This window comes from Lucilia sericata, unplaced genomic scaffold (genome assembly GCF_015586225.1).
Source record: "Lucilia sericata isolate MDLA Ls3-8-SP2 unplaced genomic scaffold, ASM1558622v1 Contig000292F_arrow, whole genome shotgun sequence".
NCBI classification, from domain to species: domain Eukaryota; kingdom Metazoa; phylum Arthropoda; class Insecta; order Diptera; family Calliphoridae; genus Lucilia; species Lucilia sericata.
In genome coordinates this window covers 305,423-377,511 of record NW_023994317.1, presented here as the reverse complement: position 1 = coordinate 377,511, position 72,089 = coordinate 305,423, and the positions used below count along the sequence as shown (strand labels likewise).

General features: G+C 29.0%; 1 protein-coding gene across 3 annotated transcripts; it reads left to right on the top strand.

Annotated features, from left to right (window-relative positions):
- Positions 1 to 13,905: 13,905 nt before the first annotated feature.
- On the top strand, positions 13,906 to 71,242 carry LOC119603308 (neuropeptide F receptor-like). 3 transcript variants are annotated; one of them, XM_037955309.1, is made up of 5 exons: positions 13,906 to 14,177; positions 56,703 to 57,081; positions 58,739 to 58,908; positions 66,141 to 67,023; positions 71,208 to 71,242. In XM_037955309.1, the coding sequence occupies exons 1-4, from the start codon at positions 14,175 to 14,177 to the stop codon at positions 67,005 to 67,007; spliced, it is 1,419 nt and encodes a 472-aa protein (XP_037811237.1). In that variant the 5' UTR covers positions 13,906 to 14,174; the 3' UTR covers positions 67,008 to 67,023; positions 71,208 to 71,242. The 3 variants fall into 3 exon arrangements, with proteins under 3 accessions (XP_037811237.1, XP_037811238.1, XP_037811236.1); XM_037955310.1 differs by lacking the exon at positions 71,208 to 71,242 and having other exon boundaries at positions 66,141 to 66,714; positions 66,787 to 67,288; XM_037955308.1 differs by lacking the exon at positions 71,208 to 71,242 and having other exon boundaries at positions 66,141 to 67,288.
- Positions 71,243 to 72,089: the final 847 nt, after the last annotated feature.

Below are 72,089 nucleotides of genomic sequence, written 5' to 3'. Positions count from 1 at the left end.
ACTTGATTTTCCCCAATTTTTTCAAAATGGACATTTTTGTTCTATTTTTTTGCTCAAAAGAAAGCTTAAACCATTGCCTTTAAGTGCTTTGTGATTACTCAGTCCAAAAGAGTAGGACCAATTTTTGTTAGGACCAATAGCTGAAAAGTTACAATCATTTCAATAAAACCCTGTATGACCAAAATGTCCAACTTTGATCTCCTCTTACTCCGGCAGTTCTTGACCGATAGAGCTGAAGAAGACATCGATTTTTTAAATTGGGACACGAAATTCCCCATACATAAAAATGAATGTGTGTTTATTTGTTTGTTTGAAGTCTATAGAGTGCTAAACGGCTGAACCGATTTTACTGACATGTGTGGAAGGAGCTATAGGCTACTTTTTATTTCAAAATTTTAAGTGGGCGAGGTGCCACGCCCACAAACTAAAGAGTATTAAAAGTCGCATATCTCAAAAACTGCAATAGCTAGAGCCTTTAAATTTTGTATGGACAGCATTGACATCCATATGAACATATGGGGACAAAATGGATGGCCTAGCTATAGTGGGCGTGGCACCTCCCACTAGACTAGAAATAAATTATTATATTTGAGAAAATATAAGAGTTAGAGTTGTCAAATTTTGTCTTAACCACTTAAGTGTAAATATGAATATTTATGACAAAAATGGCAGTACTAACATAAACTCGTTTATCTGGCAAACTATTAAAGCTATAATCTTAAAATTTAGCACAAAGAACTTTAATATCTATGTGAAATTGTGAGCCGAAAATGGGCGGGAGGTTTAAAACCTCCCATATAAATTATATACAGAAATTTTTATATATGAGAAACTTTTATGAAATTGTTTACATGTATAAAACATTTGAAATCCATTTATATCAGCTCACATATATAAGAATGTACTATTGTCTGATTTCAATATCAGACAAAAATTATCAATAGGGAACATTTTAGGTAATTTTTTTTGTTCCATCTTTTAGGACCTTTCCTGTTGTCAACAGATAGATGAACATTGCTAGATCATCTTAGTTTCTAATAAGGAACCATTATATATATTAGTATACACCTTATGAAAAAATCAATATATGTACCTCTACTTTATTGACAAATACTAATGATATTCATGAAATTTCAGTCAAATAGCAAAAAAAATACTAACATTTTAATATAAAATAAATTTTTAATTTGTCAACCAACTGTTTAGATTAGCACAATTTACTATTACTAATTTCCAAATAATTTTTTTAAATTACTTTTATGAAAAAGAGTTATAAATACATCTATTTAATGTAATCGAGAGTTCAATCTAATTTACAAGAAAATTAATTTTACATTAAATAACATCTCAAATAATGATTTATTCAATTCTCCAAATTTAAAATATTTGTTTAATGTATTTGACCGGTGTTAATTGTATATATTTACGTCTTGAAAAGCTAAGATAAACTGTTAAAATGATTTGTTATTAACTGAAAACTAGGGTGAAACAAGTAATAACCTTATATCCGTCTATGGCGAATTTTATATACTATCAAAGCAGCCGATCCATAGAAAAGTAAGGCTTCATGGATCGATTCTTTTTTCATTTATTTCCACAGTTTAATGATTTTTTTTAGATTTACACTACATTGTATTAGATATCGGGATTAATGGGAACATCAATGTGATTTATTGGATATGGTCTTTAGTAGGACATTCGATCAGTTATAGAAGGAGCTGTCTAGCATTTTAAAGAGCGATTTATTTCTTTTGACTAGTCACTTTTGTCGAATTTATCTTAATACCACTATTTTGAGACGTTTTTGTATGATGGGAAATGTCTATAATCCTCATGAAACTTGGTAGTTATTTTGGTTCATGTTTATGCCGAATTCATAACTGTTTTAGAATTTTGAAGTCTGTTGCGAACGTAAAGCCATTTTCTGAAGTGTCCCTTGTATGGGAGCTAGAGTTAAATTTGGGCCGATTATTTTTTTTTCTTTTATTTCAAATTCAGTTAAGTTTGGACTCCATCGTGCTTTAAATAGAAAGTCAGTCGAGCTTAATCGTCTTAGATTTAAATTAAGACCCATAATAGTTAAATGCATGCATATTGTGGATCTACGAAAAATATTTTATGTGTTATAAACGAAAGTAATTTTTTGTATTATATGCAGTTGTTTCTATGAATATATTAATTTTTTTATAAATAAAACTATTAGAAACACAAAAAAAAAATATACATATTTATTTATTTAACAGCTGTATTCCAGAACGCTTCTTACTAATGTAGAAATGTCATGTGTGGAATAAAAACAATTGTATTGATGTTTTTTGTGCAAATTTCTATTTAAGTTAAAATTAAATTGAAGTACATACATACATCCAACCATACATACATATTTATTTTTCAATATAAATAAAAAGACTTTAAACATTATTTGCTTCAAATTTATTTGTTCCAACTATATACTTTTTTACAATTTTTTTCTATTTGGCAGGAATGAATGTTTTTTATTTATCTTATACCATTTTTAATTGTGTGGAACACTTTAATGCAAATTCTAATTAAACCCCTTTAAACTTGACAGGCAAGAAAACACAGCTAATATCAATTATGGCCTTGAGCAAATGTTTGGAATTTGTTCTAAGAAAACTAGTTCTAGAACGAGTATAACAAGTACTTCTAATAATTTGTGAAATATATGTTCACAGATAACAGTGGTGCCTGAATAATATAAAATAATAACGATTTTTTCGAAAGTGGCATACAAATTTCCCACCACCATATTATTTTACTTTTAATTTTAGACAGACAGACAGACAGACAGAAAGACGGACAGGCTGAAACGTTTTGAACATCTGTACGAACCTGAACCAATATTTCGATCTGATACTCTAATATTTTAGTATACATATGTACATATGTATACTGTCATAAAAGTTGGCAATTATTATCGTTTTTATAATGTTTACAGATTTCCATCAATGTGTTGTTAATATTCCAATATTTCGATCTTATTCTTTAATCTTTTAGTATACATAAATATACTGTCATAAAAGTTTGCAATTATCTTTACAGATTTACAGATTTTCATCAATGTGTTACTAAGAAATAGTTTAACGATTTTAGTTTTCAATTTTATAATTCTATACTTAGTAACCATATTGTGGGATAATAATAGTTTTATTAAGAAGCAATGTGCTTATTTGTATTAGAAATTAATAATTTTACTTAAAAGACAACATTTTATCTAATAAAATAGTTAATTATTTTCTGAAATTGTTATTTTTGCAAAAGAAAAGTAATGCACGCGAAAAATGAAATGTTTATATTCCAATACACTTAAAATTGTTATTGCACTCACTTAACTTTAAAACATCCCAGCAAACACATTCATTGCAAAGACAGTGTTCAAATGTTAATAATGTCTTAACAACTTAACATAAGCATTTTAGATTTGGCGCTAATTAGTTGTCATCTTGGTAACTGGTTCCGCAAAAGCGTTAACATCCGTTCTATGTAACGTTTGTGGAAATTTTCTTTCGAAAAATTCTAAATATTTTAAAATTATTCAGCTCCCACTATTTTCTGTTAAAATATGTTTCGTAAAGTACGTACGAAATATACAGCTGAATGCCATTTCCTGAGAGATCAGTAGTATAATTACATAAATGTTTAAATGCATTTAATCTATTTCATTGAAAATAAATTTACATTTTTATTTCTAAGAAATTGTTTTGAAATTAGTATACGTTCAATTGAACTAGTTTAATACTAATATATAACTAGTGTCAAAAAACTACAATTATTTTTTTGTACAGAAATCAGAAGTGGTTCTGTTCTGTGGTCACTGATAACATTATGAATAAACTACTTTCAATATCTGAATATTTGACAGCGAATGAATGATTGGTAAAATTTCTACACTTGTCGTAATGGACAATCATATTAAATACACACAGACAATTTTCAATCAAATTTTGTAATCAATATTTGTTTAATGGTTGGTGAAATACAATCGTATTAAAAGCCACACACATATGTTTCTATACACCCACTAAATATTAAATCTTAAGACCTTTAAAGGCTTTCGATTAATTTACTTAGTGGAATGATGTGTTTTAGTTAAACCCAACAAGCCTGAAACTAACTAACTCCTGATAGTTTGGGTTTAATTCACGGTAGTTTGAGTTTATTAGTATGAAAAAATATGTCTATACAAAACAAGTTGTTTTTATTACAAGACATGGTCGTAATTTATTATTGGTCGATTATTATTATTTTTATGTTTATTGTTAATATTTTAGACTCAATATTGTAAAATAAAATATTAACAAGAAAGTGTGGTATAAATGTCACATTATTAATTGTGTGTAAATATTTGTATTTCATTTTATGTCTTCGCCTTATTTTGTTCTTAATAAAATAAAAATATGTTTTTATCTCAAGAGGATTTTAATAGACTAAAATACTAGAATATAACTGCTTGTACATTTCATACAAACAGTATTAAAGAGTTTTTACATAGTCACATGGTAATACGAAATCGATTATTGAATTAAATAAGTTAAATATGTTACTAGATTTAACTTTTAGACAAACATTTTAAGTATTAAAGGGATTTTTATATAGCCGTTTTAGAATCTCACATTATAAATGAAATAAGTTAAAAGAATAAACTCAATAAAAATTTTAATGTTTCTTAGACTAATTAAAATTATTCAAGTTTTTTTTTAAGATTTTTGTGCTGTGACCTCAGTATTAGACGTTAATACAAAAATACCAAATATGCTCGGTCAAGCGGAACATTAGAGCAAACTTCTACGAGGATCTGCGCTAAATGGATGGATCTAAACTTGAAGACCAACCAGTCTGGATCTACATAGACCATAGACTAAACTATAGACTAGACTATAAAGTAGAATATTGACTAGATTATAGACTAGACTATAGACTAGACTATAGACTAGACTATAAACTAGACTATAGACTAGACTATAGAAAAGACTATACTAGACAAGACTATAGACCAGGCAAGACTATAGACCAGACAAGACTATAGACCAGACAAGACCATAGACCAGACAAGACTATGGACCAGACAAAACAAGACTATACCTGACAAGACTATAGACCAGACAGGACTATAGACCAGACAAGACTATAGACCAGACAAGACTATAGACAAGACAACACTATGGAACAGACAAGACTATGGAGCAGACAAGACTATAGACAGGACTGTAGACTAGACTATAGACCAGACAAGACTGTAGACTAGATTATAGCCTAGACTATAGACTATAGACTAGACTAGACTATAGACTAGACTATAGACTAGACTATAGACTAGACTATAGACTAGACTATAGACTAGACTATAGACTAGACTATAGACTAGACTATAGACTAGACTATAGACTAGACTATAGACTAGACTATAGACTAGACTATAGACTAGACTATAGACTAGACTATAGACTAGACTATAGACTAGACTAGGACTATAGACTAGACTATAGACTAGACTATAGACTAGACTATAGACTAGACTATAGACTAGACTATAGACTAGACTATAGACTAGACTATAGACTAGACTATAGACTAGACTATAGACTAGACTATAGACTAGACTATAGACTAGACTATAGACTAGACTATAGACTAGACTATAGACTAGACTATAGACTAGACTATAGACTAGACTATAGACTAGACTATAGACTAGACTATAGACTAGACTATAGACTAGACTATAGACTAGACTATAGACTAGACTATAGACTAGACTATAGACTAGACTATAGACTAGACTATAGACTAGACTATAGACTAGACTATAGACTAGACTATAGACTAGACTATAGACTAGACTATAGACTAGACTATAGACTAGACTATAGACTAGACTATAGACTAGACTATAGACTAGACTATAGACTAGACTATAGACTAGACTATAGACTAGACTATAGACTAGACTATAGACTAGACTATAGACTAGACTATAGACTAGACTATAGACTAGACTATAGACTAGACTATAGACGACTATAGACTAGTCTATAGACTAGACTATAGACTAGACTATAGACTAGACTATAGACTAGACTATAGACTAGACTATAGACTAGACTATAGACTAGACTATAGACTAGACTATAGACTAGACTATAGACTAGACCTATAGACTAGACTATAGACTAGACTATAGACACTATAGACTAGACTATAGACTAGACTATAGACTAGACTATAGACTAGACATATAGACTAGACTATAGACTAGACTATAGACTAGACTATAGACTAGACTAATAGACTAGACTAGACTATAGGCTAGACTATAGACTAGACTATAGGCTTGACTATAGACTAGACTATAGACTAGACTATAGGCTTGACTATAGACTAGACTATAAACTTGACTTGACCATTGACAAGACTAGACTATAGACTATATACTATAGACTAGACTATAGACTAGACTATAGATTAGACTATAGACTAGACTATAGACTAGACTCTCTATTATCTCGCTTTCGAGTCCCAAATTGGCACACGTTGATGTTGTAACCATTGTTATGTATGGACAATTTTTGAGTTTAATTATAGAGGTGTTGCATTTAAGATATAATTTACAAAAACAGAGTATTTTAAAATTTTTACAATTAGAAGTCTATGATAAAAAACAATTTTTTTATAATCGGACAAATATTGTACATACAAAATATGTACATTAGAGTGCTCCAAAAAAACGAAGTTGCGAATTTTGCCCGTCCCCCCTCTAGAATTGTTCTTTGGGTTATAAAAGAGCAACGGCTCTGAAGTTTTCAAGTGCACTTACAAGGGGAAAATATCGATTTTTTTCAGTTTTTGCTCAAATTTGGCCATTTAGTAATAAATTTTGAACTTTATTGTAAAGGAATCGTAATGTGCACAGAGTAAGCATTTCGGAAAGATATACATAAAATACAAAAATTGCTTAAAAACGTTAAAGGTTATTGCAAATTCCCCAGGCCATTAACGTGTCCCACAGCACATGAATTCGAAATGTGACAAAAAAAAAAAAAAAAAAAAAAATACTTTTTTTGGGATATATTCTAAAAAGAACATTTTTTTACTTAAAATATGTATATTAGGGTGGGTCGAAAATAGGCTTTTCGCTCGGATCAACTTCTAATAGTGAAATTATGTTGTATTTTATCGTCAAATGGAAGACTGTAAAATATTATTCAATTATTTTGAGGGTAAGAGCCCGCGCATCGCCGCCAAAGTTTGTAAATGCGTTTATATGGGAAAAATGGCATTTTTTGGAGTTTTTTTTCACAAAATGAGGCTTTAAGTATTAATTAAAATTTCCCGCGAGAATTTTGTGATTCTGAAGACATATAAAAGTAAATATAAGAAAATTTGTTTTAGTTTTGAAAAATTTTACAAACAAATATTATGTTTATCTTTATAAGATTCATAAATGTGCTAGTACGAATTTTTGTTTAAATTGGATAACGCTTACTTGGTTTAGTCTGTGGTCAAAAAAGGGCCATTATTTTAGCAGCATCTCCAAAACTCCATTTTCGAACTTTAAAAAATTTTGTTAAATGGATTTTTAAAAATTTAAGTTTTCTATACTGGATATTATAAAGGATATATATAAGAATTAAACACAGAAAGAATATTCAAAATTTTGATTTTGACCCCGGTGAGGTTTAATGATTTATAGTTTTTTTTTGCAATAACTTTTAAAGTTTTTAAGCAATTTTTGTGTTTTATGTATATCTTTCCGAAATGCTTACTCTGTGCACATTACGATGCCTTTACAATAAATAAATTTATTACTAAATGGCAAAATTTGAGCAAAAACTGAAAAAATCGATATTTTCCCCTTGTAAATGCACTTGGAAACCCATAGAACAATTCTAGAGGGGGACGGCCTGTCAGACAAATTTTTTTCCTTCATACAAGCTTGAATTACTCTAATGTACATATGTATTAATTTTTTTATCCAACTTTAAATTTTTCATATTTTGCGCGCAATATTATGGTCTAGTTTCTTTAGTATATTTTATACATTTATTTATGAAGTATATTTCAATAAATAAATAAATAAATAAATGTACATACATATGTTTTTAAATACATGCCTACGGGCAATTGTTTGAGTCAGTGTATATAATATAATTATTTTTTCTATTTTGTTTTTCTTATTTTTTCATTAAACTCAATTTTTTAACAAAATAAAAATGAGTTTCAGGTTTTTATTTTTATTCCAACACCCACTGTTGCCGGCATTTTAATGTAAACAAATGAAAGCTTTTTCTCTCCGAATTACTCTCCCAAAGCTTTATAGTTATAAAAAGCTTCATGCTCGCGTATAACAAAACAGCTGATTATGTTCTTCCTTTAAAAAATTTGGTGAAACAAATGTTATTGTAAAAAACCCATAACAATTTCAAGTGTTTGGCTGTGGGTTGGTTGGCTGTGTGAATGTACGGACGACAATAATGGCTAACTGTTTCAAGAAAACTGTTTAACTAAAAGGAATGCTGTAACGGTAACATCAGTATCAATTTGGAAACGTTACGAGTAACAACGGTTAACGGAAAAAATAACAAAATCAAACCTAAATATAAACAACCAAAAATTTAAAATAAATATTTAAAAAAACACAAAGCCATATTTGTTTTAAAATAAAGAGATAAGCATTAAATTGCACAAACAAAATATAAAATGAAAAAAAATATATATATAAAAAACTGTGAACAATAAAAGATTTTTTGAGAAATGTTAAGAAATATGAAACAATTAAATTTATTACCGGTAATTTAAAAATTTCGAATTTCCCTAAAGGAAAAACGGGAAATCTAATGTTTTGAATTATTAAGACATTTATTAAAAGTCGTGTAAGGAATTTATTTCCTTGTTCGTGATTGCGGTGTTAACATTAAATGTATGCAATATTTTTCAATTTATTTTTAAGGAAAAATGTTAACATGTCTAAAGAAAATATTACAGTTTAGTTTTTTGCTTTTTTTTATATATGCAAATTTTATGATTTTACCCAACCCCTCCCACACATTTTGCATTGAATTTCGTGATTTTGTGAGTGAGAGTTAGGAAATTGTTTTAATTTTGTTAATCTACTAAATTTATAGTGCTTCTTAATTAAAACATTGCCTGCCATATGTTTAAGTGAAAAATCAAAAACATTTTACCTTACTTTGGATAAATATCCTGAAATAACTGTAAGCAAATAATTATTTATTTTTAAATTTAAAGTAATTTTACTTTAGATAAATTAAAATTAACAAAAGCACATACATATGTATATAAAATATATGCAAAAAAATATTTGGAAAGCAAAACATATAGACTTAACCTCACTTGGTTTTACGATGAATACCAAAATATTTAAGACTATATATAGCCATTTGTCAGCCGATATAACCGATCTAAAAAATTTTGAGAATCATTATAAAATAAGGATTTTTTAATCTGAGTACAATTTTGAACAAAACATATGAAATAGTGCCCCCATGAGATGGTGTAACTGAAGCACCTTCGTTTTGTGATTCGATCTAATGGACTACCAAACTTCTAATTGCACTACTTAATTATAGAGGAATTCCATTTTAAATTTAAAAGATTTGTGAGCACATTGAGATTCCAACTAGTTTCCGAGATATTATCAAAAATGTCCATGTATATTTACATAAATGTTTTTAAAATTCAAAAAAAATTATTACAATATAGATTACACCGTGAGACAAAATAAACGAAAACTTAAATACCTGGGAAATTATACTATTTGTCTGAAATGTGGATCCGAGAAGAACGAAAATCTGTTTTTGAAATTTGCCAAATACTTCCAAAATCTTGAGATACGTATAAAAAACTGATTTTTCGTACCTTTAATCACTTAAAAGTCAGTAACTTAGTCGAATCTCAACCGATTTGAAAAGAAGAAGCTGAAACCTATATAATGATATGGTGTTTATGTAACCTGGAGAAATATATTGCTCTCAGACCCCATAAAGTATATATATTCTGGGTCCTTGTAAAATTCTAAGACGATCTAGATATGGCCGTTTGTCTGTCCGTCTGTCTGTCTGTCCATCCGTCTGGACCTAGGAAGATGCAATTTTTCTAAAATATTATACATCGATCAGAAATGTTTGGTATTGAAAATAGGCAATATCGGTCCACGCCTTCACATAGCCCCCATATAAGTGACACCCCGGAATATTGTTTAAATCGTCGTAAAAATGTTAATTTGTCAGTAAATGTAATGAAATTGCGCACAAGTCAGTTTTAAGTATCCAGAAACTATTCTGTAAAGTATGGCTGATATTCCCCTATAACTGACCGTAGCCCCCATAGAAGCCCCACCTTCAAAAAGGACTTTAACGATCACAATTGGCCTAAAAGTACCAGTATAGCAATGAAATTCGACGGAAGCAAGTTTTTTAGGAACATAAATCTTTCTAATTAATTAGATTACGATCGGACCATATTTGAACCAATCCCCCATATAGGGTCCCCTTCAGAAATTAACTTTAACTCTCATTATGGCTTAAAAAAACGAATACAGCGATAAAATTCGACGTCAACGATTTTTGTATGAACTAAAGTCGCTCTACAACATTTTATGAGGATGGGTCCATAATTGACCCTACCCAACATATAAGGTCCCCTTCAAAAAATTACTTTATAGGTCATAACTGGCTTAAGAATACGATATGAACAACAACGAAAGCAAGTTTTTTAGGAACATAAATCTTTCTAATTAATTAGATTACGATCGGACTCATTATGGCTTTAAAAAAACGAATACAGCGATAAAATTCGACGTCAACGAGTTTTGTATGAACCAAAGTCGCTCTACAACATTTTATGAGGATCGGTCCATAATTGACCCTACCCTACATATAAGGTCCCCTTCAAAAAATTACTTTATCGGCCATAACTGGCTTAAGAATACGATATGAACAAGTTTTGTGGGAACTAAAATCTACCTACTAAATTTTATAACAATCTGTCCATAATTGATTCTACCCCCCATATACGGTCCCCTTCCGAAAATGACTTTAGAGCTCGTAACTAGCATAAAAGTAACAGTAATCCTTGTATTTTAAATTTATGCTATGGTTTCCGAGTTTAGAAACCCAGCATATAACCCATCTTTATGTATTTTCCAAAAATTTTTCAAATTTCAAATTGTGTTTAGTTAGGTCCATAATTGATCCAAGTCCCATAAAAAGACCTCTTCCAAAAATCAGGTTACTGTAAGTCCTATAATGGACTAATTCTGACAGAAGTTTACAATAATATTTATGTTATTATTCATGCTTATGGGCCATATATTTATATTACGGTGTTTGGATTAATTATGGGTCAAAACATTATATAATTTTTAGAAGCATTATATACATAGTATTTTGGATTTTATTTAAATACTGATTTATTTAAGTATTTTATTAACTGCAAACTCAATGTTAGGCCAAAAGTTCAATGTACTATTAAACAAGTTGTAATGTAAAACATAACAGAACATTTTTAAACTGCAATATAAAAATGTATTTCTAGGAAATTAAACGGAAAAAACAATAGTAAAGTTTTTTTTTTTCCAGAAATCTCATACAAAAATTAAAGATACAATTAAAATTGTATATTTATTTTCCTTTTCTACTTAGTTATTTAAATTGTTTAACAAATAAAAAACTTTATTATTTCCCAAAAACTTATGCCTGGAAGTGTAGCAAAAATAGCGAATAGCTTCCTGTCAGTAAACGAAAACAAAATTAGGACCGGAACATTTAATAAACTGTTAAATGATATACTAAAGCAATTTAAGAACTTTTTGTATATTTGTACATATATTTTTTGGTAAAAAACTAAACACCAAATAATAAAAAACAATATGCTCATACCACAGATCTTATTAATAATACGGACATGCTAGCGCAAAACAAACAAATATATAGTAATGTATACAAAACAATTAATGTACCGGGGTTGTTTGTCCAAAGCACATTTAGTATAAAAATGAATGGTGAAAAGTTGACACCAACTAACATTTTTTTTTTTCGAATACAATATAATTACACCAAACGATTTCTCTATAATGCTGAGCGCGATTACCGTTATTATATAATGTTTTAAAACTTATGTCTTTTACTTGGTGTCAACCTTTCACCATTAATATATTATTTTATTTTTTTTTTTTTGTACTGTAAAGAACAACACGAAAAAAAGTAATAAAAATTAAGTGTTTATTGCATTTTGTCTAAAAAATAAAATGAAACAGAACAAAAAAATGTTTGTTTTTAATTTGCAAAAAAATTATGTGCGAAATGATACGGAAAAATGTAGAAAAGTTTATATAAATAAAATATTTTTTGTTTTATTAAATGTGATGAATTTGTTTCGTATTTTATACACAAATTTCTGTCTATATTTTCAATTAGAAGATATAAAAATTAAAAAAAAAATGTTCCATATGTTTGAACAGAACAAATTAAGAAACATATGTACATTAGGGTGGCCCCAAAATGGAAGTTACTGATGTTTCCATCAGTGAAAATTTGGTTCATTCTATGATACCATTTCTCCATATTTTTGTCCTGACGTCAATATTTGTCGAGCTGGATCACAGCTCATTTCTAGCAAAGAAATCATATGCAAATTTAGTATCATATGACAGGACTTTGGGAGACAATTTCAATGACATAAGATAAATTTGTATACAACTCCAAAATTATTACAAATGTCGTAATTTTTTGGAAAATTTTTAAGTTTTTCAAATTTTTACATAGAATTATACAATGTAATTAATTGAAATTATTACATTATAAATCTCATACAATTTTACCGAAATGGTTTTTTCTGGTTTTAGAAATTCGTTATATTTTGTAGTTTATTTTAATATTTTAATATCTATTTTGTTCCAGGTTTTCTTATGATACCAAAATTTCTTATCTTTCCTTTGAAAGAAATATGAAAAAAAATTATAAAAACCTCAAAAAAGGACTTTTTTGTCTTTGATCCAGCTCACCAAATATTGACCACAGCACAAAAATTTTGAGAAACGGTACCTTATAATCAATTAAACTTTAATTTTAGTCGGGAACATCGACACCTTATTTTCCTCCATACAAACGGGGCTGCCCTAATGTCCATATGTATGTACATATTGTAAATAAAGTGTAAAAATTTTAATTGTAATAAAACAATACAACTTATTCTCTGCTATTATTTACCTCTCTTTGCACCCTATACGTATAAGTAACAAAATCAAAATGAAAATTCCTCATACGCCCAAGGGATTGTTGATGTTTATAGTATAAAAATAGAAGTAGTATGTCAAGAATGGTAATGTTATTACGATTTTACTTGTTTGTGTGGGAATGGAGGCGTTCACTCACAAAATGTAATAAATCATGTATGATTACAGGTATAAATAAATTTCATAAACATAGTAATCACTCTAACTAAATTCTGGAAAGATGGCTCGACTATAGAAGCTTCCTACTGTAGTACCTATGTGTTACACATAACTATAAAACGAAAAAGATTTTTAACTTTACAACAAATACACCTTAAGACATATGATTTGAAATTATTTATAAATATAATTACTTAAAAATGGTTTCCCCTCTTCTGCATTAAATCGAAACATTTTTCTTTAAATACAGAAATAATTTGCAAATATTTATTAACCCCAATGCTCTTGTAAATTAATGAAATAATAATTTTTACATTTTATAACACAAATAAAAATAAACTAAAATAAATATAGTGAAATGTTAATTAGATACAAATTCTCATAAACAAATTAAACTAAGTGATTTTTAATGCCGAAACATTTATGGAAAATCACATAAATCATTAGTTGTTATTGCGAAAAAAAAACAATAATAAGAACAACAATATTAAAAGTAAATAAAATCACACTTTATTGGCAAATACAAAAGTGAAATAATAAATGTTGCAATAAATTAAAAATTTTCATAAACAAACACACGTTGTCCAAAATTCTCAATAAAAACTATTATGAATGAAAGCAGTATTCGAAATATAATTGCATTGATTTAATATAAATGAATAATAATGTGCTGCATACAAAAACGTTTATAAATTATAGAAACTATTAACTCATCAATAACATTATTGTTTTGTTAACAAAAATGGTAAGTATGTAGTCGTAATTTCTTCCAATAAGATTTTATATCTTTGAAACTTTGAAAGGTTCATAACCAGGAATATGCAAATGCTTGTTTTTTATGGTGCGTCGTAAAGGCTCATGGACAAGATTAACACTGCTATTTTAAGATCATATTTTATGCATTTAAAGAGCATATTTTTCTTTTACTGCATATTGATATAATGGTCATAAAACACTTTTTTAAGCCTATTTTTGGGTTCCCTTTACATAAACCATCATACGTCCAATATACTATTGGGGTAGTAAAGTTTGTTCGAATAAATCAAAATCGGTCAACAAGTAAGGTAGATGTGGTCAGCATACCCCCCCAACTAAAAATGTGTAGTGTATAATAAATTAAAATACTATAAAAAATTTAATTATTTTTTAAAACACACTATGGTGAAGGACGCAGTCGAATACATAACACATATTTGTTTTTTCTTGAGATTTTATATTTTTACAAATATACATTATACATATGCAAATTTTATAAGAATATTATATCAGTTTTAATTTTGTCAGATTCCCTTAATGTTTACATTTTCTCTTTAAAGTAAATAGTAATAAAATAAAATGTATTAAGAGAAAACCATTATGATATTAAAATACACACAAGACCTAAATGGTGTAATAAAATACCAAATGCAAAGCACAGTAGTGAATAAACTAAGTAAATTATTGTGAACATTTTGTTTTGAATTAGACAAAAAAATTCTCAATCTAGGGAAGTTTATATACATAGCTAAATAAAAATTAGCACATGTGTATATAGTTTTGTAATGATGTCTTAAGTAATTTTTATGATATTTGACCTCTAACTTTAGTCTCTTATTTAGGAGCTTTGTAAAACATTATAAATTATTTTCTTTTTAATTTAAGATTTTAAGTAACATTTTTAGAGATAACATTAAGTTTGTTTAAGAAAATTTCGCTAGCTGTATAATATTTCATATCAAAAAATTTTGATTTTGCCCCACTGTGCCTTGTATCCTTATGTACATACATATCCAATCATTTCCTTTTAGCCCGATAAAATGAAATTATATATATGTATGTATATAATAAAATGTCCATTATGAAGATGTCAAATATTTGTTTGTTTGTACTACTCAATACTCAAGGTCATTCAATTTATTCATCCATTCATTCATTCATTCTATACCACAGACTAAATAAGTAATAAAAACCATTAAAACACAACAGAATACAATCAAATGAATTTCTCAATAACTTCTATTTTGATGACACATTTCTTCAAACTAACGTCAGCACAGTGTAGTTGTATTTTGTTTGTTTTCATTTGTTTTAATGTCAGTTGTGCTTTTCATTTCATTTGTAGCCGCAGTATAATGGAAAACAAATATAAACTGATCGAAACCAACTAAAACACTCACTCATATATTCAATCACGCATATAGAAAAAATGAATATAAATACATAAATAAACAAATCAAATTTAAGATTAATAAATAGTGGAAACTTATTCTTGTTGTCTTTAAAGGAAAATTCGCTAAATTGACGTAATGATTAGGAAAATGGCTTAAATACATATATTTGTGTTCAAGTGGAATGAAAGCAAATTAGAAATTTAATTTCTCTTCTGTACTCACGCTCGGATTAGAATGTCAATACCGAAAATCCTCGGATGATTTTTTGTTTCTATCATTGTTGGATGACCCACCCGGTCCTATAATGTTAGATTGAACTGAACTAGAACTGAACTAGAACTGAACTAGAACTGAAATAGAACTGAACTAGAACTGAACTAGAACTGAACTAGAACTGAACTAGAACCTGAACTAGAACTGAACTAGAACTGAACTAGAACTGAACTAGAACTGAACTAGAACTGAACTAGAACTGAACTAGAACTGAACTAGAACTGAACTAGAACTGAACTAGAACTGAACTAGAACTGAACTAGAACTGAACTGAACTAGAACTGAACTAGAACTGAACTAGAACTGAACTAGAACTGAACTAGAACTGAACTAGAACTGAGCTAGAAACTGAACTAGAACTGAACTAGAACTGAACTAGAACTGAACTAGAACTGAACTAGAACTGAACTAGAACTGAACTAGACTGAACTAGAACTGAACTAGAACTGAACTAGAACTGAACTAGAACTGAACTAGAACTGAACTAGAACTGAACTAGAACTGAACTAGAACTGAACTAGAACTGAACTAGAACTGAACTAGAACTGAACTAGAACTGAACTAGAACTGAACTAGAACTGAACTAGAACTGAACTAGAACTGAACTAGAACTGAACTAGAAACTGAACTAGAACTGAACTAGAACTGAACTAGAACTGAACTAGAACTGAACTAGAACTGAACTAGAACTGAACTAGAACTGAACTAGAACTGAACTAGAACTGAACTAGAACTGAACTAGAACTGAACTAGAACTGAACTAGAACTGAACTAGAACTGAACTAGAACTGAACTAGAACTGAACTAGAACTGAACTAGAACTGACTAGAACTGAACTAGAACTGAACTAGAACTGAACTAGAACTGACTAGAACTGAACTAGAACTGAACTAGAACTGAACTAGAACTGAACTAGAACTGAACTAGAACTGACTAGAACTGAACTGAACTGACTAGAACTGAACTAGAACTGAACTAGAACTGAACTAGAACTGAACTAGAACTGAACTAGTAGAACTGAACTAGAACGCTAGAACTGAACTAGAACTGAACTAGAACTGAACTAGAACTGAACTAGAACTGAACTAGAACTGACTACTAGAACCTGACTAGACTAGAACTGAACTAGAACTGAACTAGAACTGAACTAGAACTGAACTAGAACTGACTAGAACTGAACTAGAACTGAACTAGAACTGAACTAGAACTGAACTAGAACTGAACTAGAACGGAACTAGAACTGAACTAGAACCTGAACTAGAACTGAACTAGAACTGAACTAGAAACTGAACTAGAACTGAACTAGAACTGAACTAGAACTGAACTAGAACTGAACTAGAACTGAACTAGACTGAACTAGACTGAACTAGAACTGAACTGAACTGAACTAGAACTGAACTAGAACTTGAACTAGAACTGAACTAGAACTGAACTAGAACTGAACTAGAACTGAACTAGAACTGAACTAGAACTAGAACTAGAACTGAACTAGAACTGAACTAGAACTGAACTAGAACTGAACTAGAACTGAACTAGAACTGAACTAGAACTGAACTAGAAACTGAACTAGAAACTGAACTAGAACTGAACTAGAACTGAACTAGAACTGAACTAAACTGAACTAGAACTGGAATCTAGAACTGAACTAGAACTGAACTAGAACTGAATAGAACTGAAACTAGAACTGAACTAGAACTTAACTAGAACTGAACTAGAACTGAACTAGAACTGACTAGAACTACTAGAACACTGAACTAGAACTGACTAGAACTGAACTAGAACTAGAACTAGAACTGAACTAGAACTGAACTAGAACTGAACTAGAACTGAACTAGAACTGAACTAGAACTGAACTAGAACTGAACTAGAACTGAACTAGAACTGAACTAGAACTGAACTAGAACTGAACTAGAACTGAACTAGAACTGAACTAGAACTGAACTAGAACTGAACTAGAACTGAACTAGAACTGAACTAGAACTGAACTAGAACTGAACTAACTGAACTAGAACTGAACTAGAACTAGAACTGAACTAGAACTGAACTAGAACTGAACTAGAACTGAACTAGACTGAACTAGAACTGAACTAGAACTGAACTAGAACTGAACTAGAACTGAACTAGAACTGAACTAGAACTGAACTGAACTGAACTAGAACTGAACTGAACTGAACTAGAACTGAACTAGAACTGAACTAGAACTGAACTAGAACTGAACTAGAACTGAACTAGAACTGAACTAGAACTGAACTAGAACTGAACTAGAACTGAACTAGAACTGAACTAGAACTGAACTAGAACTGAACTAGAACTGAACTAGAACTGAACTAGAACTGAACTAGAACTGAACTAGAACTGAACTAGAACTGAACTAGAACTGAACTAGAACTGAACTAGAACTGAACTAGAACTGAACTAGAACTGAACTAGAACTGAACTAGAACTGAACTAGAACTGAACTAGAACTGAACTAGAACTGAACTAGAACTGAACTAGAACTGAACTAGAACTGAACTAGAACGGAACTAGAACTGAACTAGAACTGAACTAGAACTGAACTAGAACTGAACTAGAACTGAACTAGAACTGAACTAGAACTGAACTAGAACTGATCTAGAACTGAACTAGAACTGACCTAGAACTGAAATAGAACTGAACTAGAACTGAACTAGAACTGAACTAGAACTGAACTGAACTGAACTGACTAGAACTGAACTAGAACTGAACTAGAACTGAACTAGAACTGAACTAGAACTGAACTAGAACTGAACTAGAACTGAACTAGAACTGAACTTGAACTGAACTAGAACTGAACTAGAACTGAACTAGAACTGAACTAGAACTGAACTAGAACTGAACTAGAACTGAACTAGAACTGAACTAGAACTGAACTAGAACTGAACTAGAACTGAACTAGAACTAAACTAGAACTGAACTAGAACTGAACTAGAACTGAACTAGAACTGAACTAGAACTGAACTAGAACTGAACTAGAACTGAACTAGAACTGAACTAGAACTGAACTAGAACTGAACTAGAACTGAACTAGAACTGAACTAGAACTGAACTAGAACTGAAATAGAACTGAACTAGAACTGAACTAGAACTGAACTAGAACTGAACTAGAACTGAACTAGAACTGAACTAGAACTGAACTGAACTAGAACTGAACTAGAACTGAACTAGAACTGAACTAGAACTGAACTAGAACTGAACTAGAACTGAACTTGAACTGAACTAGAACTGAACTAGAACTGAACTGAACTAGAACTGAACTAGAACTGAACTAGAACTGAACTAGAACTGAAACTAGAACTGAACTAGAACTGAACTAGAACTGAACTAGAACTGAACTAGAACTGAACTGAACTGAACTAGAACTAGAACGGAACTAGATCATAACCTCTTTTATGTAAAGACTTCGCTTTCACTAAAACTTACTCTTTCGCTTATAAATATTCGATATATTAATAATGAATATTTTTATTTATATATTAACCCCCTTATTCACAAACAACATTTTTATTTAATAAAAGGTTTATAAAACAAAATCTCCATACAAAAACTAATTTATAAACTGTTTATAAAATAAAAATTTTGTTTGTGAATAAGGGAGTAAAAATATAATTTTATAGTTATTATTTCAGAATACAAAATTGTAACGCATTCTAAAAAGTGTCTTTAATAGATCCTTCCAAATGACGCCCATTTTATGTAAAAAATTCTATTTTGCTAACTACTGTATTTCTTTCATATTTCTATTCATCCCCTAAATATACATACATCCAATACTTTAGATATATATATAGAATAGTATATTAGTTAGTTTGTTTTACACGAATATTAGATACACATCTTAAATCACTGACCATATGGAAACTTTGATAGTAGCATAAAAAAATATTAATATTATTTGGAAAACAATTTTATTATAATATTTATGTATAGTTTCAACACAAGTTTTAACCACAAACAAACATATTTTGTTTTACAAGGAATTGTAAAAAACAGTTAAATTAACGTTTTGAAATCAAAAAGACTACAAAGCAAATGTCTTCACCACATTAAATGAAAATATTGAATAAAATATTTGTTTACGGCATTTAAGAGTAAATAAATCTGATCAAAAAAAAGCTATTAATTTTACTGGGATGGAATGAAATATATAGTCTACCGATTTAAGAGAATTTACATACATATGTAAGTATGTATATGTTAAAAAATAAATACCGAAAAAATGCACAAAATTATACTGAAAACAAAACCACCGTATTGCAGAAAATTTTATTATTTTTAATTTTGATTTTTATGAACTTTTAAATATAATGAAGCCATAAATAATTCAACGGTATTAAATTACACTTAAAGAAAAATATTTTGTTTGGTATATGGGACTAAATGGTATTATAAAAGTTAACTTATCAACAAGTTAGAGTGCTATATTTGACTATACTGAATCTTAAATACCCATCACCTATAAACTAGAATTTTATACCGATATCATTATTCATATTTCATGAGTTATTTGCGATTAGATGCTTTAAGAAAGTTGAGTTTAAATGAAATTTCGATGTATACACAACATATTCGTGTAGAATTTTATCTGAATATTATAAATAGCTAATGAGTTATTTAGGATTAAGTGATTTTGAGAAGAGGAATTTATATGGGAGATGTGTATGTTAGCTATGACCAATTGTAGACCGATCCAATATTTATTGGCCGATTTTGGTTTTTTTAAATTGAAAACTTCTCGGAATCATTTGTAATAGAATTATCTAGAAAATTTCAGGGGTATACGTTCATATATATAGATTTCTTTGTTTTTTTGTAATTTCTCCAAGTGTTCATGGGTTTTATATTTATATTTAGCCCGGCTAGAGAAAAACGCCAAGAGAAAAAATAATATGATTTGATATAATGAGACCACACTAAATGAATGTCTTTTTGTATTTTGTTGACAGATTTTTGTGAAATAAATCTCTCAAGAAATAATTAAGACACATAATTTAGTGACAGATTTTTAGAATAATTATTTACTTACATTTAATATAAAGCAGAGGTAGATGGAGAGTTCATGTATATTAATGGACAGTAATTATTAAACAATGTTATATTTGAATTTAATTTGATTTTATATAATATGCGAGTGAGAATATAAAAATAAATAAAGAAGAATAACGACAAATGTATATATAAATGATGAAAGATGTTATTTAATATGTGAAAAGGAAAATTTCCTAAAGCAATTGTATACATTTATCACACTAAAATAGTAGTAGCGTAGAATAGCATAGCAGTTTTATAAATATATACTTTCATACTATTTATAATACTTTCATCTAGGGAGAATGATTATTTTAATTTGTATGTATATCCCAACAAAAACTTTCATTACCAAGTAAGAGATTAAAATATTAAAATTTACTTACACCATAGCATTTTAAGTCATTATTTTAACACGGTCATAGGAAACAAGTACTTACTACTATCGCTTACAAGTGATAAGAAAAATCAATCAATATAAATCGTGTGAAAAAACGTATACGTATATCTACATACATATATGGAGAAGCTAAAGACTAATGAATTAGAAAGTATTTATAAAACACATTTTTAATAAGATGTTTTTAGACTACTTCTAAGGACAAGTAATTGAAAAATGTGTTAATAGGTAAGTCGTTACAAATGAAATTGAAAGTTTTTGCTGGGATGTTTACCACATTTAATACTTTTGTTTGTTTAGTTTACAAAGTAAAGACAATTGTTTACTTAATATGCTACTGGTAATAAAGGGTGGAGTAATTTCGGAGTAATGTCGGTATTGTGCCCTTATGCAATCTATATAGTAGTTAAATGAAAGTAAATTAACTCTGGATGATTGTAAAAATATATACCGAGGGACTATATTCATTACTCTACGTCTTGAGCAAATAATAAATATAGATTCTAAATGTTATATTCAGTAATTAATGTTATAAAATATAGATAAAAAAGAATTAACATTGGTCTCTAAAAAAAACCAATTCCAAACTACAAAGTTTGATACATTTCTTCCAGTTGTATTCATAGTTTCTAAACTGACGCTACTCTACCAAAAATGTTTCTAAAGTAGGTTAAATATGGGCCTTTCTTTATATTAGTATTTATAGGTGAATTTTGACTTTCAAGGACTTTCGATCATTAAGAAAATCGTCAGTATCATTTAGGCTTTTATAAAACTAAGTTTTGCCGAGAGATACAAGAATATTTAACGTATGAATATTTCGGGTATGGGAGCTAGGCGAATGGGCCGATTTAACCATTTTCAATAGGTTTCATCCTTGGGTCAAATTTCATAAAATTATCTTGAAAATTGCGACCTGTAGCATGAGGGCAAGACTTACATAGATACACAGACGGACGGATGGACGAACATAGCTAAATCGACTCAGAAAGTGATTCTGAGCCGATTGGATGTAGGACCAATATTTTTGGATGTTACAAAAATCAGTACAAATTTATAATACCCTCCCTACTATAATGGTATAGGGCACAATAAAGCATTAAATATCAAAATATGCACTTAAACCCTAAAATATGCCCTAAAAATTCGAAAATATACCGAAAATATGTCATTAAAATCTAATCATGTAAAATTATGCTTTTATGGGTAAAATATGCAAAAACACATCGATGTCAAAATTCTTAAATTGTTCTGAAAAGTGTAAATATGTATGTATATCATCTACAACTCCATAGGACGCACCATAAGAAACACGCATTAGCACGTTTTGGTTTCCCTGGTAATCAGACATTTTGCCCGAAACCATAAAGTTTAAACAAGTTATATTAAAATATTCGGTTGTACTAACATGGCAAAATATTAGTTCTACAAAGTGCTATATACACATTAGGGACGCTCATATTGGGATTTTTTTATAAGGGGTTATTGTTTTAATTCGTTTAAGTATTAAATAGGATAATATGGAACTTTGCGGACTTAAGTATTGCAATTCAACATGGAATCCGTTGTCACTGAACTAATGATTTCTATATATTGTGTTCCAGCTTGGTAACAACTTCTTGCATTATCTAAGCTTGAAAAACTTCTTCATAATAAAAATTTTTTAAAGCATGAAGGAGGAATATCCCTTATAAAAAGTATTTTGATAAAAAGGTTAAGATTTATTAAACCTTTTATGAAATTGTAATCAATCTTGTTAGTTATAAAATAAAGTTGTAATAAGCCAAACTTGATGGTTAAAAGTTGATATATAAGAACCATTTTACGGATAACGAACTAAATAAATGAATAAGGGAAACCTAATAAAACTTACCGTTTAAAATAGTTGATGTTGGCTGTAAAAAAATAAAATATTGATTTAATTAAAGTTTAATATTTTATAAAATACTATATACTAAGTAAAATTCAACTTTATGTTGCAGATTTCTAAATCTACTAATGTTATCTAAATAATTTAATTTTTAAATTATTTAAAATTTAGTAAAAGTATAGAGTTCTTAGAGTCTTAAACCATGTTAACGCCTTATAATTTATGTAAAACAAATAACTTAACAAGTTAAACCATTTATTAAGTACTCAAGCACAGAGTTTTCACCTTGGTCAATGCTATTTCATTATTTATGGCTTCCGTTTCCTTTGTTTTTTGTTTGTTTCATTTTGCCATAAACGTTATGTCACCATGAAGTGTATTAAACTCCCTCCAGATGAACATAAAACTCTTATTTTCTTAAAATTTATAACATCCCTTGACATTTGGAATCTTTCTTTTATAAAGGAATGTTTGTTTTTTTTTGTTATTATTTTTACGACTGTCGAAATTTCTCGCAAAAAAAAAGAAAAGGTACAAAATGCTTTTAGGAAATAAAAATTGTGTCTACGTGGTTGTAAATTATCACTGAACACTTCTTTAACTACACACTCACTCATAATGTGTATTTTTTTTACTCACATAAAGGAATTGTATCCTTCAGGCCAAATTTATTCTTAGATTTTTTTTTGCTAAGACAAAAATGTTTATGCTTCAGAGTGTTTAAATGAAATTTAAGAAAGTTCCCAATTTTGTAAGCATGTATGTATATAAATCGTAATCATCTTTAAACTAATGAGTTTAGGTTGGTTATGTGGTTGAAGGTGAGTGAGGTGTAGTGCCTCTGGCCATAATGATTTTATGAGTTTATTAGTATTTTCGAAATTGATGAATTGAGCTAAAGGAAATAATTTAAATAAGAAGTTAGAAAATACATTCGATTAGGCCCAAGCCCATAGAATAGCTTATATCGATATAAGATAGTTTTCGGAAGCAATTTTTTGTATGACTTATGGCTCATACGATTTTAGTTGAATTAATATTAAAACATTTGCATTGTATTAAAGTTAAGGCGATTTTCGGAAGTGGGTCTTATACGAGATCTTTAGGCAATAAGGTCACGATAATGAAAAAAGTTATGTAAATGTAGTTAATATTTGTATAAATTCTATCTGGATATATCCAATACAATATGTTTGACAGATCAATGTTAGTTTATGTAATTTTCGGATTATGGTTTTATCCATCACATCAGGTTTTCCAGATATAGTGTTATAAAGTTTGAAAAACCCGTTTTTGAACATATTTGAGACGCTATAATAGCGAGAAGATACTTTCGTTTATAAAATTTGTTATTTCATCTGAAAATCCAATTGAATTGTTTAAAAATCTCTTTAATTTTTATTTTAAAGTCGACAGACTTTCAGATGACATACCAGATTTTGTAAATAAAGATATCTTGTAGCACTTATAACGTCCTAATATAGCCTAAAAGTGGATTATTTCAACTTATGACACGATATTTGGAAAACCTGATGTGATGAATAAATTCTAGATTTGTATTCAGCGCAGCTCAATCCTTCAGAAGAGTACGAAGTAAATTTTTGTCTTTGGATTTCGACTTTTTTCAAATACACCGAAGTACCTACTCAGATTAAGGATATAAATCTACATATCGTCATAAAATCTCATTTAGATATTGTTCTTTAAATGAATGGATAATCAAACTGTGGAATGTATTTCGATTGATACATTTTTAATTTAAAACATTTATGAGAAAATGCTAGCTAATATATAGTTTTCAAACTAGAATTTATTGCGTCATTCGAAGCGTGTTAAAGCGTACATTCATACTATATATGTGCAATATATGTATAACTATTCATACACGCCTTTTTATACCCTACACCACTTTAGTGGGGAGGGTATATTGGGTTTGTGCTGATGTTTGTAACGCACAATAATATTGGTCATATACCCACCTTAAAGTATACCAATCGGCTCAGAATCATTTTCTGAGTCGATTTAGCTATGTCCGTCCGTCCATGTAAACCTTGTAATCAAATTACAGGTCGCAATTTTGAAGATAATTCAATAAAATTTGGTACATGATCTTCTATTGTCCCAGGGACGAAGCCTGTTGAAAATGGTTTACATCGGTCCATTATTTCACCTAGCCCCCATACAACTGAACCCGCCGAATAGGGCTTTTATGTTCATAATTATGTTTAATATACTCATATCTCGACAAAAAGCTGCAATAACCAAGTTGTATACAAGACTTGATGACACCCACGAATTCCATAATAATAGGTTCTCATATGACCCTAGCCCCTATGAAAAGCCCCCATCAAAATTTCACTTAAATGTCCACAATTTTATTCAACAATAAACGGCTTAAGTATGTATATCTAAGGCAAGGTACAATTCAACTTAAATGCTTTATTATGGCAACTAAATCACATTATATTTTTGTCAAAGGTGTAGGGTATTATATGGTCGGCCTCGCCCGACTATAATTTCTTACTTGTTAAACATTAGGATAGTTTTAAAAAAATTTTAAATATTTTTTTCCTTCCAAAATCGTTTGTTCTTGTATTATATGAATAATGCTTTACAGAATTTGAATCTACCTTAAATAACATACTTTTCAGAGCAGCAAAAAAAACTGTTTATTTCGATAGTTCTTTAAGATATTTTATATTTATACAGAAATTTATAATAGAACTTATACAGAAATTTATAATAGACTTTTTTTCTATGACAATGTTCATACAACCAATAAATAGAAATTTTTCAAAGAAAAATAAAAAAGATATTTTCATTTTACCAATGCAATCTATTGGCGTAAAAGATCAACATTTTTCAAAAAGCACGAGAATGTGATGTTTTAGTCCAAAATCAACTGTAAATGGTTAAACATGTTAATAAAAAAAATTTTTGACATTTTGAATCTAGAAAATAAAAGATAGCGACTAGTCCCTAGATACATATCCCAGCAAAAACTCGGTAATGACATGTACTTACAATGACTACTACATACCGTCGGTATTACTTTTAAGTAATCTTGTAATGATTTACATATAATCAGATGTGTAAATACTTTATTTTGAATTTTCCCATTTAAATGCTTTTTGCACACACAGAAAGAAAATAGTTTTTGTATGTGAAAATTATTATTTGACTCACAATAAAATAACTAAGTAAACAGTGGTGTCATGAGTAAGATAGCAAACTAACGAACATGAGGTCCAGGTTCGTGAGTAGTTTTATTGTACGAGAAACAAAACAACTTTTTAACTCCTTATTTGTATGTACTTATTTAAGTAGCGAGCATGGTAACTACCTGTCTCCAATATCATCACTGTGTTAAAATTATGAGTTAAAATGCTAATGAATTCAAAGTGAATTTTTAATCATTTTTACTCAATACTTTTCAATAAGTTTTTGTTGTGATGTTATATATTTTGTTTCTCTAGATCATAATCGTAAATCATTTCAATTTTGTATGCCTTATAAAAACATTTAAGTAGAGAGTGTATATTAGAGATATATTAGCCTATTTATTTTTTATCTAAATCGTATCGGAATAAACTCTTTAAATACGAACGAATTGTGTACGTGAGATTGAATGCGAGATAAAAGAATTGCAAATTGAATATCAAATATCACACTAAATTGCACACGTGAATACATGCATACTATATTTTCGCATATTTTTGTTCATTAACATACATACATATGTATGTATATAGTTATTCAAAAGATTTTGATTGGAATTCGTGAAGTGTTGATTCAAACGTGTTTTTTTATGTTTTTTAGTTGTTACCATTAACAACTGTATTTCAGAGGAAAACAATGTGAATATTTATTGCTGATGATATGTTACATTATGACAAATAACAAGTCGGCTATGTACGATTATGTGATACCTTATATCGATGTGAATTAATATTTGGAAGTAATTTACTTTCCTTATGAATGTTACTTCTATGGGAGCCATATCCAATGATGGATAGATCCGCAAAAAAATATTGTAAAGTTTTATATCCGATTATTAGGAACTTATTTTTACGTATTATAGAGTTATCTTCAAAATTGCAATATGGTAAACAGAAGTGATTCTAGGTATTATAAACAATTGCACTAACGTATGATACGTCCTATCCACTATATTGTTACACGGTAGAAATATTTATTTAATTTGTGCGAAAAATAACATGTGAATTTTAAAACTATATTTATAGCCACCACTACGCTGATATTTATTTCCTGATAAATCTTCATAAAAAAGAATACATTTTTAGATGGCTTTAAAAAGCTTCACAAATGAAGTCTTAAAAATGTTATTGTTCTATTTAACATTGATAAGAATACTAAAAGGAAAAATAAAATTTATGTATATAATCAATAAAGGAAAACAAAACAACATTTAAAGAGAAATTAAAAACAAGTAAGAAATTATAGTCGGGCGAGGCCGACCATATAATACCCTACACTTGTAAAAAATAAAATGCGATTTAGTTTTCATAATAAAGCATTTAAGTTGAATTGTACCTTGCCTTGAATTATACTTAAGCCATTTATTGTTGAACAAAATTGTGGACATTAAGGTCAAATTTTGAAGGAGGCTTTGTATAGGGGCTAGGGCCAAAAGAGACCCTATAATTACAAAATTCATGAGGGTCATCAAGGCTAGTATAGAACTTGATTTTGCAGCTTTTTGTCGAGATACGAGTATATTAAACATAATTATGAACTTAAAAGCCCTATTCGGCGGGTACAGTTGTATGGGGGCTAGGTGAAATAACGGACCGATGTTAATTATTTTCAATAGGCTTTGTCTCCGGTACCATAGAAGATCATGTGCAAAATTTCATTGCATTATCTTCAAAATTGCGACCTGTAGTTTGATTACAAGGTTTACAAGCCCTATTTGGGGCATCAGTTGTATGGGGGCTAGGTGAAATAATAGACCGATCTTAACCATTTTCAATAGGCTTCGTCCCTGGGACAATAGAAGACCATGTACCAAATTTCATTGAATTATCTAAATCGACTTAGAAAATGATTCTAAGCCGATTGGTATACTTTAAGGTGGGTATATGACCAATATTATTTTACGTTACAAACATCAGCACAAACCCAATATACCCTCCCCACTAAAGTGGTGTAGGGTATAAATACACTTTAAAAATTTTATTTATATAGTATGTCAATTATCATAAATAAACAAGTAAGAAGTCTATATTCGCTTTTACCGATTATTATATACTCTTCACCAGAGTGTGTTTAAAAAAAAATTATTTTATAAAATATCTGGGGCTTCAGAAATTTGATTTCTACAGACAGACAAACGAACATGGCGCAATCCTTGCCACTCCGCTATCTATAAGGATCCAGAATATACATACTTTATAGGGTGGGAAAATTATATTGTGGAAATTGCAAACGGAATGACCCTTCTTAGGAAGGTGAATGGACCCGATGTTCTGTATATAGGCACCATCATTTTTAAGAGCGGTTGAGAACGCTAAATAGATTATTTTCAGTATTTAGTACTTTTATTCTTAAAATGTAATCTTCTGAAACCATTTCGACATCTAAAAATTCCATACCTTTTTTGGGACCTCCATAATATTTATTTGTAGAAAAAATTGGTATATGCAGATTTCAGGATAAAATGTAGAAATTACTAATAAAAAGTCAAACTTATTCTCGCAACAAGTATGAGTGATTGAAGTCATTATACCCTGGCGTAAGTGATCCATTTAGGTAATCCAAAAACTACTCCCCTGTAAACATTATTGGAGTACTTGATCCGTTTATTAGTCCTATATAATGCAGACATGCATCATTTTATTTATTATTTTTGAAAACAATTTGCATTACATGGACCATGTTCTGATCATGTACTCTCATAATTTTAGTAAGTGAGTTGTTTTGGTATTACTCCAATGTAATGTCCTAATCTAGAACATCACAATGTTAAATAAAGTGTGCTTTTCTATATATTTAGATTAGTTTGGTTTACGAAAGAATAAAAATTTTATTAATACTATAGTAATCCGTTTACGATTTCACATTATTTGTATAAAAATATTACTTTTGCAGCATTAGTGATGCAAGTCATATCACAGGTGTGAGGATTCTCTGACTATTTTAAGATATGGTGTTTTTTATAATATATATAACATCCAAAATGATAGAATGTATGTCAGATATACATATATATTTATAAACGATTTCCATCTTAATATAGAAGATAATTTACATACATATGTAAATACATACATTTGTATATATGGGCTTTTCCACTGAAACTCTACTTTTGTCACATCATGTCACGCAACATTAACTGCCTAGATCTTAAGATCATTCAGTTCCATTGGTCTCTTCTTTTTCTATATTTGTATACTAGCTATATTTGTATACTAGCTATACCCACCCTAAAAGGAATGTGTATAAATAAAAATCCCACTTAACGATTTTGAAGATTCTAACTACAATAGTTTTCCAGACTTATAATATGTTACATATGAGAGATATCAAGCAAATTATTGCCAGGACGCCAGTTTTTATCTATCGCCAATTTCTATCTATCTATAAAAAATTTGAATAATATAAGAGTTTCCAAGATGCACGAAATTTTGCATTTAATTCATATATATTGTGCCAAGCCACCCATTGAAAGTCCGCCCGTTATGCTCTAAATGTTCACATGAATTTCAAAGTTCTTCATGTAAAATTTTAAGATTCTAGCTCTAATAGTTTCTCAGATATACGAATTTTTCTATTTGAGCTTGAAGCCCCCATATGAAAGTCCAAAATGTTCAGATACTAAACTAATTTGTGCAAAATTTTATAAATCAAGTTCTATTAGTTTCCCAGATAAACGAAATTATATATTTAATGCATATGGGAGGTGCCTAGTTCCCCATTGAAAGTCCGCCCGTTATGTTCTAAATGTTCACATGAATTTCAAAGTTCTTCATGTAAAATTTTAAGATTCTAGCTCTAATAGTTTCTCAGATATACGAATTTTTCTATTTGATTCATATGGGGGCTTCAAGACCCCCCAGATGAAAGTCCGCTTTTTTTTCCTCCAAAATGTTCAGATGAATATTTAAGTTCTTTGTGCAAAATTTGAAGAATTTAGTTCCATTAGTTTTCCAGATAAACGAATTTTTGTCTTTAAGTAATATGGGAGGTGCCGCTCCCCTCATGGGTAGTCCGCCAAATTATTACCCAAAGTGTTTAGATGGATGTTCAAGTTATTCGTGTAAAATTTGAAGATTCTAACTATAATAGTTTCTAAGATAAACGTATTTTTGTATTTAATTTATATGGGAGGTGCCACGCCCCATAATGCTAGTCCGCCTACTTTTTGTCCTAAATAATAATATTGACACTAAAGATGCTCCGACAAAATTTGAGGAGTATAACTGTTATATTATCTAAAATATACGGATTTAACATTTTCTTAATATGGGAGTGGCTCCTCGCCCACTTGGAATTTCAAAATAAAAAGTAGCCTATTAGCTATTCCAGACATACAGTAATACGCTGTGAAAATTTTAATAAAATCGGTTCAGCCGTTTAGTAGTCTATAACGTTCAAACATACAAACAAACACACATTCATTTTTATATATATAGATAGATAGGTACAGTTATGGTGCATGACCGGATGTGACAAAAGTAGACATTTCAGTAGAAATACCCATATGTATGTATATTACATTCTTAACACAAAATTGTGGAAATTACAAAAATAATAATAAATGTATGGTATTAAAAAACAACCTTAATACATATAAGTACTTATTATGTTTAATATACAATACATAGTCGTACATTCATATGTATGTTTACAAGAGTATTATATTGGTATGTATTTTTAACGATTTTAACATTTTCTGACATTAAATTTACACATTATACTCGTTCTCTTTTGTATGGTTACAAAATGAACAAACAAAATCTTTCTTTTATTTTTATTTGTAAAGAAATGTTAAAAAAAGGAAAACATAACAAACAACTCCTACGTAAAAGAACTTTCAACATACTGTTACTGCTAAGACATGTGTCTAAATGCATTAAAAAGCATAATAAGAAACATTAAAGTTCATGTAACATGTTGTTTATGTTTCCTTTTCCTTTCTATATCCTTACGTTTATTTTTATGATATATATATTTTTTTATCTTCTCAACCCCTCAATATGTTTGTATGATACAATATGTAAATTATGGTGGCGCCCTTAGTATAAGGGACAAACTAGGTGTCGATGTTAACATCTAAAATTTTTGTCCTCACGTTAATATATTAGTGAGTTGGATCAAAGGATTAAAAGGTAATTTTTATGATATTTTCATATTTCTTGCGAAGAAAACAAATTTGGTATCAATATGATAACTCTATGAATGGTCTTTTAATACCGTATTAGCAATTTTTATTTTCGAAAATTGATTATTGGAATTAAGTGAATTAAATTTTAACCCAGAGGCGAGAGTATGTATATTGTTCTAAAGGATTTAGCTGCACTGAACTCTCATATATGCTTTTGGTCATATTCAGTACGTTTTAAAACAGCGACGACAATTTTGTTTGTAACATCGGTTATGCCATTTGAAAGTCCAAACTGTGGACTATTTTCTTTAGATTTAGCTCATAAAATATTGAAGCAAGTACTAGTACACTTTGATTTAAGTAAACTTTCATTTCAGTTAGAACATCAAGAAGTTTAGTTTTGGGGTGACCCTAATGTATTTGTACATGTTTACGTTTTATTGTAATTATTTATTTTGTTGATCACGATTTTTATAAATAATACTTAAATTAAATAATACTTAAATTAAACTAAACGATAAAGAAATATAATGGTTACAAAGATACCTTTTAATACAAAAAGAACAATTCTTCAAATTTGAAGTTTAAATGTAAGAATTTTGGATATAAAATTTATTCTGTACTTTTGTAATTTCTTTTTACTTCAAAAGATCTCTAAACAAAATTATTACTTCTGTAATGACAAAGCTATTTATTTTTACCATATTTGAGGATGGTGAAAAACAAAAAAGTTAGCATTTCGTTCAAATAATAATAATAATAATTTTAACCCTCTAGGATGGATTAATTACTTTTTACAAATATGTCGAAATACCACGACCATACTATTTACTTTCGCTGTGGCGTAAATTATTTAACGGTCCTTACTATTTTGACATTTGAATGTTTCGAAAGTTAAAACGATTTAGTCCCTCAAACAAAAAGTCGAGAAAATAAAGAATATTTTGTTCTATAAAATTCTATTAAATTTTAATTTCATAATATCGTTCATTTCTATAAGACATAGTCCAAAAAAAGTCGTTTCGAAACAATTGGCTTTGAATGTTTAATAACATTTTACTATTTTTATAAAACTTTTAAATAAATCAACGGGTTTGATTCAGATAGTAAAGGTTAATATGTTCTCGTCTAAATTAAAATAAAATAAACATAGTAATTGGCATATCTAAAAAGCAATAAATTTTTAACTTAAAGCTAAAAAATTCCATTTTCTCTACCTTTTCATTAATCATTATTTTAACACGGTGAAGACATTGGAGGTAAGTACCTACCACGTTCACTTACTAATAACTACTTAAATAAGTATTTACCAATAGGGAGTCAAAAACTTGTTTTGTTTTACACAGAAAAAAATGCTCACACAGAACTTGGACCTCTTATTCATTAGTTCGCTGTCACCACTGCTTAATTTTACTGTGCAATCAAATAAAATGTGCAAATAAAACGGCAAATCTAATAAATAAAGTACTTACGTATATGATTGTAAAGTAAGTTATTCTGTAAGTACAAGTCATTACCATCTTTTTGCTGGGAAGCTTTTAATTGTCAAGGTGCAAGTAAAACTGTATTATTGTGAGAAGTAAGTTAATTATAAATTAAAATGTAATTATAGCAACTATTCATGATAATGTTTTCAGTAAAAACCACTCCAGTACTTCCAGGATATATGTACAAAAATATGTATATTTAAATAATATTCGTTTAAAAATACTTTTCGCAAATAATCCCATAATCATATATCATATGTAACGTGACCAGATGGTTTTTGAGTGATTTTTTCCGAGTGATTAAAAAGCGGGATTTTGAAGAAAATATTTTGAAAAAGCGGGATTTTGAAAATTGTTATTCATTAAATCGGGATTTAATAATACTTAACATCAAAACAAGTAAAAGTGTTGTATTCATACATACATATATCGATATTAATATGAGCATCTGGGTGATTTTAAATCTCTTTTATGGAGGAAAAAATTTAATATTCAGAGTTTTTGTTATTTTTTACAAAAAATTTTTATTGGTGTTACTCACAACACTCTAATAATGGCTTTCAACCTTTAAAAAGCGGGATAATCCCGCTTTTGGCGTGATGTCTGGTCAGGTTAATCATATGTGATATCGTGCTTAATGTGCAATCATTCATGTAGTACTTATTTATTTTTGCATCATTCATTCTTATCGAATCATGTTTAAAACGTAAATGATTGAATTTTTGATAAAGCTATTTTAAGAACAAACTACATATTTTACAATTTTACTTTTCCGCTCTTTAAATTTAATGAAGTGTAAAACTTTACACAGGACGTTACACATGCAAGTTTAAGGGGGCGTAAAAGTACATACACACAGCAGATATTTAAGATATTTACACCCAATACACCAAAAGTCTTGAACTTAAAATTTAATATCAACGCCTAGGTTTTGAAGTCATAAAACATTTTTTGTTCAAATATAGCTCTGATTTCGAACTTTTAACTTTTACTAATGTTAAAATATAGGGGCCGAATTACTGAAAAATCTTACAGTTGTGCCTCTTCTGTTGTCTATAGATTAAAACATTTATTTTATATGTAATCAGTAAAACTTTTAGACTTTATTCTAAGATATATATATATCTGTATCTCGAAAACAGACCCTTGCATTTATGTTTGTTGGGCAAAACATACATATGTATGTATTAGGGTGATCGATTATTCGACATTTTCCAAAAACCGGTTTTCGAATAATTCGAATAGTTGACATTTGAAAAAAACCGGTTGACATTTTTCAAATCCAGAAAAAACCGGTTAACCGGTTTTTCATTATAAATAACAAAATCTATTTTAATTTGAAAAAATAGACGTTTATGTTTAAATTTAATTAATAAAACAGGACTTAACTGTTTTTTAACAGTTTAAAAGATTATAACTTTAGATCTAGTCGTCTGATTTACTTTATTTCTTTAATGTAAAAAATGGAAAAAAGTAGAACACTTCTGTTGAACATAAGGAACTATGTAATTCTAGCTTATTCTAAAATCCCTATTTAGACAATTTTCATAGTCATTCCAACACTTCCATAATATTTTAGCCGCAAATTTATTATTGTAATTGAAATATAATCTTAAGATTGATAAAATTTTATCAAACTGTTATTCCAATAAACTTTACAAATAAAAATTGTTAATTAATTAGGAAAATCAAAAAAGTTTAACCCAAGGTGCATTAGAAAAATATACTCTAGTTCCTGGACTCCAATATTTTTAATATATAGACGGGCTGTATTTTTATTTACTTCAAAATTTAACTTAAGTAATCTTTGAATACAAAGCAAATTAAAAGTATTCGAAACCGGTTTTTAAAAAGTAGAAAAACCGGGTTGTTCGATATTCGAAAAATCAACATTTAGAAAAAACCGACACTGGTATAACAGAAAAAACCGGTTTTAAAACCGGTTGAAAATCCGAGTCGATCACCCTAATATGTATACATTTGTTTTTTGGAAAAAAACCTACTTACTTATCATATTAACAAGATAATGTAAAATCAATTGGACACAGAGTAATTTATATTGTTTCCATAGTTTTACATTAAGTGATGAGAAAATAATTTAAAAAAGAAATATGTTGTATCTAGTAGTAACGAAAGTTTGACCTAAGTTGCATAATAAGCCTAAAGAATACACTCAAACCTCGTTTTATGCGATTAATTCGTTTGAAAAAATCTTATTGTTGAGTTAAAAAATTATTTTTTTATAGATATCCCCCACGACTACTTATTAGTCGTATACGCTTCTTTTGAGCAAAAAGGCCCATTTTGAAATAAAATTAAAAAAAACATATATTTTTTTGCAAATAGAGAAGAAATAGCTTTCATTTGAAAAACACGCTGTATGGCCAAAATGTCCAACAAGTGTTAAACAAACAAAGTGTTAAAATAATTGTAAAAAATAAATAATACCCAAAAATGTAATCGTACACAACATTATAAAATTTAAAAGAAATATAAAATACATAAAATATGGTACATACATTAAAAAATTAATAATTTAAAAATAATATTTAATTATCTTAATATTGACATGAAAGTGTGGATATATTAATTTTTATTTATGGGAATACCAGTGCTTGTGTTTGTTTAAAGGAAAACTAAAAAAATAATTACAATTTATGCCGAACACTTTAGATTAACTATATTATGTTTAATATGTAACCATAATATGGTTTCTTGAAGCCATGTGATTACTTGAAACCATAATATGGTTATATGATATTTTTTGATACTAATAATGATCATAATATGTTTTAACTTTAACCATAATTCTAACCATAATATGTTGCTCTTAGATTATGGTTACCACAACCATATTTTTTTTCTCCGTGTACTATTTGAAGAAAGAAAAAGTACTACTTATAAAATATGTACCTCTTAGAGATACTCATTCAATCAAAAATTGCATGATTCTGTATTCAATATTATAGAAAATTCAAAAAATATAACGAAAAAGTACCTAAAGTCCCTTTTATTAGATTCTCATTCACTCAGGTCTCCACAGGCGTAATTTTATATTTCTATGTTCAATATCGTAAAAATTTCAAAAAGTACCATCTGAAAAACGAAAATGTACAAAAATCTCTCTCAATAAATTCTCATTTAATAAGGACCCTGTGTCATGTGTTTCGGTTTCCCATTATAGAGAATCCAAAAGGTACCATCTGAAGAATGGAAAAGTTCCAATGAGGCTCCATTTACAGATTATTATTCAGTCATGGCCATGTATGTTGAAATTTTTGTTTTTAGTTTTAATATTTTAGAAAATTCAAAAAGTACCATTTGAGAGATAAATATACTAAAAATGTATCTCTGGAAGAATCTTATTTTAAAAAAGGACCGTGTATGATTAATAATCATGTGTTTTGGATTCATATCATAGAACATACAAAGAGTATCATTTCAAGAAAGAAATAGTACCAAAAGTGGAATAAATGCTACCTTTAATAAAAAGAGTACCATTTCACAAATAAAACTCAAACGATTCAAATCTGTATTCATTTGTTCCAGAAAAATTGTGCTTTCAATTTCCTGTTATCCCCTTTTTGGTACTTTTTTCCACATTGAAATTGCAAATATTTTGTTTCAATAAATATCATAGCGTTGGTACGTAATTTATTAGGTATACGTCAATAGATCGAAAAAGTTTTCTTAATATGCTAAAAAAAAGTACCAAAAATACAGTTTTTCCCTTTTACACCCAAAAAGGACTGAATTTTTAAAAAGTACGTAATATTCGAATATATTGAAAATATTTATAAAAATTTTATTATGTTTATTGATTAAAAAGTTATAAGGGCCAAAAAAGGTACCAAAATCACCTTTGTTACACATTTTCACCCCTTATAAATACGCATTTCAAAAAAGTACCAGATACCCATCTGCTCATTTTAAGAGTAGATACAGGTGCATTTAAAATTTTTCTTGCATCACTAATGTTAGGTAAGATAATTAAGAAAACCTGTTTTACCCGTTTTTTCCCTTTTTTACTGCTAAATGTACAAATTTCCTAAAATCCCTCCTTAGTGGATCTAACCAAAAATACATCTACTGTCAAAATTTCATGATTCTAGATTCAGCCGTTTTGGCTGTGCGATGATGAATCAGTCAGTCAGTAACGCTACTCTTTTATATATGTACATATATAGATAGATTAATACCTCTAGGTTTTTTGTGCGTAAAATAAAACAACTTTTTTAACGCCCTATTTGTAATGAGTTATTTAAGTAGTTCTTAACATTAAAAGTAATGTGTTAATTCTTAAAGTAAATTTTTATTTTATATATTTTTTTGAAAGGACACAATATTATTACCCCTTAATCCTTTTATCAACAACTCTATTTAAAAATAGAAATTCTTTAATATTTTTCTTAAGTAAAAAATATGTTTATGAAAATTTACCACATTTGAAATATGTAAATTTTTTCACCAGCATCATCTACTCAAGTATTTCACACTGAGCTAAGTTTCAAAAAGAACACTCGCCCACATAAAATGCAAATATTTCTACGGCAGATAGATGGAAACTGACACTAACAAACCCACACTTAATTGTCAAAATAAACAAAGAATTTATTTTGAAAATATCTTTTGTTTTTCTCTTAATTCCTAATAAATATAGTGAGTTTTATAATTTATGTACATTTTTTATTTACATTTTTTTAATTATGCCTTTAATGAAATATAAAAATTAACAAAAAATATTTTTGAAATGCGTCCTTGACAAGCATAGTACTTAATTAATAAGCTGTCATAATAAACAAAAAAAAAGAAAAAATTAAATATGTTGTATTTTTGATGTATGTATACATTAAGGTAATAACTTTTTTATAAATTTTGAATATTTCAAATCGGTCCTATCTAATCCTCTTCTTTTTCATTTTAATAATAATTTGAAATAATTTTAAAGAAAATCGGAAATTTTTGATTTAAACAAGTGACGAAATTTACTCTCAAGAAAAGCAAGGATATGGGGTTGCGGTTTATACCCCAGTAAAAACTTTTATTACCATTTAAGGGGTTCAAATGCTAAAATTTACTTACACAATAGCATTTTAAGTCATTATTTTAACACGGTGATGTCATTGGAGGCAAGTAATTTCCACAAACGATTACAAGTAATTAGAAAAAGTAGTCATTGTAAATCGTATGAAAAAACGTATACAGCTTCTATATCTTTTCTGGAAAGATGGCTAATGAATTAGAAAGTATTTATATAACACAATATTAGTAAGACCTTATTTGACTACTTTTATGTAATCCAGACGATATGTAGTAGTCATTGAAAAGTATGTTGTTAGGTAACTAATTACAATTGAAAGCCATTACCTAGTTTTTGATGGGACATTTTCCAAAATTATTAAAAAGAATATTATTATATAAACAATTCATATAAATTTGTTTTTGAAAGGATTTAGAAAATCGATTTACCGCGCAAAGTTTTTGCACCGAAATGACGTGAGAAAAAGGTGTTCGTTGTTAGATTACTTCTGGCTACCACGTAAGTGATAGGGTGTAATTTTCATTATTACCCTAATATACAAACATAATGATTTGTAATTAATTAACATAATTTATATGGATATCGACTTGGTAATATATGCACTATGTTTATTTTTTTTGTAATGCAAAATTAGAAAAATACACTGAAAAAAATTTTGATATTTTGAATTAATGTAAAGTATTTTTTATTTTAAACCAGGATAAATTTAGAATTTAACAGCACAACTCTTTTACTCTTCCGTTTTTTTATTTTATTAAATACCTAATATCGAAACATTTTCGATGTTTTTATCATAAAACCAAACATTAATATAATTTTTTTTGTTACAACTTTTATTAATTATATTTATTTTCATGTAGATATTTGTATGTATGAATATAAAATTATATAAATGTATGCTCATTATTTATTTAATATCCTTAAGTCATATTAAACCACAAATTTATAAAAAGAAACAAAAGCTGCAAAGAGGATAACGGATACCGCTGACATACATTTCTTTAATTTAATTTTTGTTACGATTTTGATTAAAATTTGTTGTTTTTCTTAGATTAAATCAACCTAGTAATATTAATGTAAGTAATATTTACATTCAGATATACATACGTACAGACGACACAATAATATAATTAGAAATTACTTAGAAAACGTGTGTAAGTTATTATGTTATTTATATGTATGTTTGACATAGTATATGTATATATAATAAGATTATTTATAAGATAAACATTTTATAAGGAACAATATATTACAGAAGTAAGTAGATTGATAGATGTTTTGAATAAAAATAAGATTTAAAATTTGTTGTGTATTACGAATTCGAGGGCAACAATCATTTCAACCATAGGCTATAGTATACTTTTCTAAAGGATTGAGCTGCTTTCAGGAATTTGACCTTAGAATTTGTCAATCACATCAAGTTTTCGAGATATCATATCCTAAAATTTTAAAATCCTATTTTTAACATATTTGAGACGATGCAATGGTGTGAAGAGGTGAATCTGTAAAGTCACCTGAGAGTCCTATTTATTAACTTCAAAATAATGCTAATAATAACAACACAGGTCAATCCAGTATACTTTTCTGAATGATCTAATCCAGATATTCTAGATCATATAGGGTTTTTGAGATAATGAGTTTAAAACACTGAAAAAATCTCAATTCTGGTTATATCTTAAACCTGATGTGATGGAGGAAATCTGAGGCCAGATTCGGATTAATCGATGGTAAATCCTTTAGAAATGTAAACTTGGTCTCTGAGTAATTTTAAACTTAAGGTCTTAAAGAAAAGAGAAGGAGACATAAAATGGTTAAAACTTTATTTTAAAGTCGACAGAGTGGATTTTAAAAAATTTATAAAGAAATGTGTCTCAAAAATGGTCAAAAACTTTTTTTTTCAAAATTTGGCACACGATATCTCGAAATCCTGATGAAATGAAGAAATTCTGATGCCAGATTTGGATTCTTTAGAAAAGTATATCTTGGTCTATTATTGTCGAATTCTATTTATGTCGAATTTCACCGCTACTGAAAGGTTGAAGCTGAAAGTTTAAGTTATTTTCTGGCGGATTGGGTCAATATTCAGTCAATATTTAGATGTGTTCCAAACAGAAAGACAAAATAACATATACTTAATACTAAGGGCCAATCTTTAGGTGAAAGATTAGCGTAAAAAATTAAATTAATCCTCGAAAGATGTTTTTGAGTACTCAATTAGTTAATTTTGTTTGCGAGTTTAAGCGCCCAATGGAGGTGGTTTAATCTTAAGCACGAAATGCAAAAGTGTAAACAGCTGATGCAAAAAAATTAATAAAATTTTTATAAATATGAACATTAAAATCTTCTATTTATTGATTAGTATAAATTATGAACACTTTAAAATACATTTTTTTGTTTTTAATTTAAGTTTTCATTAATTTTCATATTAAATTTACAATTGTCTTATTCTATTTATAAAATATGCATTGTTTTGATAACAAACAGTGAAGTTTTCTGTTGTTTTGTATAGCAACACTGCGAAGTTTAATCATGTATTCAAAAACATCAAAGGGGATTAACATAAGATTAAATTTATTTTTAGATTAACTAATCTGATTATTAATTGGCATTTGATTACCATCTCAAAAACCCGCTCTAAAAGATTAACCCCCATATTCATAAACGCTTAATAACGTTGTTGATGGTTTATTGTAGGAATTTTGTATGGAAAATGTGTGTAATAAACCAAAAATAAACGATTAATATCTTTATGAAAAAGGGGTAAATATTTTATTGTAACAACTATGACGTAGTTGGCATTGCTCTATATAAACTTAAGAATATGCATATGACAAGGACGAAAAAATGATGCAGTTGTTGAATTCACAATCGATATTTTCGATATTTGACAATAGTCATAACAACGTTGTTGGTATTTTCTATTCAAAAGCTCTGTACAACTCCTACAACAATTTTTCATATTTATTTCGAAAGTTGTAAAGAATTTTTGGAAGTGTTTTCAAATATTAATGTCAGCACATAAAATTCAACTGATTTTTGCATAAAGAACGATAAAGTTAATGAAATTAATTTTGTTTATTTTGCTTGAATAATGAATTTAATATTTTTTAATTATACCCTACACCACTATAATGGGAAGTGCCTTAAAGTGTACCAATCGGCTCAGAATAACTTTAGCTTTGTCCGTTTATGTGTCCATGTAAACCTTGTGCGCACGCTGCCAGTCGCAATTTTCAACTTAATGAAATTTGTAAAATACTCTTATTTTAAACCAAGGACAAAGCCTTTAGAAAATGGTTAAAATCGGTCAATTATTTCGCATAGCCCTCATACAATCGTAAAAATACATTCTTACTTGTTTTTAATATCTCTTGGATTAAATTTCTGTTCACAATTACTTTTTCTATATTTTAATAGCTACAACTTATAACTTGATAGTGAATTGTAATAATATGTTTTAACAAAATTATTATACGAATTTCTATTAATTATACCCTACACCACTATAGTGGGGGGGTATTATACGTTTTTGCTGATGTTTGTAACACACAATATTGGTCCTACACCCACCTTTAAGTATACCGATCGACTCAGAATCACATTTTGAGTCGATTAAGACATGTCCGTCCGTCCGTCTGTCCGGCTGGCTGGCTGTCCATGTAAACCTTGTGCGCAAGGTACAGGCCGCAATTTTCAAGATAATTTGATGAAATTTGGACCAAGCATGTTTTTTGGCACAAGGACGAAGCCTATTGAAATTGGTTGAAATCGGTCCATTATTTCACCTAGCCCCCATACAACCGTAACTCCCGATTTGGGCTTTTTATGCCATAATTACGTCAAATATACTATTATCTCTCTAAAAATTGGCACAAATAAGTTTTATATAAGTATAAATGACACTGCAGATTTGCGTAATGATCGCCCAAAAAATGTCTTAAACGTCTAAAATTGACTTGTAACCATTTGTATCGCAATTAAACTCAACGTAATTAACTATTATTTAAAAATATATCCTTTTCCCAAATTTAATGAGGATCGGCCCATATTTGACCTATACTCCTATATAAAGCCTCATTTAGAAAATTCAATAAATTGCTTAAATACTTTGGAATTAAGGTAAAATTCAACATAAAAGTTTCTTTGTGAAAAATAAAAATTTTTAAAATATACTCATGGTGTAGGGTGTTATATGGTCGGCCATGCCCGACTATACTTTCCTACTTGTTAATTTACCTGCGTCTATTTATTGATACACCTACATATGTATATGTACTTATAACATACATATATTTTTCTCTTTTTTGTGCACTTATTATACGCACGGAATGAAGGATGTTGCCTTTTATTAACAGCTGATGTTATATGTATGTACATATGTATCTGGCACACAGTGGTTAAGGGGTATAACATAAAATTTTTAATCTTTTAGTTAAAGAAAAAATTCTTGTAAATCGTTTCCAGAATATTTAAATTAAAATTTCTTTAGAGCTACCAATGTCTGAAAGACGTCTTTACTAAAATTTGTGCAAACATTTGTTCGATATCTAGCTCCAACCAATTAAATTACTATTTTACATTGTATGAGAGGCAGATGTTAGAGCTATTGTCCACCTACATTTTGAATAGGAATCAGTGTGTGCTTGTGGGAAAATAAGCCAGTAGTAAACAATATTTTTTCCATAAGTTTTTATTTTTCATTTATTAAAAATTTTTAATGAGTACTTATTCTGAATACATGTGTATGTATGCAAAATAGTGTTTTTGTTATCATTTCCAAAATCAAGGTAGATTTGCTTTATGATGATTCATATCCCTCGATAGATTGAAAATACATACATATGTATATTGGAAGTACAAAGTTTCTTTGAAACCGAATACAATTTTGAATAAAACATCGAAAATCGTGTCATCCGGTCCAGTTCCTGAACGGATCACACGAAAATATTTAGGGTAACATCATGTTACATAACGCATATATGTATATGGGGAATTTCATGTTATGTGACCTAACTAAAAAAATCGGTTTCGCCGAAATTTGCCCTGAGGTTAGTACTATTGGATAGTAGGTCAGACATTTTGGTAATACAGGGTTTTATTCAAATGAGTGTAACTTTTCACCTATTGGTCCTAGCAAAAATTGTTCACAGGAGATCAGATTGTTATTTCTTCATTCTTTCCAAAAAAAATTTTTGATATATATTTTTTTTAATAATTTTTTGTATTTTTTTTTTTTTCAAAATGGGCCTTTTTTTGCTTAAAAGAATGCCTATACAATTTCCTTGAAGGGCTTTATAGTCCCATAATGGGATGCGAGTGGGATATCTACCAAAAAAAAATATTTTTTAACTCAAGAATAACTTTTCTTTTTCAATATTTGCCACTTAATTTTCCCCTATTTTTTCAATATGGACGTTTTTGTTATATTTTTTTGTTCGAAAGAAAGTTTAGACCCTACATCGGCAGAGAGTAAAAAATAAATTCTCTTACTGTTTTTTATCGTTTTTTATACATGTGTAAGCATACATGCGTGTGAAATTAAGAGTAAGAAAGCTCTTAACAAAGCTCTTTATCGATCAGGGGCTTAGACCATTGCCTTTAAGAGTTTTGTGATTATTTGGGATGCCCATTATGTAACTATAAAGCCCTTCAAGGGAATTGTATAGGTTTTCTTATAAGCAAAGAAAGCTTTTTTCTTTGAAGAAAAAAAAAAAAACAAAATAGGGCCCATTTTGAAAAAAAAAATAATTAAAAAAAATTGTTTTGGAAAAAAATTAAGAAAAAGCTGAAAATTTGTGTCTGGCCTACTATCCCATAGTACTAACCTTGGTGCAAATTTTATCTAAATCGGAAGACATCAATTTTTAATGTTGGGTCACTTGACACGAAATTCCCCATATTTTAAAAATTGTTACCAAGCACCTTTTGTGATCTAATGTATGTACATATGTATATACATGGCATGCATTACCTATATGTTCATAAAATTTTTATACATATTATCTTCTCTGTGCCAAAGTAAACAAGTAAGAAAGTGTTCTTGTGTATGAAACCCTACGTCAGTTAGGAAAGAATAGAAAATAATCATTTATTTTGAATTTCATTGTAATACTGGTATTTATAAGGGAATTATGGATGTTCAAGGAAATTTTTGAGAAGCACTTTGTTTATGGATCGACCATTACGAAAATCTTCTAATAAGCTAAAGTTAGGTGAAATAATAAATCAATTGCAACCATTTTAATTATGCTAGTAGTTAGATTACAAAATTTACTTGAACGAATGGACAGACGTACAAATATAGCTAAATTGATACAGAAAACAATTCTGTGCCGACTAATAATTAAACTTTAAGGTGGTTGTAGAAACTGTATTACAAACATTAGCGCAAAACCATACTATAGTGGCGTAGGGTATAAAGAAGAGTAAATAGAATGTACAAAAAGAGGAAACGATATTACTTCTGTTCAGGAGTAAAGAGAAAGTAAAAGTTTTGGAAAATTTTATTGTAAATTGTGTGTTTAAGTATAAAATTAGAAATATTTTTAAGGAGATTAAATTGGATTAAATGAAAATCTGTACTGTAAAATAGTTTAAACATTTTCTGAAGATACTGATTATTAAAAATAATAAATTAATATAAAGGTATTTTAGAAATAAAATAACTTTATAGTCAATAATGGACATACATATTCCCACAAACTGAAAAACTGAAAATCAATTTCAATTATCAAAATAATTGCATCGAGCAAGTTTTGCACCTATCAACAAAATTATGATATAAATTATCAAATTTTTAAAATTTTTTTTCTTCAATTAAAGACATAATCAAAATAGTTAATAACAACAATTAAAACAAAATTTAAATTTAATTAATTTATGAATTGAATAAATTCAATATTTAACAAAAATAAAATTAAAAATGAAATTATTTATTAATCAAAAAGATTAAACAGTTTGGATGAAAATATGTGTATTAAAAATTCAATTAAGTCGTTGATTGAAACAATCAAAGTATCATTTGAATACTAACAATGTTAAAAGAAAACTTTACATTTAACAATGCGTTTAGTATTTTTAAAAATATCACGTTTGAGCAAATAAAGTGATTAAATAAATTTTTAATTAGTCAAGAAACTTAAACTTATATTTCTCAACAATAAAATTAATAATTGAATCGATTTAATAAAATTTGTAAACATAGGTTTTAAAGAACAAAACATAGTTAAACATCCATTCTTCATAAAATCTTATACTATTACATTTTCTATAATTTTCAATCAAAAAATCATAAAAAATAGGAAAAATTCCCAAGGAAAATTTAAAAACTTTTAGACTTCAGTTTTAGAAAAAAACAAGGATTAACAAGGGATAATTTTTATATTTTTATACTTAATTTAAACAGTTTTGTTTCCATGTTTCCTCATATTACATCTATTGAGCATTATTGAAATTTAAAGTGTTTTCAGGTTTTCAATCTTTGATGTTAAATTGATACCAACGTTTAATTTAGTTGGTCTTTCGCTTTTTTATACCCACCATCAAAAAAGATGGGGGGTATATTGATTTTGTCATTCCGTTTGTAACACATCGAAATATTGATCATAGACCCACAAAAGTATATATATTCTGGGTCCTCATTAAATTCTAAGACGATCTAGCCATGTCTGTCCGTCTGTCCGTCTGTCCGTCCGTCCGTCTGTCTGTCTGTCTGTCTGTCTGTCTGTCTGTCTGTCTGTTGAAAGCACGATAGAGTCCGAATGGAAAGAGCTAGAGGGTTGAAATTTCACATAAATATTTCTTATAGGTAAGGTTTGTTTGGTATTGAAAATGGGCGATATCGGTCCACGTTTTCGGATAGCCCCCATACAAGTGGCCCCTCGAAAAGCAGCTTTAACAGCCATAACTTGTTTAAAAATACGAATATAGGGATGAAATTCGACATAAGTAAGTTTCTTATGATCCAAAATCACTATGCAAAATTTTATGAGGATCGGTCCATAATTGACCCTACCCCCCATATAAGGTCCCCTTCAGAAAATGACTTTAACGCTCATTACTGGATTAAAAATACTAGTATATAGATGAAATTTGACATAAGTAAGTTTCATACGAGTCAAAATCTATCTAAAAATGTTACGAGGATCGGTCCATGATTGACCCTACCCCCCATATAAGGTCTCCTTCAGAAAATGACTGCAACGCTCATTAATGGTTTAAAAATACGAGTGTAGCGATGAAATTCGACACAAGTAAATTTAATACGAACCAAATTCTGTCTACCAAATTTTATGAGGATCGACTAATAATTGACCCTACCCCCCTATATAAGATCCCCTTCAGAAAATTACTTTAACGCTTATAACTGGCCTAAATATACGAGCATATAGATGAAATTTGACATAAGTAAGTTTCGTTCGAGTCAAACGAGGTTTGATGGTGGGTATATAAGATTCGGCATAGCCGAATATAACACTCTTACTTGTTTTAATATCGGACTATATAATTTATAAATTGTATTACATTAGACCAAAAAATAAATAATAATCGACGTAAAAGCATAGAAAAATCAAACATAAATTAACATTACTGTTTACATTAATTAAGCAATTAAAATTTTAAACAATTTAATTAACTTCAAAAAGATTTTTTAACTGTTTTTTAATTGTTCAAATTATAATGCCATGCCTATGAAAATAAATCCTTACTTTTTTCTCCATAAACTTTAGCATTGTGTATTAATAATAAAGAGACATTTGTGGTTGATACATATAATTAGAATTCATTGGGGTCATAAAAAAAATAATAAATTTCAAAATTAAAGTATAATATATACGTATAGCTTAAAGTATCAGATGGAAACTATTTTCATATGTTGGCAAAAATCAACAAATAATCGGCATTTTTTTAACATATTGTACTGAGATGAAAATTTTCAATCGGAACTAAGGCTCCTTTCAAAAAAAAATTTTTTTGGCCCACTCTAACTGCCGCAGTTCTTGACCGATAGAGCTGAAAATTTATGTCTGGCCTACTATCGAATAGTACTAACAGTACTGGATGCAATTTCAATTCGGAAGACATCGATTTTAAAAGTTGGGTCACTTGACACGAAGTTACCCATATTTCAATTGACCCTAAAGCTAAAAAATTCAAATTAAATATGTTTTATTTTTCCTTCATTTATTCGCTAAGTTTCCCTCTATTGTAAATTTTCTAATGGATTTTTGAAAACAATGAAGGGCTCTGCCGAACAAAATGAACTATTGTGAATGAACAGTTCTAGGGAATATCGCCACGATAACAATTTTACTTTTGAACAAGTTAGAGTGCTATATTCGGCTATGCCGAATCTTAAATACCCTCCACCAGCAATCTACTTTTTATTGAAACCCATCTAACTATCTAATTTTTAGATAACTCGCCAAAATTTTTGTCGAACTATTTTTTTTTTTTTTGATTAGGTCCAGAAAAATGTTGAATGATTTATCTATACACAGAACATACATATGTCGAATTTTATCCGGATATAATAATTTAATAACGAATTAAGTGGTATTAAGTGATTTTCAAAAGTTAACCTTATATGGGAGCTAAGACAACTTATGGACCGGTCCGGAAAAAATTCCGTATGTCAAATTTTATACCTACATATGTATAAAATGTGCGTTTAAGTAATTTTCAGAAATGGTCCTTATATGGGAATTGTGACCAATTATGCACCGATCAGGAAACAATTTCGTATAATGATTTATATGCAAAAATAGATCAAGTCTAATTTTACTCCAATAGCTTTATTAATCAATGAAATATGTGCGTTTAGGTGATTTTAGGAAGTAGATTTTATATAGGAGCTATGAGCAATTAAAGGCCTATCCGGAAAAAATTTCGAAGAGTTATTTACGTAAAGACAAAACATATAAGTGTCGAATTTTCTCAAGATAACTTTATTTGACAATGAAATATGTGCGTTTAAGTGATTCTCAGAAGTGGACCTTATATGGGAGCTATGACCAATAATGGACACAAAACTTATTCAAGTCGAATTTTATTGCTATAGCTTTAGAATTCAATGAAATATATGCGTGTAAGTGATTTTCGGAAGTGGACCATATATGGGAACTATGAACAATTATGGGCCTATTCGGAAAAAAATTTCGCAGAGTGATTCATATTTGGGCAAAACATGTTTGTGTCGAATTTTATCAAGATAGCTTTATTTGATAATGAAATATGTGCTTTTAAGTGATTTTCGTAAGTGGGCCTTATATGGGAGTTATGACCAATAATGGACCGATTCGTAAAAAATTTTGTAAAATGATTTGTACGTACACAAAGCATATTTTATCCCTATAGCTTTAGAATTCAATGAAATATATGCGTTTAAGTGATTTTCGGAATTGGACCTTATATGGGAGCTATGACCAATTTTGGGCCTATCCAGAAAAAATTTCGTAGAGTGAATCATGTTTAGACAAAACATATTTGTGTAGAATTTTATCAAGATAGCTTTACTTGATATTGAAATATGTGCTTTTAAGTGATTTTCGGAAGTGGGCCTTATATGGGATCTATGACCAATAATGGACCGATCCGTAAAAAATTTTGTAGAAAGATTTGTATGTATACAAAACATATCCAACTCGAATTTTATCCCGATAGCTTTAAAATTCAAAGAAATATATGCGTTTAAGTGATTTTCGGAAGTCGACCTTATATGGCAGCTATGACCAATTATGGGCCTATCCGGAAAAAATTTCGTAGAGTGATTTATATTTAGACTAAACATATTTGTGTCAAATTTTATCAAAATAGCTTTATTTGACAATGAAATATGAGCTTTTAAATGATTTTCGGAAGTGGGCCTTATATGGCAGCTATGACCAATAATGGACCGATCTGTAAAAAATTTGGTAGAATGATTTGTATGTACACAAAACATATCCAGCTCGAATTATATCACAATAGCTTTATTCATCAATGAAATATGTGCGTTTAGGTGATTTTCGAAAGTGGATCTTATATGGGAGCTATGACCAATTGTGGACCGACTGAGATCTACGTTGGTAGTATGATTTCTGTTCATATTATATTTGTATGTACAAAATTTTGTGTTGATACCGATATATTTGATTGAGTTATTAACGATAAACTAATTTCCGGGAATATATACCTTTGTATGGGGGCTATGGGAAATATTGGATCGATTGTAAAGATTTTGAACATAATTGATCACTGCCCTAAAAAAATTAAGTGTGACAAAATTCATCGCAAAATCTGTGGTAGTTTCAAAAAAAACTTCAAAAGAATTAGGAAAAAAACGTAATTTTTTTCGAGGTAGTCTGAAATTTTTACTCATAACTTTTTACGTTGTAAACCGATTTTGCTGATTTTCAATACCAAACTGCTTAGGATAATAATAAATATTCTGGGTGAATTTGGTTGATTTCCTTTATTTAGTTTTAACGTGAGCGTGTTTTACACAGACAGACAAACAGATAGACAGACGGACAGATGGACATTGCTAAATCGACTCAGAATTTCATAAGGGTCTTAGATTAATATTTCTTGGTGTTACATACTGAACGACAAACTTATATATACCCTCTATCACCACTGATGGTGGTGGAGGGTATAAAAAGGTGAACATTTCAAGGGAACACACATTTTCTGGTTGACTATAAGGGTGATTAGTTTTTTCTTTTTGTTGCAATAAAAAGAAAAAAATCTACTTTATTTACTATTTTAGCGATTCTTTCTCGTGAATGGTTTTGTGTAAAACTGTGAATTCTTCAAACAAACAAATGTTGAATATTTCTTCATTTTCTAAGGAAATCAGCAATAAAGAAGATTTTTAAGGAAGTTTTCAGTATTCTTTTTAAACGTTCGCAATCGAATCACATACATATGTAGGACTTGTTTTTTTATACAACATTCGCTTGAATCTTAAATTTAAACGTAAATACAACTAGGAAAATGTTTAAATAGGAAATTACAATTATTAATAAATAATATTATATACATATGTATTTGTTTGTGTTATACCAAAAATTATTTTTTTTATTCAATTTACATTTAAATTTTATTAAGTAACTCAGAAACTAATGGCTAATTTTGGTATACCTATAACATTTAATTTAAAAAGAATATAAAGAGGAAAAAGTTCTTCCCTAGAGTTGGAAACTTTTTCATTTTTTCCTATTTACACTAAAACTTAAATACGAAAGAATAACATTTACTATTAAAAATATTTATATTCAATTAAGCATTATTATTTTTTGCTTTTGTGAAATGTTTATAAATTTATAAAACTTTCCCTCTAGCAGAACTTTTTCGAGTTTAGTTTTGTGGTTTTAAAATAAAAATTAAATATTTGCAATTAATTTATATTACAAATAAAATTTCCTAATGGTTTGTCACTACTAAACAAAATATATACATACTATATAAAACAATAGAGCACAACGTATTACAGGTACATTATTTCGGATTAGTTTAGTAAGTTTATAAATATAGTTTATGAATTTATAAATATCATGCAAAAAAAATGGAAATTTTATAAACCCGAAACTATCCATCATATTTAACTGGCTTATAAAGATATAACAAAGAAATAATTATATACTACCCAGCAAAAAAAGTGTGGAAAAAGATGTAGAATTTTCATCACAACTAGTAACCCGAAGTGCTTCAAATTCGGGTGTAAAACCTATGAATTTTACATTAGCGTGTCATTGGAGTGATGTTGTTCATTTTTGGCAGCTTTGAACTACATCTGATCTTATTTTTAGAAGCAATAAAAATCCGATATTTGGGTGTCAAAAATAAAACACATTCTCTTAATGACACGCTTATGTAAATTTCACTACTCTTTCACCAAATCTTGATGTACTTCAAATATGTTATTTGTAATGACTTTTTCACATCTCTTTCCTCACTTTTAACTGGGGTTTCATTTGTAAGGAAATATTTGGTTTATAAAAGTGAAAAATATGTAATCGCATTTTAAGATGTGATTAAGATGTAGTTTGTAAAGTATGACATCAATTATTTTTTGCTGGGAAATATTTGGTTTATAAAAGTGAAAAATATGTAATCGCATTTTAAGATGTGATTAAGATGTAGTTTGTAAAGTATGACATCAATTATTTTTTGCTGGGTATTGAGTTATCTCGGATACCAAATTCTGTACATAAGCATATCGAAAGACTATATTCAAGAGTCTCTATCTTAAACAAATGAGATGTCGACTATTGAATATAGTCCCTCGATATATAAGTATTAATGTCAACACAACAAAAAGAAAGATCTAAAAGGAAGTAGAATTTACTTTATGAAAGTACTGAAAAAGAGCTTCAGAACCAATGATTTTAACACAGCCATGTTTTGGAGATCTTTTACCGATCCACATAGATGCTAATACATTTCATTACATTAAAAGGCCTTTAGTAAGGTATCTTTACTGTTTCCTTTTCCCGCTGGGCACATTTCCTAAGAATTTAGTAATTGTGTATGTTAAAAATTTAATAAAATTACACAATTTATTGATCAAAGAATTTTGTGCAGTCATGCAAATGAATTGTTCACGTTATTAAATATTTCTCTACACGTGCAGTAAGTATGAGCAATATTTAACACAAATATTGCATATACACATGTGAGCATAAATATTTTCCAACACTAGGTTGGCTCAAAAATTTTAATTGCTGATGTTTTCGCCAAAAATTAAAATTTATTTCATTCTATGTTATCATTTTACAAACTCTTTGTTCTAGCGTAAATAATAGGTATGCCGGATCTAAGGATAAAAAGGAGCATTTTCCATATTTATTGTTAAGAAAATGTACTAAAATTTGGTATCATATGAAAGGTCTCGAAACATTTATTTATGATTATAACCGTAATCAAAAAATTTTTTAACATAAAATTGTTTAATATCAAATTTCATGTACATTATTCCACCGAAATGGATTTTCATGTGTCTTCAAATCCCATCCAATTTTAACCAAATTGAATTAAAAACAAGTAAGAATTCTATATTCGGCTGTCCGAATCTTATATACCCTTCACCATGATGTGTTAAAAAACACTCAGTACGAATTTTATTACAAAAAAATCAAAAAATACCAATTGTAAAACGGTAAGGTACCAAAAAGTCCCCTATTATGGGTTCTCACTTAATCCGGGCTCTACATGCTTAATTTAATATTTCTTGGTTCAATATTATAGAAAATTCAAAAAGTACCCTTTAAATAACGACAAAGTACCAGAAAGTACCCTTTTATAGGTTCTCACATAATCCAGGATCTACATGCAATTTCATGTTTTTGGGTTCAATATTATAGAAATTTCAAAAAGTACCTTTTGAAGAATAGAAAAAGTATCAAAAAGTGGCTTTTAAAAACTGAAGAAGTGGCAAAAAGTCCCATTTTATACGTTCTAACTTAATCCGGAATCTACATGCATAATTTAAAATTTCTAGGTTCAATATTATAGAAAATTCAAAAAGTACCCTTTGAAGTACTAAGTACCAAAAAGTACCCTTTTATAGGTTTTTACATAATCCAGGATCTACATGCAATTTCATGTTTCTGCATTCAATATTATATAAATTTCAAAAAGTACCTTTTGAAGAACGGAAAAAGTACCCTTTTATAGGTTCTCATATAATCCAGGATCTACATGCAATTTCATGTTTCTGGGTTCGATATTATAGAAATTTCAAAAAGTACCTTTTGATGAACGAAAAAGTACCAAAAAATCTCCTTTTGTGGGTTCTCACTTAATCCACACTCTACATACTTAATTTCATGTTTCTAGGTTCAATATTATAGAAATTTCAAAAAGTACCTTTTGAAGAACGAAAAAGTACCAAAAAGTCCCCTTTTATAGGTTCTTACCTAATCAAGACCCTACATGCTAAATTTCATGTTTCTAGGTTCAATATTATAGAAAATTCAAAAAGTACCTTTTGAAGAACGGCAAAATTTCCAAAAAGTTCCCCTTTTATGAGTTCTCGCCTAATCCGGGTTCTACATACTTAATTTCATGTTTCTAATTCAAAACGCTGTTGATGATATTGTCACTAAAAATTTAATAATAATAAAGCATCAATACATCGTCTTCTAAATATAGATATCAATGTTTTAGAAACTTTATATTTTCTAAATGAAAATTTTTTTTTTTTACGTAAATAAAAATTTAATTAAGTCTTTTTTAATAAGAAGAGACAATTATCAAATGAATCTGGTTTTTCTGTGGAAAACTGCCCACACTAGAATATCAACATGGCCCAACTTTGGTTTCAAATTTTCAAAGACAATAAATACTATACTTACATATGTAAATATATAACAAATTATAAGAAAATGTTTTCATTTTGCAAAAACACGTGTGGTTTTTAAAAGACTTGTACTTATTTTGTATGTAAATAAGACAAAATGTCATAAATCATTTTTGTAGCTATACGAAAAAAACAAAAAAGATTTATTATTCATATTACTGTTGTTATATGGAATTAAGATACTTAAGAGTATATTATTAAATTTATTTTCATCATTATTATTATACATACTTATGATTTCTAGGAAATTTGTTATAAAATAAACTGGTATACATGATAAATAAATGCTTTGTATGTTGATAAATATATTTTATAAATAATTTATTATACTTGCGATTTATGTACATTAGGGTGGCCCAGTTGGTCTGAAAAAAATATTGTTGCTCCCAGCGAAGTTAAAAGTGTTTATTTCATTTTACGATACAGTCAACTAAAATGTTTGTCCTGCCAATATTTTCCCACAAAAAATTAACTTCCAAAGAAGTGAAAAAGAAGTAGAATTTACTCTATGAAAGTACTGAAAAAGACCTGCAAAAGTGATGATTATAAAACAGGCTTGTCGTATTCACTACTTCTAAAGTCATTCTCCAGAAGTAATATTTATGTTCTTTTTATGGATATTATTTGGAAGTGAAATTGTAGTTTTATAATATCACTTTCACAGAAGATAAACAATTCATTTAGTGCTACTTTTGAAGTGGTGATAAATGTCAGCTTTAATTTTGGAACCACCCTAATGTATATATATTAAGTGTTTCTATGTTTTTGTATTGCAAACATATAAAGTCAAAATCATATTACGAATAACATATGTATATTCTTTAGGGTAATTTTTGTTGATATTTTTTTTAAATTCAGAAATTTGAAGGAGCATAAGTTGAATTGTTGTGACACTTAGTATAACCCCATCAAAAACTGGGTAATGGCTTGTACTTACATAACCACTTACTTTTCAATGACTTCTTAAGTACTTTATTTTGAGTTTCACTTAATCCGGGCTCTACATTCTTAATTTCATATTTGTAGGTTCAATATTATTGAAAATTCCTAAAGTACCGTTTGTAGAACAAGAAGGTACCGAAAAGTTCCCTCTTATGTGTTCTCATTTAATCCAGACTCTACATGTTAAATTTCATGTTTCTCGGTTCAATATTATAGAAAATTCAAAATATACTTTTTGTGGAACGAAAAATTACCAAAAAGTGCCCTTTTCTTACTTAATCCGGGCTCTACATGCTTAATTTCATGTTTCTAGGTTCAATATTATTCAAAAAACGTACATTTCAAAAAACGAAAAAGTACCAAAAAGTCCCCTTTTATAGGTTCTCACTTAACCCGGGATCTACATACTTAATTTCATGGTCAGTTGGTTGAGGTTCATTCGGAAGTCACGTAGTGGCTTTGGTTTAAATACAATTTTGCGGGAAGAATAAGTTGCGGTTAAAAGACTGATGCACGATGAAATCTATATTTCAGGATAAGTTCGGTTCTGTAGCCGATTGACAACAGATACCGCACAGAGGATTGACTGTGGGACTAAGCAATGGAAATGAGTTGGTGTTATGTTGTGTATGATACAGGTTGAATGTAGGGGTATACGGAACTCATCCTCTCGTATACCTAGAGTGGTCTGTCATATGTTGTTCTCTTATGAGTGTGTCGGATAAATGAGAAGTGTGCTGGGTTGAATGGTGATGGATAATAGGTATCTTATACCATTGAATTTTCCTTCCTTGTCCAGGTATGTTCAGACTCAACAGAGGCGTGGTTTTAAACGGAAGTGATGTTTTTGCATATAGGAAGTTAACAAAGGGGGGCAGCAGTGGCCAGAGAATAGATAGCACAAGTACTTAAGCAAAGTGCACGTATACTGGACCGGAATTTCCATATACGTAAATTGCCACTTGAGTGCACAATGGGGCGGGGGTGAGTCGTCACAAAAGCTCACCCAGTGGTTGAAAAAGACCACCGTGAAATAGGCCAACAAGGCAGGTGTTCACGTAAAACACTTCGACATTAAAAGACACAGGGACAGACAGACAGACGGACAGACAGACAGACAGACAGACAGACAGACAGACAGACAGACAGACAAACAGACAGACAGACAGACAGACAGACAGACAGACAGACAGACAGATAGACAGACGGACGGACAGACAGACAAATAGACATAAACAAACTTAACTAAAAAAGGGAGTTGCGTAGACGAACAGACTGACATCGCTTAACCGACTTCGACGCCTAGAAAGAGTTACAAATTGTATTTGTACCTTATGAGGATACAAAATTAATATTTTTAAATTAGGAACAGAATAGCAAACTCACAAAGGTGAAGGGTAAAAAAAGGGTTCGAATCACTAACTTCTTGTTTGTTAGACAGACGCTAGACAATTGGCTAGAAATCACAATCAACAAATTGAAATAGTGTTATTAATAACGACTACTAAATTTTTTCCAAAAATTTACTTTTTTGCTGTGGTATAGACATTGCTGCGGATTGCGCCAAAGAAAATAAATGTGGAACATATACCAAATGTACACAAAAATATACATATGTATAACAACCAAACTCCTGTTGAACATTGATAATCGTATTAAATAATTAACTATAATAAAAATAACAAATAAACAACAGTAAAAGCTAGAAAATTTATATTGCAAAAACAATAAAAAAAGAAAAACTTTCATTTACATACCAATGAAATTAAATTTCACATATGGCGTGATAACGCTCTAAGCCCTGGGGGTGTAAAACACAAATAAAGTTTATTTACCTGCAACGAAAAAAAAAAAACAAAATAAAACAAACAGGAATTATAATTGATTCGCATAAATACTATTAACATATGTACGTACTAGTATAAATTGCAAAAAATAATAATAAATAAATTTCAACTATTTATTACTCAACTATAGTATATGTAGCCGATATTAACAACGTATGAGTAATTTTTGCCATTAAATATGACACATACGTTTAGATATCATAAATTGAAATTGAAATTCTAGTAATAAAACACTAAATATTAGAGGATTTAATATATACAGTTTATTAGGGAGAACTTAATTTAAAATAACTTTTGTACTAAATTTCGGAACATATGACATACTACACTTATAGTTTGCGAAAGGGGAGGTCATAGGACAAGTATGAAATACATATGCATGGTTTGTGCTCAAACTAAACAAAAATCTGAAACTGTTAACAAATTATATAATGCATAACAGCTTGTTATAAAAGCCATTTTTAAAATAATTTTATTTTATTATTACTTTATAAAAATATTTCTTTTTTTATTGCATTTTACAGATTATCAATATGAATCATTCCGATTCAACGATAAAAACTGATGCTATTGGCATGTTTAATTCGTTATCTTCACTTGAAAGTTTAGAAAGTAAAGATTCCTCTATGGACTATTTGGAGACGACAGTCATAGATGGTCAAATGGCAGAATTTAATGATACACTAAAAAGTAATGATACTTTCAGATTAGATCCAGTACTTATAGAACGTTTTACACGTAATCGCAGTATAGATAGTCCTTGGTTTCATATACTGATACTGATGTACTGTGTTCTTATAATATTTGGTTCATTGGGGAATATGTTGGTGGTTGTGGCCGTTTTACGTAAGCCCATGATGAGGACAGCGCGTAATTTATTTATATTAAATTTGGCAATATCAGGTAAGTGTGTGTTTTTTTTAATAATGTGAAATAGCATCTAGTAGACAAGTACTTACCTCAAACGATTACAAGTAATTAGAAAAAGTATGCATTGTAAATCGCATGAAAAAACGTATACAGCTTCTATGTCTTCTCTAGCAGAGATGACTAATGAATTATAAAGTATTTATGTAACACATTATTAGTAAGACCTTATTTGACTACTTCTATGTAATTCAGGCGATATGTAATTGTCACTGAAAAGTTTGTTGTTAGGTAAGTTATTACAATTGAAAGCCATTACCTAGTTTTTGATGGGTATGTTCTATTATGAATTGATTCTTAGAGAATTTTGTGATATCGGAGAGTGTTTCGGAAGTTTTTAGAACGAATTAAACAGAAAGTCAATTATTTACTGTTAACCCTGCAAAAATTGAGCCTACATCGCACACGCGTGTAAAGAGTAGTTCTCGAAGAACAAGGACTGGTCCAAAAGTAATCCAAATATATAGCAAAACATACTAAATCTAACATTGTGATGTCCTAGGTGAGAATCACATAATCCATATGTGTATTAATCAGAGTAATCGCAAACTCCTCCCTTGCTAAAATTATGAGAGTAAATGATCCGCAACATGGTCCTACATTATGCAGGCTATAGACCTGTTGTTTTCAAAAAAAAAAAACATGATTCATGTCCGCATTACATAGAACTACTTAACAGATCATGTACTCCAATAATGTTTACTGAGGAGTAGTTTCGGGATTACCAAAATGGATCATGTACTACAATATTTTTTGCAGGAAAATCATCCTTTTAAATGGTTTTATTACCCTTAAACTTATTTTCTATTAGAGACCATATAACGGAGCTAGTAAAGTTTAGTGAAAAGTTTTTAACAATTTCAATAGGTTTCGTCCTTGTGCCCAATAAAATATTATTGAAGGAAAATTTTTCATATAAATGAAAAAAAAAAAAAATATTTGAATGTCACCACTGGAAACTTTACTTTGTCTTTTTATTAAACATCCCAGCAAAATCTTTGCTTACAATGATTACCATTAAGTACTTTATTAATGACTTACTTTGTATGTAAAGTCTAAAAGAAATCAAAATAAAGAAACAAACAAACATAAAACAGTTACTTTTTCTTTTTTTTCCTTTTTTTGTGCACACGATATCAAATATCTATTTTTAGACAAACAGAAAATAAAATAGTATTTGTGTGTGAAAACTATTATTTGACGCACAATAAAACAGCTAAGCAGTGGTGTAGTGAGGGGAGCATCCAACTGGTAGACGGAAGGTATTGAGTTGAACCCCAGTCTGTGTCGACTTTTTATTTTTATTTTTTCATAAATATTCTATAAATAACTCTACTTAAAAAACAACTTATTTCCAACCAAATAATATTGACTTACTTTTGGAACATCTCAAACAAAAATAAGTACTTTTTCTAGTAGAATTTTAAGCACTTTACTCGATGAATTCTGGTGATTTTTCTAGTGAATTTGTAAGCAAATATTTTGCTGGGATACAAATGAAATTAAAGGAATTTACTTTTTTTATTTAATTTTATCTTGCATGTATTAGGAATTTTGTTTTCATTTTTTTTTCTGTTTTTGGAAAAACTAATGCATACCTTGTTTGTTTGTTTGTTTTTGTATCTCTTCTTAGATTTACTATTATGTTTGGTAACAATGCCCTTAACATTAATGGAAATACTATCAAAATATTGGCCATTTGGTTCATGTGCAGTTTTATGTAAAATGATTGCAATGCTACAGGCTTTAAGCATATTTGTTTCAACGATTTCAATAACAGCCATTGCTTTCGATAGATATCAGGTAAGTGTAAATAAACGTATTTTTATCAAATATACAATAATGTCTATTTGTTTACACAAATATTAATGTACACAAGTACTCATGAATGTATGTGTATTCTATATGCATGTAAAGTGTTAAATATGAAACAGAAGTGTGTAAATAATGATTATCCATTTATGTTTGTTAATTGTTATAAAATAAAACAAGTTAGAGTGCTATATTCGGCAATGTCAAATCTGAAATACCCGCAAATTTGAAGTTAGGTTATGTGGGTTGCTCGCTAGTTAGTGAGTTCACTAGGAGGCCTTGTGACACATTGTGGTACGATACCCTTAGAATTACCATTCCTTTATGTTGAGAGTTTATACATAAGGGAGAATAGTTTCCCTCCCTAATTTCGTTGACTATGTGGTTCCTGTGGTCCCCGTAAGAACCAGCCGGTACTTCTAATAAAATAAATCCGATCATAGTTACTAGTGGCCTCTACCAAAATAATGTATTCTGTGCTCTTCTAAGACTGGGCAGTCACATAAAAGATGTTGTACCGATTCCTACTCTTTCTCATCCAAACAACTTCTATATATAGCTATAACGTGGGTAGCCTATACGTTCCGACATGTGTCTAATTATACAGCGCCCAGTAATTATACCTAATTGAGTTCTTATTAAATTACAAGAGAGTCATAGTCCTATCATTTGTCAGAGTGGGCCAGAGCAGCCTTGATAAGATCACCAGGGGAGTGTGAATATACTTTTACGCAAGAGTTAAGTTTAGGGACGATTCTTTGGTTGCGCATTCCTCAGCTTTCCCCGGATGCCCTCATGTCTTGAGACATCGTGATATTGGGTCAGTTGTGCCAGTGATTGGATACATTTGAGAAGACATTTCGACTTAATAACGTTAAGGCCCAACTAGACTACACAAGCGGCTTATCAAACATAATTTTTTCATTCGCACACACACTACACAAACATTGCTCGTACAAACACCGATTTTTTCACGTTTTTGTGGACTTGCAAAGATACAGATGTCAATTTTTCTTAGAAATGGAAATTTTGTGAAAATTTTGTTGTTAATGAATATAAACAATACAAACGGTTTGACAAAAATTCAATATGTTTGTGTAATAATCAAATTTTTTTAATTTTTGTACAAACGAACAGCAAGCATTTGTACAAACACGAAACACCCTCATACACTCCACAACAGGTTTGCATAAACGTAAAATATTGGTATGTTTGTCAAGCCGCTTGTGTAGTCTATTTGAGCCTTTAGAGTTGAGAGGTTTGATTGATGTAAGGCAATCAAAGTAGATATGTATAGTCGAATTTTCGATATTCAGTTCTCGGATATCTCTGCTTAAAAGACCGTGCAGGTGTAAGGAAAATTCCCGAGCGGAACCACATAATCTTTTTTAAGTTTTTTTTCGAGAAATATATACTATAATTCAAATACATATCGTTACCTGAAATGAGTAACTACGCTTACCAATTAAACAATGTCAGTGATAAACTCTACAATGCTCTTGAATATAAATGTTATAGTACACAAACCATTTTCACTGAAAGTTCCTAAGAAAATTTTGGATATCAATTTTTATTCAGAACTGTTTACCTGTTAACTGTTAATTTCTGACTTCGTTATCTCACATTAAAAATTTTAAACTTCGGACGGACATATTTTTAAATGTTCTTTTCCAAAGTTTTATCCGATGTGAAACAGGTTAACATTGTTCAATTAAATTTCGAAATTCGAAGACATTCATGTAAAAAAAACACTCCCTAAATACATCAAATAATTAATAATTTACAAACATAACTACATACATAATGTACGATATACAGAAACTACATTCAAAATGATGATATTAAATATAAACACAAGCATTTAAGTACTCTGTGAGTGTGTGTTTCCTGGAATAAGTTTGCGTTAAAAAAAAAAAACATAATACATACATATAAATATACATATTATGTGTATAAGTACAAAAGGATACATTTTTAAGTATAAGCAAAGGACTAAAACGTATGAACTGGCTTTTGATCTTTTGTCCCAATTAAAATTTCTTCGAAAGTTTTAAAATCTCACCTTTTTTGCCATTAAAATGTATGTATTTTTTTTTAATTTAGTCATTATTGTACGTTCATGTATGAATGTTGTTACTAAAAACTCACCTGACCAAATTGGTCAAAAGGGAAAAATTATTTTATATTGCTTTTCATATTAAATTACTCATATTTTTAGTTTGTGCTGGAGATATTCATAAAACCTTAAATACTCTTAGGAATTAAGTATTTTTTAATTTAATTTTACTTTATTTTAAAAAGTAAAACTAGCTTGTAGGTTGCAGTTACTGTAACAAGAATAATTAAATTGTGATTTCAAATCCTTAAATAAAAATTAATAAATATTTTATTATCCTTCGCACCAACACATATAGTATGTACTATATTTACCCTACAGTACGTAAAGTGACAATTTGCACCTTTCACTAGTTATATTACCCCAACTAACTAGTTACCTCTGGTAAATAAAGTGGTCGATATTTTGTCTAAACGTTCACTACATGTCACCATTCCAATCAGTAGTTCACATTTGATAAATTTTTTATGAAAATAAATTCTAAATAAATTAAATGTTTTAAAAATGTCTCTTTGATAGTCACATGTAGTGCTTAAAATAAACACATGGTACTTTTCTGACGAAATGTAATGCTGAAAGTATTCCTTTTTTTACAAAAATTACATGTTCTTCATATCGCCGTTGTCGAACTAGTTCGTCGTACTGCAGGGTAGTTGTACCCAGTGTTGCCATAACGGCATTAAAAGTGCAATTCTAGCACTTTTTTCGTCGGCTGCACTTATTTTGTAGAAAAAAGTGCTAGATGCTTTTTAGAACTTTTTCGTCTTTTGCTAGAAATTTTTAGCATTAAAAATGCATTTTTGGCATTTTCTACTTTGCACTTTTTATAATTAAAGAACTTTAAAGTTTAATTTGTCTAGAGAACTGCAAAAATTTAGCTTTGAGATGTTTTGTGAAATTTTAAGAAATTCTCACAAAAAATTTTTTGCATATGTTTATTGTAATTTATAATTTACACTGTAAATTAAATTAAGAAGTGAATTATTTTAAATATTATTGTGCAATAATTGTGAAAAATGTTTGAAAAAATATGCTAAAAGAGCGTTGTTTTGTTAAAAATTTGGTGTCACTACAACGAAGTGACTACATTCTAAAAAGGCTAACATCTTCAAAAAACATTTTTTTGAAAAAAAAATCATTAAAATTTAAAATATACAATAAAATAAAAATGTATGAGCATGTAAAAACAGGTAAAAGTTCGGGAATGCCGAATCTTACATATGCACCAACACAACACGTTTTACCAAGATTTGCTCATTTATTAGATTTATGCTTAAATTATTATTATAGTGTATCGGTTTTATTTTCGGAATACGATCTTAATGGTTTGGATCGCGGACCGAGCTCTAAGAAGGATGTTTTAAAGCAAATAATTTTTTCGAATGTATCATAATACTAATATGTTGTAATAATTTATTAAGAATAAATTTATTTTCTGAAAGAGGATTTACATATATAGAGGTAAACTTGATTATGAAGAATTTCATCGCTGCACATGATCTTAAGCAAGTTATTATGGACGCTTGGATATAATATAGACCGATTCTTATGGAATTTGATAGAGACATTTAAGATCCTATAAAACTTATTAAGGTTATATTTAATTTTGCATCATCCTTCAGGAGTGCTGTTAAATTTGGAGAAAATGAGTACCGATTTTGGGGTGCTTGTGCTACTTTTGGGAACCTATCAATCAACTCAGAAAAAAAGATTCAATATAAATAGTTCTTTTTATTCTTACCAAATTTTTAAAATTTATTTTTGTTAATTTTTTTTTTTTTTAATTTCGATTGACAATTTATTCCAGAATTACAAACTTGCATATTTGAATATAACCCTCTCAAATTCATTAGTTACATCAACATTTATATTGTTTCCTAAAAGCTCTTTGAAGTATGAGTAATAAACCTGACATCTATTCACCAAGATTTAAGATTATTTCAATTAAATTTTCATTTTTTTTTTTTGCGATAAGAATACATCTGCTAAAGTGTTGTGAATAAGACCCATAAAATTTTTTATATAAAAAATAACTAAAACTATAAATATAAAATTTTTTTCTTCCGAACCCTTTTTTAGCATTTTTTTCTTAATGAATAATTAAAAGATTTGACATCCTAGATTATTTAAATACTTTTTCTGGTCTTAGACGTCCTAAACAAAGAAAACCATATAGGTTTTATATCCTAAACAAAATCGTTGTTACCTAGTGTTATTAGTTATTTTATATATATACATATATATGTATGTATATGCTTATTCTTAGGGGCATTAAAAAATTTTCGAACAGGTTTTGTACCTTACCCTTTCCGAATTTGATAAAACTTGGAACACACATTGAAAAAAATCCAAAAAAAAAAATATGAACTTTAAACATCGATAAAATCTGGACCGTAACGAATTTGAAAATTTTGGAGAACAGAAGAATGTGTGTACCAAATTTCATCGAAATCGGAGAGGGTCATGTTCAAAATCCTACTTTTTTGTTCGAAATTTTTTGAAATTACCCCTTATTGATTTTGTAAAGGGGTATTTTATAGGCAAGGTCAAATCATGGATCAATTTGAGTTATGTAAAAAATTGCGACCTGTACATTATACCTGGACAGCCAACCGCACAGACGGGTAGACATGGCTTAATGGACTTTTAAAAACTTAATATGAATTTAGCACTTTTTTCAACGAATTTGCACTTTTTTGACCGTCATTTTGCACTTTATTCTAAGGGAGTTCTGGCAACACTGGTTGTACTGCATCTTATGTATGTACGCTTCAACATAGTGTATTTAAAAATAAAAATTACTATTATTATTATTATTTTCATACAAAATTGTATTTATAAACGGTTTATAAAATACAAATTTGTTTATGAATAATAGAGTGTCCTGAGGAACAGCCTTTTTAAGAATGTCATGTAGCATTACCTCTCAATCGATGCGCATTAATGTACTGAACAAGAGAAAAATAAAAAATATTTTTTTTCCAATGGTCCTTAGTTCCCTAGCTAGGGTCAAATAAAGTCCGATAATTACGAAATTCGGTAGTATTATTAAGACGTTATAGACGATATAGAACTAAGTTTTCCCGATTTTTGTAGAGATACTACAATATTTAACATAATTATGAACTTAAAAGCCCTTTTCGGGGGATAGGGTTGTATGGGGGCTATGTGAAATAATGGACCAATTTTAACCATTTACAATAAGCTTTGTCGGTGGGCCAAAAAACACGTATGGTCCAAATTTCAGCAAAATACTTTCAAAATTGCGAACTGTACCTTGCGCACAAGGTTTACATGGACAGCCAGCCGGACGGACGGACAAGTGATTCTGAGTCGATCGGTATACTTTAAGGTGGGTGTAGGACCAATATTTTTGTGCGTTACAAACATCAGCACAAACGTATAATACCCTCCCCACTATGGTGGTGTAGGGTATAAATACCTGTATAGTTATGAAATTCAACATTGTCAAGTTTTATAGGAACCGAAATGTTTCTTCCAAATTTTATGAGTATCGGTCTATAATTGATCCTATCGTCCATATAAGGTACCCATTAGAAAATGGCATAATTGGGTAAAAAATATCAGTATAGCCATAATAGTTGACACAAACTAAATTCATAGAAACCCTTAAATTAAAAAACTAATTACAATATTTTTATGAAGTACTTATGTACTTTCATATAGGAAATAGTTATCTATTAAAATGCAGAATATATTTTTTATGAAAATTTATGAATCGTTTATCACAATATTAATATGAGCTTTTTAATCAGACTCGGAAAAGGACTCTCTATGAATTCTACAAAATTTGATATAAACATTTATCACAATCAATCAATACTTTTCAATACTTTTGATTTCTTCGAACTTTGTTTATATATACATATTTCATAATAAATGATCAAAAAATAAATAATATTTCAATGGAGAATTTGCAAATAATGCAAAATTTAATTTTGAACTTTATATATTGTTTGTTAGCATTGTCTATTTTTATACCCTACACCACTTTAGTGGGGAGGATATATTGGATTTGTGCTGATGTTTGTAACATACAAAAATATTCGTCCTAGACCCACCTTAAAGTATACCAATCGGCTTAGAATCGTTTTCTGAGTCGATTAAGCTATGTCCGTCCGTCTGGCTGGCTGGCTGTCCATGTAAACCTTGTGCGCAAGGTGCAGGTCGCAATTTTCAAGATAATTGGATGAAATTTGGCACGCACGTTTTATTTGACCCAAGGACGAAGCCTATTGAAAATGGTTAAAATCGGTCCATTATTTCACCTAGCCCCCATAGAACAGAACCCCCCGAAAAGGGCTTCTGAGCTCATAATTATGTTAAATATACAGATATATCGATAAAATACAGCACAACTAAGTTTTATAGAAGTCTTGATGACCCTGATTTCATAAAGATCGGGCCTCATTTGACCCTAGCTCCCATAGAAAGTCCCCATCAGAAAATTACTTGAATGTCCCAAATTAACTTATAAACACAAATATCGCGATGAAATTCAGCACAATAAAATGTTATGTAAATATAAATATATTCACAAAATTTTATCGGGCTTGGTCCATATTTGCCCCTAGCCCCCATATAAAGCCTCTTTCAGAAAATTTGTTTTTCATCCATAAATTGCTTAAATGTATCGGAACAAGGGAATATTGAAGATAAATGCTTTATTTTGAAAAATAAATCACATTTAATATTCATAACTGGTGTAGGGTATCATAGTGTCGGCCACGCCCGACTATACTTTCTTACTTGTTATATCTAGTTTTATAGTAAAGAACAAAATTTCATACTCCAGCAAGACTCTATAAAAGGTTTTGACCAACTTTTTTGGTTATTTCCTATACATTTAAAGACATTTTCAAAAGTTGTACAATTTATGTTAAAGAAGCAGTTAAACTTTAACTGTCTTATTCAAAAACGATTATTAAGTTAAGAATGGTAGAAATGTAGTAAACCATTGTTAACTTTAATTAATCATTTTTGCAAAAAGCAGTAAAACTTTTTAAAATTTATATTAAGACTTACTTAAAATCTTGCCTATTTATAACCTTATCTAATATCTGCTTCTATTTCCGTATCACTTTAGGTTATTGTTTATCCAACACGTGATAGTTTACAAATTGTTGGTGCTGTCTCCATATTAGCTGGTATTTGGCTTTTGGCACTGCTCTTGGCTTCGCCCCTCTTTATCTACAAAAGTCTTGTACACGCTGATATACCACCGGTTTTACAAGCGCTGGGCATACACCATGTATCTTTCTGTATTGAAGATTGGCCAATGAATCATGGACGCTTCTATTACTCCATGTTCTCGTTGTGTGTTCAATATTTAGTACCAATACTAATAGTATCAGGTGCCTATTTTGGCATCTATAATAAATTGAAAAATCGCATTACTGTGGTTACCGTACAGACAACGTCAACCCAACGTAATATTGAACGTGGCAGACGTATGAAACGCACAAATTGTTTACTCATTAGTATTGCGATTATTTTTGGTGTGTCCTGGTTGCCTTTGAATTTCTTCAATTTGTATGCGGATATGAAACGTCCGGCTGTTACCAACGATATGCTGGTGATGTACGCCTTCTGTCACATGATTGGTATGAGTTCGGCTTGTTCGAATCCCCTGCTGTATGGATGGCTGAATGATAATTTCCGTAAAGAATTTAAAGAAATATTATGCCGTTCTAAAGAAAACACTAATATTGCTCTTAATGGTCATACAACAGGAGGTGCTCAATCACGACGGAAAAGGAAACACAATGACATATCCAAAGGTGATCTGAAGCTATTAAGCAGTGTTGGTTTTGGTCAGAACGGTGATGCTGGACGATTGGGTACATCCAACAATAATACAACAACCAATGGTTTACGCAGTGCTGTTACCGAGTCGGTGGCATTAACCGAAAATCCCATGTCAACAGAAGTGACAACATTAGTAATGCGGTAAATTTATTATGCATTAGGTAATAGATACAGACAAAAACTTGCCATTACTAAGTAACTTGTTTTCATAATGAACAAAATCCAACTGACATACAAACAATACATTACTTACATACATATATTCATACACTTTGAATATAATTTCTGGTGTATTAAAGCAAAGAAAAATAATTTAATAAATGGAAAAATAATTTTTTAACTAACAAAGAAAACCAACACTTTTTATCAATAACATCGCTGAACATTAAAACAAGTTAGCATTATTTTTATTATTTAAAAATAATATCAAACAATGAAAATTTTGAATAAATTCAAAAACAAATAATAATTAATCTGTTTAAAATATAATATAAATAAACACTTCTACACTTGTGCATACATATTTAAAAATATTAACATTTATATATAAATTAAAAATATATATTTATACATAATTATTTTAAAAATAAAAAAACTAAATTGTATTTATAATGTAGTTTGTAATTGTTAATTTATGTTAGTTGATTGTAAATTGCATGTTTTTTTATTGTACTATCATCAATTCTATAATTACTTCCACTTTCAATTACTAGTGTCTGCTCATTAGTTTCTGTTTTCTTAAATGTAATTTTTAATGAAATTTTAAATATTTCTTCATTAACGTAAGCAAAAAAAAAAAAAAAAAAGATTCCATAAAATTGTTAATATTTATTCAGCAACATTCATGAAGGTCATTTGCACATAAACTTGAAACTTAAATTATTTTAACAATTTTACTTTACTGGTGAGTGAATACAATTGAATTTATTTGCAAAAGTTATACCATTATAATTTTAAAATGACATTAAAATTATTTTATTAAATTTAATTTTGTTTCCAGCTCGTTATTAATGCTAATGATTTAACAAGAATTCGAATTTAACGTGTAATTAAAGCCATTTTAACGCAAGAAAAATTGCTGTGCAAGAGATTGTGAGCGAAACCTTTGTAGTAACTGACAGAAGGAATTAATAGAGTGAAATGTAATGTTTTTAGTATTAGAATTACTTGTGAACCATATAAGCATTTGATACAAAAAGTATCATACAAAATTTAGTAATTATTAAAACAAATATAATCTTCAGTTCTACAAGTTTATATTCGCAATATAACTCCCGTTGAAGTAAAATTTCTGCAAAAGTTTTTGTAAAATATACCTACGAAAGGCATACAGATTTGTCTCCGGATACAAAAGTTTCAATATATATATATACATATATGGGGGTTTTCATGTCAAGTGACCCAACTTTTGAAACCAATGTCTTCCGATTAATAATAGTTTTAAATTATTATTTAAATATAGCAATAAGTCTATAAGAAGAAACACGTGTTGGGTAAAAATATCAAAATTTGACCCACTGTAACTCAGAAAGTTCTTGACCGATCTTGTTAAAAAATTTTAGGTTTCAAAAGTTGAGTCACTTGACATGAAATCCCCCATACATGTATATGAAAAAAAGGTTAGTAGGTTGGTAAAGAAAGAGGAATTAACAGCCGCTAAGATGAACTAAGTTGGGGAATAAATCGGTAAATGTTTTTCGAGGTATGTTCGTAAAGCGCCCTTTACAAGAGCACACAAGTAATATGTAGGGATGTATTTTTATGTAAACACATAAAAAAAAGTGGGACAGTTGTTTCCATCTTACTTTGTTATTGTTTTATACCAATCGTGTAAACACAAATATATTTAAATCATACGACTTTTGTCATACAGATGGAATTTCATATTACTTTTTCATTAGACTTTACGTACGTAAAGTGTGATCGTGTAAAGGCCCCTTAAAGGGATCAATAACTAGTAAATGTATGTATAACGGGATTCCAAATTTCTAATAATTTCGACCTGTTGAGCACTGATGAAAATAAATTAAAATAAGGGTAAAATATTAAGGTATAAAAGAGGAGCACACTCAGTATCATATGTATAGCAATGTTTAGAATTGTACAAAATAGCTTCTGGGTATTTTTCATCAATTGAAGATATTTTTTAAATAAATTCAAAATTTCGAAAAAAAATCCCTAAGTTTGACAAAGGCGATGGCAGAGCAAATGTTAAAGTATTTCATTATGCACACAACATGCCCTGTATTTCTCATATTTCGTTCGCACAATTTGCTGAAGTTGTATCGTAGTCCTGTATATACTAACATTTGACTTTCTCCTACTGAGGAGCGCTTACGTTGGTGGTACACCTTACAATTACATCATTCAATGCGGTTGACTAGGATTCTCTTGCCTGTACTTTCAAATCCGCTCTTCTTGGCTGTAACGGTTTTGCAATTGTCATGGACTTACACATTGCTTACGCTTAGAGTCGTCTCTGTAACAGAAAATTCGATACTTTTTAGTATCGAATACCTAACGAAATATATAACAAACAAATCAATTTTGAAAACATCCTGTTCAGTAGATAACTCCCGTATTCGCCATTAGGTACCAGAAATTGTATTTACACCTGCCTGCGCCATATTTGATCTAGGCCATTTTACATGTTTTTTACGTAATATCACGGACTTACGTATTAGTTTAGATTTTATCAAGGTTCAATGTTCACATTTTTTAATCGCTTTAGTCCCAAATTAAAGTCTACATCTTGTACTTTGACAATACTTTATTTAAAATATTATAGTTATAACGTAAGGGTAATGAAATCGAAAAACGTCCTTTAGTTAAGGATATCTCAAAAAACGTACCTTCAACTTTCTTTCATTCTTCACATAAGATTGCTTAAGGCCCAAATAGACTACACAAGCGGCTTGACAAACATACCAATATTTTACGTTTGTGCAAGCCTGTTGTGTAGTGTATGAGAGTGTTTCGTGTTTGTACAAATGCTTGCTGTTTGTTTGTATAAAAATTTAAAAAATTTGATATTTACACAAACATATTGAATTTTTTTCAAACCGTTTGTTTATATTTATTAATAACAAATTTTTCACAAAATTTACATTTCTAAGAAAATTTGTCATCTGTATCTTTGCAAGTCCACAAAAACGTGAAAAAATCGGTGTTTGTACGAGCAATGTTTGTGTAGTGTGTGTGCGAGTGAAAAAATATGTTTGATAAGCCGCTTGTGTAGTATATTAAAACTTCAGAATGGGGTAATAAGGGGATCTCAAGTAAACCAACTTTTATTAAAATAATCCACACCATTTCCATAAACTAAAACTTTTACTCTCCAGACCTTGACGTGTTTATAGAAATCTTCTATGTCAAAAATCTCTACCCAAGTGTTTTCTATATTATTCCCTACACCACTATAGTAGGATGTGTATAATGCGTTTGTACTGGTGTTTGTAACACTCAAAAATATTGGTCCTACATCCAACTTAAAGTATATCAATCGCCTCATAATTACTTTCCGAATCGATTAAGCTACGTCCGTCTATCCGTACTGAAAATTAATGAAATCGGCACATTTTACTTAGCCCCCCATACAACCGTACCCCTCGAATGGGGCTTTGGGTCTCATTTGAACATACCAAGTCCCCATCAGAAAACGACTTGAAGATATTTTCTTGAAGAATAATTCACCTATAAACACTAGAATCACTATGAAATTCTGCATAAATAACTTTAACTTTTAACAAATTACTGAAATATTTCGGAATAAAGGTAAAATCAACTTAAATGACTTTTTATAAAAAATAATCCACATTTTTTTTAATATACTCACTGGTATAAGGTTGGTTTGTTGGTATGGTCAGCCATGCCCGACTATACATTCTTACGTGTTTGTGTTTGCTTTCTTTTTCATTCATTATGACCGTGAATTTTGCTGCTGGCTGTTGGTAGTGTTAAATTAAAATACCAAAACAATATTTAAAATAAAGAAAAGTAAATTATATTTTAAATGGAGCCTGATTAAAACATATTTTACTTTTATACAACAACGAAAAAATAAGAAAATATTATAGGGGAATTACAATCATGTAATTACAAAACGTTTAAATTAGTATCCTTATTAATTTTTATGTTTTTATACAGCATTTTAACAATTTTATAAGAATCTTTTTTCTATATTATTTAAGAGCTCATAGCTCTAGACATTTACAAACCAACCATACACAAAAGAAATAATTAAAATTTTAAAAAAATACTATGAAAATTAAAATAAATGTTTTTATGTTGTTACTTGTATTTAATTATTATTTTAGTTCTTGTTATCTCATATTCTCCTTTTTAGATGTTTGTAAACGTGTTTGTGTCCTCACGCCTGTGATTGTATAAAATAATTGAAAAGTAAATTTAAATAAATTTTAGACCAAATCAAATATAAAATTATATTTTAAACCTTGAGAAAAAAAAATTACGAATTTTTTTATAAACCACATATATTATTCTATTATAATAAATAAATAAATAATCTAATAGCAAATTTTCTAGATAAAAATTATAAATATGTATAAATATGTTAATATAATTATAAGTTTTAATTGCCAAAACTAATATGAAAAAAAAAGAATTACATATGTACATAAGTACATGAAATTTTTACTAATTGATAAATTGTAAAACATGTATGTTTGTTGAATTAAAAGTTCAAGAAATGTAATAATCAAATTTAAATTTTAATCAAATTTTTTATACATTTTGTTTATAAACTTCCATTTATTAGATGTTACAATTTTATTACAGTTGTTAGGAACATTTGTAAATATGTAACTAAATCTTACATTGTAAGTAAAAAAATATATATTCTTAAGTATTAAATATTCAACGAAAATATAAAATACCATCCAAATATTCAATTTCTTAACAGGAATATGCATTTTTTTGTATTAATTATTTAGTATTTTATTGGCATTTAAGTAAGTATTTGAAAAAGAATAATCCTTCGCATTTCCATAAAAATTTAACATGCCCGCAGACGTCCCTATTCTAATTGGTAAGTAATTGGTTAACTAAATTACAGTTAGTTTATTAGTTAGTTTAAAATCGAAGAATTGTACTTAGGTCTTCATCGGATCCCTTCTGCGCTACTTAACTAGTATCTCTGGTGGGATTTCAACCCATGACATTTTGTCTGATAGAATATGACTACTAACCAACGGAGTCATATTGTTAA

Excerpts from the sequence above, each read along its gene's own strand:
- LOC119603308 (XM_037955309.1), top strand. Across the intron at positions 57,082-58,738 it reads ATTAAATTTGGCAATATCAG|ATTTACTATTATGTTTGGTA; the intron begins GTAAGTGTGTGT and ends ATCTCTTCTTAG. Across the intron at positions 58,909-66,140 it reads TTGCTTTCGATAGATATCAG|GTTATTGTTTATCCAACACG; the intron begins GTAAGTGTAAAT and ends GTATCACTTTAG.